Source organism: Gymnodraco acuticeps, unplaced genomic scaffold (genome assembly GCF_902827175.1).
Source record: "Gymnodraco acuticeps unplaced genomic scaffold, fGymAcu1.1, whole genome shotgun sequence".
Lineage (NCBI taxonomy): Eukaryota > Metazoa > Chordata > Actinopteri > Perciformes > Bathydraconidae > Gymnodraco > Gymnodraco acuticeps.
This window is the reverse complement of record NW_022990341.1, coordinates 2,928,707-2,990,517: the sequence shown is the minus strand read 5'-3', so window position 1 is coordinate 2,990,517 and position 61,811 is coordinate 2,928,707. Positions and strand designations below refer to the sequence as shown.

Genomic DNA, 61,811 nt, shown 5'->3' with positions numbered 1-61,811 from the left:
AGTGCTCTTTTGAGGAACGTCCAAATTCCAGCAGAAAAGAAGAATATACTGTAAGATGTGGATCTCTTTAAGAAAATAAACATGATTAAACGGCAATGTGAAGAGGAAGGACAGAAACACAACTCTGACAATTAAGACAACAAGAGAGAGCACTCAAATGACTTTACAGAGGTACAAGACTTCAGGCTCGGTATCATCTCGCTTACTTTGAGTGTCTTTTGTGTGGGTGTGTGATATGCACACAAGCGTGGCTGCATGTGTGGGTATTTATGTGTGAGTTTCGAGTGGCAATGATAGTCAATTTGCCATCCAGGGGTGAAGCCATGCAGCGCTGCAGCCATTCAGAGGCCTTCAGTTTCTGGGAGTGCGGCCAGGGCTCCAATCCCACCACATTCCCCTGGATTAGCTGTCAACCAGTCCCCAGATTTGAGGATTAACACATTATATTCCATTATCTTTTCCAAACTGGAGAGTCAACAAAGTCTACATCGTCGCTCACAGCAGGGGGGGGGGGCAGTAGGAAAGAGCTGATTAAATGGTGCCTTTCAAAAACCAGGGCCAAATTGAGCCAAACTGATCCGAGCCAAACCAAATCTGTAACTAACACTGTGACACCGGCTCAATGTTGCCTAGCAACCGCATTAGTTCCAGGAAACAAATAGGAAAATGTATTTCTAAAAAAAATCAGTTTTATAGAACATTTTCTCATTGTTATCCACAACAAACTGACAGCGTAACTAGCCAAGAAGACTATAAATTATAAAGAAATAAATACAATCAAACCCTGCTTTATCTCGCCACACATTCCTCTTTCACTTCTTCCGCTGAACGACACGCAGAGCGGAGCGTGAGCGACTCCTGGGAGCCGTGTTGTTTTTCACTCTGTGATCCGCGGGGACCGGGGGGGAATGAGGGAGCCGTTATCAGCAAGGGGCCGAGATACAGACTTGATCAGGCCGTCGGTCTGCGGGGACTGAGGAGCCAGAGTTAATCAGAGACAGACAGACCCCTCCTCACCCCGGGGATTCACACGCTGCGACCCTGACACCCTCTCTCTCTCTCTCTGTGTCACACAAACACACTCAGACTCTGGGTAACAGTCACTAAAGCATGTGTGTGCTCTGAAACACACCTACTCTTACATGTTCATGCTCACAGAGCCACACCCTCTGAGCACACACTTTACTGTCCTTTTGGGGGTGGATATTAAAGATTTCCAGTATTTACAATCAGCAATAAACCATAAAAAAAGTGGAAAAAGTGCAATAATGTTGCTTAATTATAAAATAGTATCAATAAAAGCAGCTCCCTGGGTCAATCAGTCCCAACTCGTGCTGTGCAGCCAAACACTCAGAGATATATCACTTTATTTAAAATGATACTAAAGATTCCACATTTTCCAAATACAGTAAATATCTGACTTGTGGTAAAGTAATATATAAAAAGAAGCACAAGATAATTTAGATAATATAACTGTGTCTTAATGACTTAAAGGCTGACAAATTATTTAATACTCCAATATACAGAATACATTTAATTTACAGCGAAACAAAAACTACAAAATAAAAAGGAATTTAAAACAGTTAGAAGTCATAAAAAAGTTTAAAAGAAAGGACAAGCATCTTGTAAAATCTGTCACTTTGATTTTTCTGCACGACATGGAGGTCGCATCAACCTGAATCACCATCCAGTTACGTTTCTAGCGTAAAACTATTATTCACACCATCCTTTCTTTTCTGTTTTTATCAAAGAGATCAGCTCTCTCAGACAGACAGCTCACCAACTCTGACCCGCTGAACTTGAGCCAGGTCAAAGGTCAAACAACAACACGGTCTGAATCCTTGAAGCCCAACAACGTTTGTCTGTTAAAAAAAGGAGCTCAGTCATCATTCACTCCAATATATCAACTTGAACACGAGTTATCATTTGTTTATCTCCTCTATGTTCAAATACACAACAGCCTCAGTGATTTATGGGGCCGAAAGACTGAAAGACTTTTATGTCTTTTTTTTACGGTGGCGGAATTTGAAGCTTGATGTCGAGCCATATATTGACCAGGCCTGTCACACCGGAGCCGTTAAAGAGCTGACATGCAGGTATCCAGCTGGCCTACCTCTGGAGAAAGGTGTGGGAAATTATATTGCATTTAGATTAATTAGACACAGTTGTCAGATTTAATTAACTACTAGGTTTAATTAACCATGTAATTAATCTTATGGTGGTCCAACGCACGCACACACACAGACACGAGCGGAGACACGCAGATTAAGTCGTGCCGGCACACACATTCGTAGTACATGCACAACAAATGTAATCTGTTCGGCTGACAAGTGCTCACACTTTTGCTGTCAGACCTCATAAGAGAGTTCGGCTGAATGGGTGACTGGCTGTGGGCTAAAACAGCCTGAATGAGACGCGTTCGGTGAGAATAGAACCGCTAATCCATTTCAGGTTTCACCGCTGCCCAGGTGGAACGATAATCTAGTGGCTGAAGCAGTGCGTCCAGTCAACACAGTGACACCCGTGTAATCCTTATTCAAATACGTCTCAGGCAGAATAAAGTGCGGACGAGCCAGGAAAGTACACCCTCAAACACATTCAATTGGATCTCGATTCACTAACTGGCTCTTTTGTGTGCGTGTGTCCGATTCCTGATCGACTGCTCGGACTCCTCACAGGATGAGAGGGTCAAGAGGGCCGCGGACCCCGACCTTTCATCGCGCACCGAGCCCCTGCAGCCACAATTAGTAAAGCCTCTGCAGCTCTAAATGTGTCCTATGTGTATATGTGTTGTTTGCCAATGTGTGTGGTAATGTGCTTGTGTGATCGCCCAGCTGCTTTATGTGCTTTGACCTTTTGCCGAAGCCTTCAGTGGACTAATAAATATCCAGGCAGAGACGTGACCTTTCACCTCTGGCCGACGGTTTCACTAAGACCTCAGGGGTCAAGGGTCGCGATTGAGGAAGTGCAGCCAGCAGCTGAGCTACAGCGTTAGAAAACAGTTACCTAACCCCGGCTGATCAGGTGAAAAAGAGGCAGACAAAAGGCATGGAAAGTCTCCATTAGACTTTCAAAGATGGAAGGGTTTTCCCATAAAATATAGACGTGGTGTTCATAGGTGCTGCATTTTTAAAAAGCGTGCTTCAGACGTCTGGCTCAGAGTCCATCCCATCCAGAACAGAGGCTGCAGCAGGCAGACCAGACATGTCAAAACAAGAACCAGCAGCATTATCACAGTCTCTCTGATACACACTCTGCGTGCACTCATATGTCCTCACCAGCATGTGTGAGTGTGTGTGTGTGTCTGAGTGTTGGATGTGTGCATATGTGTGCCGCTGGTACACAACTGGAGGGTTGGTTCACTCACATAGTCATGGAAAGCCTTGGCCTCGCTGGAATGTTCACATGTCTCCCTCCGGTCCGGGGCGGCGCAGTACAGATCCCAGAATACACTGCAGGACAGAGAGCGACAGCAGTTAGACACTTCATAGTGTGGTGCAAAAACAAATCATGTTCATGGTGTGTGTGTGTGTGTGTGTGTGTGTGTGTGTGTGTGTGTGTGTGTGTGTGTGTGTTTCTAAGGTGGATAGAGGGCTGGATAATATGTGTCGATATTGTGAAACACGACTAGATATTGTTTTAGATTCCTAATATCATTATATAGCATTATATTGTTGTCAATTGCCTTATTTATTAATCAACTTGGCATTTAGGCTCTGCTTTACAGTTTTCAAAACTGAATTCAATAAAGATTTGATACCAGGCCCTTTTAAAGAGCAATGTAAAAATGTGATCCCTCTTCAGTCAGATGCATTATGCTCTAGGTTTTATCCAGGAAGGACGGGTCACCTAAGGCTCCTCTCTATCTGCCCTGGCAACCTGCAAGTTATTGACCAATCAGATATGATTATGTTACTTACTGCCCAATCAGCCCTACTCATATTAGTTAATTAGGCCAATCCGACTCCTTCAGGGCAGCAGGGGCACCAGGTCCCTCTCCAAATGAACCCTAAATTACTGCTCTGAAATTAAGTACCTGCTAAGCCGGTCCACATTGAGGACTTCTCCTTCTTCAAGATATTGATTTAATGGACAGTGTATTAAAAAAAGAACAGCTGAACTCACTCTTGCTGTCATTTGAAAAAAGGTGCAAATAAACTGTTGACATGCATTCTTTGTGCTGATGTTGGGGACAGCCGTGGCATTTTATATGACAGACTGCGAAATGGAGCAGAAAATATTAGCTGATTGCCTAGAACTGTCAGAGAATCGCTCTCTAGCGCCCTGTCACATGTTGTTCATTTTTCATTGAACAGGGTGTTTGATTTTCACGGTTTGGTGCACTTATCTCCTCAATACGGTTTAAATAAAACATTGTTCATCCCTGATCTACACTTTCCCTTTTCTGCCTTTGATTATTTTAGGTATTTGAAGATATCAAGAAAACAAAAGTGCAACAATAGGTGTCGTAAAAATAAAAAGGATGATGCATTTCAACCCTTCGGCGCACAGTACCAACCTCTAAAAGAATATGAGCTACAATAGAAATGTGTTAGTAAAGTATTTAAAGATTAAAAGACAGAGTCTGTGCCCTGAGGCGTTCAGCGAGCACAGGGGTCCCCTGAAGACAAGGAGGGCGCTGAAGGAACAGAGAGCGACTGTGAAAAGACGACGAGGAAAACATATGGTGTGTGTGTCCTGCTGCCCTTCTGTCACTCGACAATAACGCCAGTGTACATTATCATATCTATCGCTTGGTGTTAAAGAGATTGCTGCTCCGTCAGACACGAGCGGTGGTGAAAAGGCTTGCCCATCGCAAATCCAATCAGCTCTCAGGGAAATGCAATGAAACGCAGGTTGCAGTTTGTTACCTGAAAAAAGACACAACCAGGTACAGACGCATGTGTAGGGGAAAGGTGATCTAACATCTCCTGGCCTGTGAGCTCTGAAATATATTGAGATTTGAGCAGCTGACCTGCTTCTGTCTGAGCAACGCAGGTAAATCTCATTCTCTCGGAGTCTCTGCATAATCTGAAGCAGGATCACGGGAGGAAAAGAGTAAACGTAGAAACCAAGACTTTGATTATTCTGATATTATGGGATTTACATAGGATACATTCCTCTGTATAGCTACGACAGGACTATACAATTGTTTTTTAATTCAGCTAATTCAATATTAATATATACAATTTATACAAGCAGCTACAAGAAAACACAGTTAGTTAAAGCAGGAGGGCAGAAGCATAGCTTATAAAGAAAAAAGCCCTCCTGTGAGTTATCCAATCGCCCAATGTCCAGGATCTAAATATCATGGTGGAAAAACTGCAAGCTTCATGATAAACAAGCTCCAAAACTCAAGGTAGGAATCCAACAAAGTCACTCACAGAAGCTGAAACAACAATACAATACCAAAAATAAAGAGAAAGTCAAAATACATGTACAAAGGTATTACATTATTGAGCAAAATTGCTTAGATTATCAAAATTAATCAAATATTATACAAATCAAAGACAGATTTTAAGGGTGCAATTAGAGAAAATAACACCATGTAATTAGCGCTGTACTGATTGTATGACAAACATGTCATTTATATTTTTAACCGTACATTTCAACCTTCTTTTTGCACTCTTTAACTGGGCTTATCCTCTTGAGAAATGTATATATAACATTTGTATACTTTATCTTTTAGCATCAATTATGCTGTATTACTCAACGCAATTTATGTAAATTATATAGTTTATTAGTATATGCAGTGCACTACTTCTGGGTAGCTGCTTAGCACAATGCATTGGCTTCTACCTGTACTCTGTACAATGACAATAAAGTGAAATGACTCTAATTAAATGTGATGTATCACTGGGACTGAGGGATGGGACCATTGTTATCATTTACCCACATTTTACCCACAAGCGCATGTCACAGTTGTTGTTGCTTCCTTTTCAGAGACACTAATCTTTAGAAATGATCTAGGAAGTCAACATTCACAGTTAATTAGCACCAGCAATCTGCGAGAAATCTTGTACTCTGCACACTCTTGTAATAGTAAATGTTCTATCCAATTATCTAATCATTTCAATCTAATCATCTCATCATGGGAAGGTTTATATGGTATTATGGGTAGTAACTGATGGTATTTGAGCCACAAAACTCTGCATAAAAGAGGCATTAAAACGCTCTTATTTTGAAAAGTCACGGGAGAGAGTGCAGGGTTAAGGGCAGGCAAAACGCGGGGGGAGGCAGAAGGAAAAAAGTCATACAAAAATATTGAGCGGGCACCACACACACACACACACACACACACACACACACACACACACACACACACACACACCACACACACACACACACACACACACACACACACACACACACACACACACACACACAACACACACACACACACACACACACACAACACACACACACACACACACACACCACACACACACACACACACACACACACACACACACACACACACACACACACACACACACACACACACACACACACACACACCACACACACACACACACACACACACACACACACACACACACACACACACACACACACACACACACACACACACACACACACACACACACACACACACACACACACACACACACACACACACACGAGAACAGAGGAGGAAGGGATTAGCGACCAGCCGTCCAGAAGAAGACAATTACTAAAATGAAATGCCATCACGATAATTATTTGCAATTAACTGTGGTCTGACAAAGCCAATGGTTACAATGTGCTTTCCCATTATAATAAGGAGGGTAAACAAAGACACAGAAAGACAGAAACACTGGTGGCAGGTCTACACGATAATCCTGTGTGCGTCTTCAGCCTGTGAGTCACAAGGGACGGAAATATTCATAGAAATTAAGAAATAATTTAAGACAGATGAAGACGCAGACAAAATGAATGAAATTCCAAAAATGCTAAGTTAAAGCAAGTCCACCATGCTGCTTCCTACTTTTATCAGCACAGACTCTTCTTAATGGGTTAAATTGCTGCAATCACAGAGCGGAGGCGGGGAATAACAACCCTTCCAGTGTCTTTATTACCTCAAGAACCATGGAATCCACCACTGTGCCATGTGAGTCAGAAACACTCCCTTTGGACTGCGGCTAATAAATACAAACTGACGGCTTTAGAGAAATCAACATCAAATATAGTTGCATGTGTGTCTTTACATGCTCACACATACAGGTGGAGGATATGCTCTGAAAATGCAAAAATCTCAAAGTTCCCTCCAGAGGGAGTTTTTCTCCCCCACACACTCCCCCCTTGCCTGAAACGCCTCCATTGGACTCCTTTGTTTACTTCCTCCATATAGCAGTGGCGAGCCATCAGGGCCCTCTAGGCCCTCTGTGAGGGCCTAAGATATTCTAAAAAATAATATTTGAAAACATTAAAAAAAATAAAAATAAAAATATATTATTTTTTATATTTTTTTGTTGTTACATTTTTCATTAGTTTTACCAAAAATAACTTGATTTAATTGTATTTAAAATAATATTTCCAAAGAAATAAATCCTTCGAATCTGCCTGTTCAGTTTCTGTTGGAATGTGAAGGGTTAAATGAAGGTTATGTGAAGACCGGAGAGCTTGTTGGTCCCTCTCTACATTCACAGAGGGCCCGCTACAGAGTAATGTCAAATGACAGTACAATTGACCAATCATATCTTCCCTCTAAATGGGCGGGCTTTATTTTCGCGGACTTTATGACAAGTTCCGCCCGCTGTGAGGTTTATGCAAGTGGTGCAGTGACGCATCCTAAAACCCGGAAGTAAGCTTCGCTCGGATTCCCTCGACAGAAAGCAACGGGATTTCTCCATAGGATTTTGGAAAATAGCTTGAAATAAGGTCTGTGGAAAACGAACCTGTTAGATAAATGCACGTTTTGATCAGCCGGATAATATCCACATTTCTACCCTACTTTTATTATTTTCGAATCATAAATCTAATCGATAGATTTATGATGGATAGATTTATAATTAGCATAAGTTCGTTCATGATGGCTGGCACATGTCAGTGATAGTGAGGACATCGTTGCGAAATTATTAACCGAGTCATTTTCAAGATTGAGTTACAATGATAAACTGGAGTGGCAAAGGATCAGCTGAATGACCCGCAAGTTTCATCCAAAAGGACAGGAGGATGGACTTTGTGTTTCAGTGATTTGATCATCAAAGCTAGGCCTAAGTCATTTTCAATGTGGGCCGCCGTGCCGACTTAATTCATTTGTAATTGTTACTTGGCTGTGGGTGCCCTGTCATGATAGGTGTTTATATAAATGGTGTTGTTTTGTGTGGTATTGGGTCGCTGTCATTGATGCGTTTTGCACCCCGGGCCGCTGTTTTGATATTCTGCTGAAGTCTACGCTGTGACGTAATATCTCTTCTTTTTTTTCGAGGGGGGGGGTCAGAGGTCAGAGGGCCTAGGTATAAAAGTCACGGCTCGCCACTGCCATATAGTGACATCACTACGCAAAACTCGTGCTTCTATTGGCTAGCGCTCCAACACATTGTAAGTGATAAGCTAAGGGGCGGGACATCTCTAAGCAGTTGACCAATCACAACAGAGCCTACCAGCTAACCAATAAGAGCAGAATGGGCTCTGGTTTCAGACAGAGGGTGAAAAGAGGTGCTGCATCACAGGCAGTATGAGAAAAATAAAGAGCTTTTTGAACATTAAAACATGGAGACAGTAGAGACACTATATACACATTTGAACCAGAACATTAGCATAATACACCTCTGTCCTGAACCACAAGTATTTTTGCAACTGCTGTAAAAGTTGAGATAAGATTCATACAGTTTCAGGTTATCCAAAGAAGTCATCAGGGAAGCCTTGATTTCAGAGAATGATCAGAATATCTGATGCCTGCTTGGTAATATTTCTCACACGCTAGGATTGGATTTGAATATGCTGCAATGTTAAGGGAGTGGGAATAAGAGGAAAACCTCCAGATACTCTTAAGACTGTTGATGCATTGATGCCAGGCTTGTAGGCACACCAGCCTTAATGAGTCTTTTGTTTTGTTGCATAATTGTAGCAACAAGTGAAACCAGATACAAATTCACAGTTTACAGCTCCTTTTAAATTAGCACAATTGACTGTATTAGTGTTACTATTGGATGTTATTTAGATGTAACTGCAACAAAGGTCCATCTCTGTCTTGGAGCTGAAACTACGAGGCTAACGTGGACGGTATTTTAAACTCACTGCTTCGATTTGAAAGACATGTGACCAAAGCAGAATAAATAAGCAAGAAGAGTATATTGGAGGAAAAGGAAGAAGAGAAAATGGTGCAGAAGACTGAAACCTGTTTTTGTAAAGAGCCGTCCACACATTCAGGAGCAGAAGACCGCTGTACTTTCACTGTTTTCTCTACCCCTCACAAACAAGACTCTCAGCTAGAGGCAACACACAGGATCCCTGGACATACTGTTATTGTGCTAAGGTTTTAATGTGTGTGTGTGTATGTTTTTGTGTGTTGGGGTGAGGGGTGTGTGTGGGGGGGGTTCAGTGGCCATCCAGAGAAAACTGGTTAAAGCAATCGATTTGGGGATAAGGAGGAGACAACTAGCAGCGACCAATAGAGAAGGAGCTAATGACACAATCAACACCTGCAGCCCTGGCTGAGCCCTTTCTTTACCCTTCCACCCATAACAACAGATGTGGATGAGTGACCCCCACCGCCAGGCTGCCTCTTCTCTTCTTCTCTTCCTCCCCCAACATCCCCACCCTCCCCCTCTTACAGCCTTCTATTTCTGAAGCCCCCCCCACAACCACCACCACCAACGCCATCCTCCAGGAAGCAGCCACAGAAGCAGGAGGGAGGAAAATCCCAGTGAGGTGCTGAGGAGGGGAGGACGGGGGCGGGGCCAGGGTCGGGGTCTTAGATTTGGCTGTTTAACACAAAAGAGGCTGGAATGCAAAGAGTTAATCCGTTCGGGGGTCTCTCTTCCGCAAACAAAGGGACAGGCCTCCAGACAAAGGTTGAGGGAGGGGGAGCGAAAGGGTGAGGGATGGGGAGGTTGGTGGCTTTCCTACCATCTGGAGCTTTTGTTTTGGGGGAGGCTAGAGGTTGCTGAGGGGGTCTGCTGGGTGGCATAGGGTGTGGACAGGGGACTCCCCCCCCCCTCCCGACCCCCGGACCCCCCCCCCAGAGAGTCTCCATGTCCACGTGCTGCCCAGACAGACGCTGCCCGGCTAATCATCAGACTACCCTCCAACCGCTCTCTGACACACACACACACACACACACACACACACACACACACACACACACACACACACACACACACACACACACACACACACACACACACACACACACACACACACACACACACACACACACCACACACACACACACACACACACACACACACACACACACACACACACACACACACACACACACACACACACACACACCACACACACACACACACACACACACACACACACACACACACACACACACACACACACACACACACACACACACACACACACACACACACACACACACACACACACACACACACACACACACACACACACACACACACAGTCAGTGGATGAATGTAATTTACTCACTTATCGTACTGAATGTTTGAGGTACATTTTGGAAGCCAATATAATACTTTTACTCCATTACATTTATATGAGAGTTTATTAACATTGCATATTCAGATTACTAGCTAACACAAAGCTTTATTATGTCAACATGTTGTTAGTAGATTAGCCTACCATGGTTTGTATGTATGTATATATTTACTTTTTGTTTTTTGTTTCTATTTTATTATGTTAATTGTTTTTTAAACGTATATGCAATGCCTTGTTAACATGCTGCTGTGACAAAAAAAATAATCATAAAGTATATCTAATCTAATTTAATAAATAAACATTGACATTGTAGGTTAGGTTTTTTCCGGCAGCCTTATACAATGTCATTCAAATCAGATCCCCCTTTACCAGCTGTAATAGACGTATTAATGCATCAAAAAATCATAATCCAATAAATATATACAGTATATGATTCAGAATCGTTACACTTAACGAGTTTGGCACTTAAGTATGTTTTGATGCCAATAATACTTCTGTACTTTTACTTAAGTAATACTCCGATCACATGACTTTTACTTTATTAATTTAGTATCCCTACTATTATAAGTACTTATTCCAGCATACACACACTTTAAGCACTCAGTCTCCCTCTCTGTTTTCCACTTTCACACACTTACATACACACTCTCTCTCTCTCTTTCTTACACACACGGCCAGTCTCCCTAAGCCCTCTTATTGGTTCAGTCAGAGGCGAGAGCAAACTTACACTGCGCTGTATGTTTGTGTATGTCATTCTGTCAGTATTACTGGTAGCTGTCCAATTGAGCGCTGTCAGGTTGAGGGAAGCCAGGCTCTTTAAGGACCATTATGAACCGTGTCAACAGGCTGCACAATTACAACACACACTGGGGCCAGAGAGGATGAATGAATGAAGCCGCGTGTCCGGGTTTATTACACAGGGCCGGCCAGGGGACTTTGGGGATGAGCTGGATAGCATGAATGACAAACAAAGCGGGCCCTGTCAAAGCTCTTATCCTGGCTCTCATGCTGCCTTGGTGAGGATTCAGCCTCTCAACCTCCACTCCTGTTTGCCTCTGTTTCCAGCCCAGCTTCCTCTTTACTGCCTGGATTTTCTAGCTCTTGCTCTGACAACTGTAAAAAAGGGGGGAATCCACGGGAACACATTTGGGTGTTCCCCCCTGACCCCTGTTCTTCCAGCCAGATAGAAAACCCTTTTATTTATCTAGCATTAAGAGATCTGTCAGATTTGTTTAAAGAGGCAAAAAGAGAAGAGGAACAACCCACGTCAGAGCCTTGTCCTGTTAAATGGAGCATCACATTAAAATAATCTGGACGGACGATGGAGAGGAGTTTTTAAACTGGCAGAGGAGTTTTTAAACTGGCAGTACAGATGTAACGATGAGACTGAATGAGGTGAAAGGGAGAAGTAGACGCCAAGGTTCTAAAAACATTTATCATTGTTAGTTAGCATATTTTGGCCCGCTGCTCATCAACTCACTTAGCAGTTGCAGCAGCAGGCAGTGACACGCAGCTCATGGAGGCAATTAAGTATTTTTAAAGCCCTTAGTGTTGTTACAGTTTGTGTTGAAAATAGCACTGTCATGATATTAACTCTGTCAAATCTGAGGACAAAGGACATAATACACATATGAGTAGATGCAGCATTACTTACATCTCCTGAGGATTTCCTTCCTATCAGAAAGTTATCAGAACCTTCTTTCAACTCAGAACTTGCTTAAGAATCGTCACGTTTGAACTTTTCTTCAGTATCAAAGTAATCCAGTAATATACTTGTCGGTACATGAATGGGTACATGCAAGCAGGAACTTAAAGCAAGTACAGTACATAAGTAAAAGTTTGAGAGACTTGTACTTCTACTAGGGCTGCTCAATTAATCGTATTTTAATCGTAATTTTTTTTAATTGGTTTTTCAGTTGAATTATACTTAAAGTTCAGGGTAATCAACTGTTAAAAACATACTGTTCAAATGTTGTTTCTCCAATAAATTGATGCTTTCAATGTAAATGGATAATCGTTTTAAATAATCGTGATATCAATTATTGACTCAAATAATCGAGATTATGATTTTTGCCATAATCGAGCAGCCCTAACTTCTACACTGTGCTACAGCATGACTACTTTTAATTGAGTAAAGCAGCTGAGTACTTCTTCCACCACTACATTGGATTGTAGTTGCAAAACTTAAGAGGTTATCCAGGGTGCAGTTAGCTCTATTTTGTCTGCTCAAGAGTTCACAGTGTCAACATTTGTAAACTCAAGCAATGTTGGATCCGTCTCTGACTTTGATTTGGCAGTGCAGAAAGAAAAAAAAAAAATTGTTGAGCTTAAATAACAGAGTGAGGCAAGTTGTCTCACTTGTCAATCTGAGTGAAACCAGGATCTCACTTCAACACGTGTGAGATGATGCACTTAGCATTCCCTGCAATTATTGTCCCTCTCCACCCCTGCACATTCCTGTAGTCCATCAAGAGCACTTCTACAGAATGAATGTCAGCTGTTGAAATATATATATTTGTGTGTGTGTGTGTGTGTGTGTGTGTGTGTGTGTGTGTGTGTGTGTGTGTGTGTGTGTGTGTGTGTGTGTGTGTGTGTGTGTGTGTGTGTGTGTGTGTGTGTGTGTGTGTGTGTGTGTGTGTGTGTGTGTGGTCAAGAGACAGAAAGAGGATCATATACATACCACCACCATGAGTGTAAAAATCCAGGTGGTTCCCCAAGTGTGATGTTCTTCTCCCATCGGATCTGAGTGGAAAAGACGATTGAGAGGAGAAGACAGAGGAGGGATATGAGGGATTAGACATCGCTGCATGTTTTATGCATATTGTAATCTTTTCGCCCAACTGTCCTCCCAACTTTACACACACAGAGTGAGAGTTGGACAGAAAAAAATAGGCCAACTGGCAGCGCAGTGGAGTGCGGTGCAGAGCTGAGTTTGTGGATAAGAAACCGGGACTGTATTAAAGCAGCGGCCCTCTCCACTGCCCTCACACACCAGCAGAGCTCCTGCATGAATCTGGACAGTGAGATAAGATGCCGTTTGAGATAGCAGTCCTTCTCCCTGCTTCACACACACACCTACTGACATGGCTACACACACACACATTCACATAGTTAAACCTACACGATTCACCCGGGTCTGTGAGGACAGCAGTAAGATTTGTCTTTGTTTTTCTAAATATTTATTTATATATATGGAATATCAGATCCTAGCTTCATATTTCTATTTAAGTGTCTACTCTATAGATTTCCCCAGTGCAGTTTATAGTGATGTGATGTGCCGTATGTGGGCTGGGCCTGTTGATTTAATGTTGCTAAAGAGCTGAGTGCTGCACTGTGCAGGAGAGCATAGAGTGGCAAAGTCCTCCCGGGGACAGGAGTGTGTTCTGGGCATCCTATAAATATGAATGTATGTGTGAGTGTTTGTTTGTGTGCTTCTCACTGAAGAGGAACAGAGGCTAATTGAGGAAAGTAAGTCCAGGTGATAGTGCTCTCATTAGATGAGCAGGTGTGTGTGTGTGTGTGTGTGTGTGTGTGTGTGTGTGTGTGTGTGTGTGTGTGTGTGTGTGTGTGTGTGTGTGTGTGTGTGTGTGTGTGTGTGTCTCTCCAGCAGTGTTGTGCTAGTTACTGAAAACCAGTAACTAGTTACCATTACTAGTTACTTCATTTCAAAAGTAACTCAGTTACTTTACTGATTACTTACACCAAAAAGTAATGAGTTACTGTGCAAAGTAACGTTTTAGTTACTTAAAAAAGGGCTCCCATTAATGCCCTTATAGCCTTCATTTCAGTACTGTGATTGCATTGGAGAATAATACAATCTGTTGATCAACTTAACATGCATTATATGCAATCTGGATTGCATCGATATTAGCTGGCTTTCCATTTTTGTATATTCTTTCTCCAGGTAGTTGGAAAAAGTTTTCCGTCCCATATGCCGTGTGCCGCCCGGACATGCTATCATGCTAACTAGCTCCCTGAAAGCGGGTGACTCCACTGTAGCAATAGCCTGCATGTGTTCTACAACATACCGTGCAATGGCTTTATCGACTTTTCCCTGGCTAGCAGTCCCTTGGTTAAAATCCAGCCGCTGTTGCTTACGGAGGTGGAGTGGCATCGGCTGAGTCTCTGTGGTCTTAGCTACTAGCTTCGTCCCAGCATGTTGTTTTTACAGATGTTTTAAGAGATTTGAATTACTGGTTTGGGCAGTAGATAGGATCTTTGACCCGCCAGGACACAACTTACATTTAACAGAAACGTTCTTTTCTTTGTGCTCGACAAAAGTGAAATAGTGAGAATATCTCCAGGTGGAGAAACTAGACTTGAGCTCCGCCGCCGCCATGATAGTCTTGTTAGTAAACAACACAAACACGCCCACAGCCTGTCTCCGCATGTGACACAGGAAGTATCTAAGTACAGTTCTCATCTCTGTTCGCCTGGCTGTTGACTATATAAAAAAACTAACGGAGTAACGCACCATGTAGTAACGGTAACTGAGTTACTGAATTTTAAAAGTCATGCGTTAGAGTACTAGTTACTGCCAACAATAACGGCGTTACAGTAACGCGTTACTTTGTCCCAACACTGCTCTCCAGTCTACCTGCGAGGATAGAATTCCCTTATCTATTGAAACATATCTGTGTGTTTTCCTGTGTGTGTGTGAGGAAAAGACTACGAGGTACATAGGTGCTTAGCCTCAGAAATCTCAATGCATGGCAAAGAAAACATCATTATGTCTTAAACAACACATACATCGGGTTTAACGAATATAAGGCAAGCCAATTGAGAAACCCATCATCATTTTGACGGTGCAGCATATAATAAGCTCTCCGACGCTGCAAATCGCACCAAATAAATGGAACTAAGTTTAAACTCTATTTAATTTAAATATAATAATTGATCGGTAATCATAATTGATTTCTGATAATCAATTTGACGTTTTTAGAATTTTTAAAAGCAATAATACTAAACCTTTTCTGCTTCTATGGTTTTGTAAGGATTTTATGCTTTTCTTTTTCTTTTATCAATCGTATTAGTAAACTGCATTTCTTATGATTTTAAATGAACAAAAAGTCAATTGGTATGGTATTTTAGAGACAACATATTTGATCAATTAATCAAGAATGAATAGCAGATTAACCAAAAATGAAAATAATCACTATTTGCCGTAATGGACTGATTCCTAGCTTTTCTACACCAGAGCATTTAACCAACTCATTGAACAATTAACTTTAACACTTAATTCTGTTGTATTCTGTATGATTTTGTAGCATGTCTTTGTTGGTATATTTTCTTGAATCTATTTCTCAATTTGCTTGTGTTTTATCAGAGCAAGTGGAGGGTGTTCAGGTTTGTGTGTGTTTCCACAAAGATCTGGAGTGTGTTGAATGACTGCTAACATGGATGAGTAAAACAAGTCTTGTTTCTTCAAATACTCGTGAGAAATCCCTCAACACTTTAAAGCCTACTGCTAGGACTGCATGAAGGGGGAAAGGTGAGAGGTCAAGCTGCTGTTTGCACGGATATGTTCCCATTACTGTCAGTCTAATCCAAATATACTGACTCTGACCATAAAAGACAACTAAACAGAAACAACGCTGAGGTTGAGATAAACAAAATTACTAGAGTAAGCCATACAGTGTTGCCGGCGCAGCATTTGAGACAACTGGCGTCAAATTGACAAAATGCCTGCCTCGTAGCCATGGACTGTTTGTGTGTGTATGTTGTTTTAATTCCTGTCTGTGTAGATGTTGTCTTAATTCCTGTTTTAATGTGTGTTTATGTGTGCCTCTGGTTGCCTGTGACCCAGCACTTCACCCCTTCCTACTAATAACACTCAATCTCTGGATGAAGATTCAGCCACAAGGGCCCTGAAATGAGCGAGGCTTCGACCACTTGATCTCCCTCTGCTGCTCCCCCCCATTTTTGCTTCATATTTTAGTCGACCGCTCGTGGCTGTTGGCAACTGGGTCGGCCTCCAGTGGTCCTGCACTCCCTGCTGCCAGCCTCCCTGCACAATATAAGCTAACAAAACCAATTTCTGTCTGATTGATCCATCCACGTCCCAGCAAGTTATTATATTTTTTCATTGATTTTGAGGTATTTTTCTCTACTTTTTTATTTGATTTCTATTTTTTTGTTTTTATCCAAAATACATCTTAGAGATGACATATAGATTTATAACAGGAAACACAAAAGAGGAAATATCTTATATTTGTAGAGACGGTTCTTTTTGGCCAGAAAATAAGACTCAAAATAAATGGTTGCGGGTAAAATCATTTTTATTATTATTATTATTATTATAGGCTAACCTTACAGAAGCTCCAGCAACACTTGCAATACTGGTATTTATTTCATATTTAAATTAGAAAAATATGAAAGGAAATATAAAAATCAAATCACAGACAAAATAAATGTTTTTCAGATTCATGCAGGCACTAGAAGTGACAGTGCTTACCCAGAAAATTGTCCAGGACATCGACCCGATATAACTACAACTTGTTTTTTTACAGTTTTTGTAGGAATGAAAGAAAAAAATATATATTTTGGTAATAGTTAGCTAGAATAAAGGCAGGCTAGTTGTTTCCCGTGTGTCCACTCGCAATGCTAAGGCTGCTAGGTGTAGCTCTATATTTACTAAAAAATAAAGAAGTTGTATAGTATAGATTAGTTAGTTTGACTTTTTCCCTTTTAGATGAAAATGTTGAGCTGTTCCTTAAATCAAATAGGTATAACATTGTTTTTTAAAAAGACCGTTAGAGAAATCTCAATTGTAAAAAGACTTCCATTATGTAATCAAAGCTTGTTTTCTAGCACTTGTGCTGAAATCAGAAAATGTAAGTATCTGTGATTCTGATCAGTGATCTGCTTGTTGTTTACTAGACTCTCTCTTCCATGTGAGTAGCATGCATGTGTGAGTTTAAACCGGTGTTACAGTATCTCTATACGTAAGTGACTCTACACTGAGCTCACCTGATGAAATGTCAGATAAACGCTGTCAGTATTAAATGATAGAGACCTGCCTTTGCTTGCTGTTAAAGCCCTCTCTGTGTGTTAAGTGGAGCTGAATAAAGCCAGTGTGCAGGAGAGGTGTTGTAAAGGAGACGGTCTGAACATGGGACCATTAGCAGGAAGGATGTCCATTAAGGAAGAAGATGCAACACATTAGAGACCCTAACCTCTCCAACAGTTCAGGGGCCTGATATGAGACGTCTGGCATACCTGGGACACATGATCAAATATTAAAAAGGTACACTCGATTTAACTTCAGGGACTGGCTCTACTTATTAAATGTCATACCGAGCAACAGCACATGCCCACAATATGTCAAACTGCACTAATTATACAATGTTTATGATGACAAATTACATCTAATAATGAAGGGCTGGCAATCATAGTGAGTAACCAATGTCATGTTTACATTGTCCCAAATTAACAAACACTCAAAAGAACATTGCTGTAAAAAAACAACAGTCTTGGCTCCTTAATGTAGTAATATTGTTACAGTTTTTAAGTGTCAAGAGCCTGGCTTTTAGTAATATTGCTCAACAGCTGCTTGTACACAGAACCATTTATAACAGGAATTCCAATCCTGGCAATACAATAGAGGGGGAACCCCATTCACGCTTTAGAGACAGGAAGTCATACTGAAAGAAAAGCTTACCTCTGACAGGAAGGTCTGTGCGGATTTCTGTGCGCCGACATGAAGCAAATACTCATACACATATAAAGCTAACCTGGAAAACAGAAAGAGAGAAAGAAGAAATTAGTGTCAAGGATGCCAACTTTTACACTAATCATCTTCCTCATTTCACTCAAAATAACAGCACTCATTTTGAAAATTCATGACCCACATTTAATTCAAAGGAACCCATCAACATAACTTCAACAAATGCGAACAATCGGCAGAAAATCATCAGTGTGTCATTTTAGATGAAGCCTGGATAAACAGGATTTCACAGAGCGAGCATCATATACGCTGTGGAGGGGTTGTAAACGTGTGATGTAAAGCTCTGCAGCTCTGAGCTAAAGAGCCTCGGTGGCACTGAGCCATGTCCCTGTGGTTTGAGGAACTCTGCTGTTGAGGCTCGGAGGCCGAAAACAAGACGGCGTACACACTGAGAGGAACTCGGACAGAGGAGAGGAAAGATATCCCCAGACGTGGCTGAAGTTCTCAGATGTCAACGCGCTGCTTGTTGGATTCCTGTCATATGTAGGTGTCACACACACATGTTGATGTCTATCTATGCATCAGATATACGTTAATGCATATCAGACAAAAAATCTTTTTTAATGAATATAATAATAATGTTAATTATACCCCTTTTCAATAGTGGCTGTTCAGACTTGGTTCAACTTGGGAATCTCCTAAGAACTAGTTTTCTTTTCCATTAACCAGAGCTTTTCGGGCTCAACGTCATGACGTCCCCGTTTATATTGCTCCATTCCCAGCAACATCGATTTCCCTCATAGTAACAACAATGGCGACTACATTTGGCGCTCTGGTAATGCTGCTCTAACTCAAGCCAAATGTAATGCGGGCACGAGTTTTCTAACAACTTCACTCGTTGTTGTACTCACCAGGAGCTGAGAAACTCTTGGTGATGGCTGGGCAAATAAGTCGATGCCCAAGTTGAACCAATATTCTGGACGAGAGCAGGCACCTCTGCACTGGAAACACCAAGATCAGGTTTCCGAGTGGACTCCTGCTTCGAACCGGCCCTATAATTGCCCCGGTTTTTCTTCGGACAGAGCGTATTAGCAGTTTGCAGTCGTTGTACTTAGCTAAGCTTATTGTCTTCTGGCTCTCACTAAAAAATGTAAAGTCCTACAAATATGAGAGTAGGATCGGCTGCAACTCTCACCATGAAAGTGCTTATCCCAAGTGTTGGACTGGTATGTGAACTATTTTGAGAAATAAGAAAAAAAGGCCTGTAACTGAAGAAGTAAAAAGGTACAGAGTTGCGGAGGTTTCTGTGGATTGTTCTGGATCTGAGAAATAAAATCAAACCACCTCAAAGAGTTTTTATGAAAGAGGAACCAAATCATTGCTCTCTTTTTCCATCGACAGTTGACTCATCCTTGGCACCGTCTTTCCCTTGTTTACTCAACTAGTGACCGTTTCTAAGCAACTACAGCCGCTAAACCCGACTCATCTCAACTTTAAACAGCTCTGAACAATGTCGTCTTCTACTTTCATTGCAACTAAATCTCAGTATTCAGTATGTTGTCAGTCTCAATTAGACTACACAAGAAGCTGCAGACACACAAACGCAACATTTGCCCAAAACAAGCACAGATAAGCAGCTCAACATTTTCACTACGATGCAGAACAGACATCATCATCCGTCTGCACCGGTCTCCAGGTCTGCTGTGCTCCTGTTTTTATGCTGATCACATGCATACAGACAGAGTTATGATGTTTGGGTTGATTAAAGGCGATACTGAATGAATCAACAATGAGCCAGAGTTGAGCAGCCTGAGTCTTTAGCTCTTCAAAGATATCACTATCAAAAAAAGAGCATGATGTGCCACATCTGGTCCGAACCAGTTTCAACAAGCATTTGACACGAGATGATATCCCCTCCTCTATTTCTCACTCTTACATCAGATTAAACTGTATCGACACCCATTGCAGATACAAAGTGTAAACACGCTTGATTGAGGTTTTCATTAAAGTGTGGGTTTGTTTTTCCAGGATGTCGTCAGTATTTCTTTAAAGAGGCGTCACGTTTAAAGGCCTGATCAATGATAACATGTGCAGAAAATGATTATGAGAAGTCACAAGGAGGAGCAAACTGCTTGTAAATGTTGAATATTGATCTAGAGTGACTGTCCTAGTGTCGTTAAGTGAAACTGATCAGTGTTGTGTTTAGTAGTAAGTCCATCACGTTTAATTACGTGTTGTCGGAAAATATGAAAAGACATATTTCTCTCTTTTAATAATAAATGCTTGAAAACAAATTCAAAAATGTTGTTTGTTTTGCAGGTATGATTGGGGATGCAATATGATGTGATGACACCTGTTTTATTGATCACCTGCTTGTTGTTCTATCTCTTTCTATGTTTCATTCATTCATTATTCTTGTATGGTTTTTCTTTTGTTTGGAAGCAAATAAACTTGTAATCAAAATGTAAATGTTAAAGCTAAATATTGCAATACCCCCACTTTTAATACATTAAAGGAATGATATAAACCTTAAATAAAACATAAAAACTTTTTTTAACGAAGAGTGATTTTAATTTTTCAAGGCGACATTGAGTACGGTTGTAAAAGTGAATATTTTGGATTATTTGTTCTGTTTTTGCTCATTCACTGTAAAGCTGATGTTGCCATCCATGTTTGTTTTTGCTCCGTCAGCCTGAGCAACTCAGGGGATGTTTAAGTGTCCTGTGTGTTGGGCAAAGTGGGAGTCTCCTGTTATGAAAGGTGGAAATGTGGCCCTCCTTGCAGTGTGAAATACCCAGCGTCCGGCGGCAGCTCCTATATGCCCTGTCCGCACTGCACAGGATATTTCCATGGAATTTCTGCCATGAAATGTTCATGGCAGAGCCTGGTGAGATCTGAGGGTCTCTGTGCCCGAGTGATGGGCACCTGCCCCGGCTGCAATGCATTATTTAAAAACACTCATTCAATCCCGGCTACAGGGGACACCTTTTGTTACCCTGTCAGAAGCAGTAACTTGGCTGAGGTGGAGAATTATTTTTGGAGCAAAGCCTGAGGAAGGCCAGGGGGGGGGGGTCTACTGTACAGGAGAGCTGTGTCAGAGGGAAAGGAAAGGTCAGGGCCTCGACTTCTTCCACTGGATACTGTAAGCCTTAACTCCTTCCCTGTGAACCCTGCACCAGTTACACGTGTCACTCAGGAATAACAGATGAGATGCTTACAAGACAAACCCCCCCCCGCACGCAGTCGACTCAACATCTCACATTTCTTCATCGCATTTTACTCTCTGCTTCATCGACTTCCACGGAGGAAACGTAATAATAAAAGTATTCTGATGCAAATTAAATGATGAGAAGAAGGAGATCTGTCTGCGTGGGAGGAAGAATATTTGACCTGTGCTTTGACGGCGGACTAAATGTCAAAGCTTATGATATAAAGCTGCTTTGTGACTTTATATTAAGAGAGACACAAAGCCAGACAGTGCATCTTCTCACGATTCCTCTCTGAAGCTTAAAGGTCATTTGCAACAGTTTTTCCAACAAAGAGCAACTGGTGCTGGTCCTTTTCTTTCCCTATGTTGCAACTATGATGCTTGAACAAACACCCATCTTCAGTGCTATTAAGATGCATTGAACTAACGCACTTCTTCAAAGACATCAGTTTTCAATGGAGCGGCGCAATGATGACTTATTTTTTAGGCTAACCCAGAAATGAGCATTGCAAGGGCTTCCCCAACAAAAAGCAATGGGATTTTTCCATTGTATTTCAAAAATATTGCAGAGGATAGGATCTTGTCACACATTTATGATTCTTATTTGTTTTGTAAGGCAGGATAATCTCGAAATATTAGCACCAATGTTATGGGTTTTGAAGCGTAAGGGAGCTTTGGGATTGATGTCTTTGCAGAGCATTTACGTGCACAAATCACACTACAGGAAAGAGAAACCCCCCAAAAAGCCTTATATGCGGCCTTTAAAGGTCACCTATTATGCAAAATCCACTTTATCATGTATTTTATACATCAACATGTGTCCCCTCTGTGGAAAAAGATTCTCTCACTTTTTGTCCTGATCCATTTCTATAAAAACCTGTCTGAAAATGAGCTGATCAGATTTTGGCCACTTTATGATGTCATAACGATTTTTTGGCTTGTGTAACCATTAGCCAATCACCAACCAAGGTAACCCCCCCCCCCCCCTTATCACCTGAATCTCCTCCTAGAGCACCATTGTGTTCTTTTTAACCAAATATCTCTCAGAGGGGCGTGGGGAGGGGCTCCTTATTTTCATCTAAAGTAACAGACAGAGAATCAGCACTTTTGAAACAGGGCTGAAACAGAGGGGATTATGGGACGCTACAATGATCTGTTTGGTGTTTGGAGCCAAACACTTCAGAGTTTTGTATATATCTGAGACCTATAATATATTGATGAAAAACAGTATAATAGGGCACCTTTAATTCATGCATCTAACTGAGAACACACTCAAGGAACAGTCGAGACGAGGGAACCAGATGGGATAAAATGCCAACTCATTTCCGGGTTTTAGGACTCATTCCTGCATCACTCCAAGAACTGATCTGGGGGTCGGGTTTTGTGTTTTAAATATATTCTTACTCTAAATGAGATTAATAAATGAATGATAAACAGCACTCCTGTTTCTGTCTTCCTTGAAGGTGTCTTGCTAAACCAAAGCCTTGTGTGGCCTATAGTGCGCTGCTCCATGTCCACACATCAGTGAGATCTCTCCCACTGCCTCGTCCCCAGGAAACACACCTGACATTTAGCCCCAGGCCGCCCTATCCAGCCTTCCCTTTCCTCCGCTCGCCTCCAGGGACAAGGGCATCTCGGCTGAGTTAAGCCAGCTAAAGCACAGACAGTTAGCAAATTAACTTTCATGTCTTCGTTTCAATAATTCAGCAGAGAGCGCAGGGGCTGGGTGAAGTAAGGTATGAATGGAGGAAGTGAGGGCTCATTACTGCGTCTGCTTTTTATACATTATCCTTCGCCAAAGAATAATATAGAATAATCTATAGCATGCATCATTTATATATTTAGTGACGCACTGAATGTAACATATATTAGAACTGAAGTAAAACACATAACATTATTTGCTCAATATTAAATATTGATATCTTAAAGCAGTATAGGTGTGAAAATGGTGTGGATCACTGAATGAGAGATGTGATGTTGGAGACACCTGTGGCACCGTTTCACTCTTATTCCCACTGCACACACTGTTTGTATTTACTTAGCTTTGCTATGGCAGTTCCTTTGTCAAAACAAATCAGTGTCAACACGCGTGTAAACACACATGGCTTTAGCATGGGTTAATCCACACTGTCACACACACACACAAACATTTAGTCCTCTCCCTTTCTACCAGCATGACTCTGTGATATTTACCTATCGACTGACTCACCTGTAAATGTCCTCTAACCTCAGAGTATAAATTGTTCATTTTCAGTTTTACAGGAAAGACAGTATTAATATTTTGTGATTTGTTTTTGGCATAGCTGACATAGTTTTGCTATCACAGCAGCCCCCTCCCACAGCAGTTACTGAGGACCATACTATGATGAAGCTTTAACAACAATAATCCGATAATGTTGATATGTTTATCTTTAGGTACACATGATTGTTATGTACCTGATGTCTGTTCAGGCAGATGCTTTTCTCCTTATGCTAATACAAGACGCACATAATTCTCCTCTGAGCTCTCTGTTGCCAAACTGATTAACAACTTCAGGCACGGAGCCTCAATATTTATACCGTTTCTTTTATTTCAAGTGAGAAAACTTACAAATGTGTGCGGATGCACCCAGAGCAGCTGACGAAAGGCAGCATTAATTGACTGTTGACATATCTGAATGAGAGCAGTCAACCACAGGGTGCCGAGGGTAAATCAAGGGTTTCTTTTAGTGCAATGTTTCTACATGTGTTAGTGCGTAGCGCTTTATGCTTCTTTCAAAAGACTCAAATGCAGATGGCATCTGTGTAGAATCAAAACCATGCATTCAGACCTGAAGATCCCTATTAAACTGCATGTAAATACGAAGGAGGAGCCAGAGGAGGAGCGGAGGATGTAAAGAACCCTGTATTCAAAACAAGCTGATTAACTTCAAGTTCTTTTCACAAACAAATCCAACAACACTTGAAATCGCACAGAAATATCTGTAAACAAACACAGAGGATTAGGAAACAAACCGGGGAGCAGAATTATTTTAGAAACGAAGAACGTGATTTTTTTAAATGAGATGTTTGATCAAGCTATTTAATGTTTTGTGAAGGGCACCTTTAATTAGGAAGCCAGATTCATCAGTGCGTATTTCAAAGAGGTGCCAGTTACTGAATAATAAGGTGACATTAATATAGAAACTGTTGTATTACTGTTCAAATTAAATTAAACGCTGGAAAAATAGTGTGCAGGGTAATTAATTTCTTTGCTCACAAGGGCACCAATTCTTCCTCTACCTTTATAATATTTGTATACAGACTGTCTGATCACAAGTTTCTCAAGGAGTTGCAAAAGAAAGAGCCCCCCCCCCCATGTGCCTGCTACCTGTGTGGGATCTGGATCTAAACTAGGCAAAGCCTTGGATGTTGAATGTAAAAGTGACGGTTTTATGTTGCATTTCTAAACAAACCCTTTGGATTTGAGCCTTGGTTTCAAGGTTTTTGAAGAAAATAAAAACACACAACTGCAGTTTTGTGCTGTGTGATGTACACACTTACATTGGAGTTTGTATATTTGTTGTATAGCAAACCTCAGAACTATGCAGGTATCTGAAGGACATGCTGCACTGGAAGGGGGCTTTTGCCTTTTTCTTATAAGCATTTTAGATTGAAGAGCCTACATCGGTACAGACAAGATGACATGTACCAAATAACAACTCCAAACTAAAACAGACATAACAACTTGCAATAGGACTGCAACATCAGGAGCTAATAGAAACAATGAAGCAACACGGACAACTTTGTAGCATCTGTGCTACTACAACTTTTTCAGATTGTCTTGGACTTAAAGAGACAGTGGCGTCAAAAAGATTATGAACATACTGTTTCTTTTGGCTGTTTAAAAAACTTTAAGAGGGAGGTTGATCCACAATGTCCCTGAAAAGCTTCAGCATCTGGCTTTTACTAACACCAGACTACTAACAAAATCAAATGGTGTTGAAGAATAAAATCTGTTTGAAATACTGCATGTGTATACAAATATTTGAGCTATAGTTTCTGCAGGAACTACACAATATTTCCTCTTCTTCCTTGAAGCAACAGGTGGTCACAAGCCGACACCCTCACTGTCTGATTGCTTTTAACTATAGACAAAGCTATGGACAAATACTACAATTATTCTCTTTAACCACTTTTGTGTATTATGTAATATGATGTGTCTAAGTCTCAAATAAACATACTATTAAGCTTAAAAAGGCATTACCACATAACTTATATACAAACATAAGGTAAAATGAGATTAGATCAAATAAGATATGAGCAACCATTATTGATCCCTGTTGGGAAATTCAGGGTTCATAACAGCAAAAGAAAAAGATTGAAACATAGAATATATTTGAGAATAAAAGTAAAAAACAAATATGCAGTGTGAATAAGAATAAAAATAATATTAAGTAAAACATTAAGTAGTATTAACATATAAACCGAAATGAGCGAAGACAGTTATGTATATGTACAAGTATTTAGTGTGAACCATAGGAATAAATCACCTTATATATATATTTAATTAAAAGTGGCTATACAGTAATGTCATTATTTTAAGTTGAATTAAGCAGCTGAACAAAACTGATTACAACTTTACTCAAACCAAAAGAGAGATTTATATATATTATAATCCATTTTTATTTAATTATTTAAATATTTGACTTGATATTCAACCCTCTAGCACTGCAGCTGTAATACTCTGTCAATCTGAAGTCCATCCGGGGTGCTCCTTTTATTCACTATCTGAATATGTAAAGACAGATATGAATATGTAAATATGAATATGAGCTAATTCAGTGATACATTCAGGCAGCTGTTGTGAGCTCCACATTTACAAGGAAACATGTGTTGGCCCTGCGGGGTGGGTTAGGGTGACAAGACAGGTGAGGAGAGAGGGCAAGCGCCGTCCATTATGTCTGTGCAACACCTATAGGCCTGTGACGTGTGCCCTCCCCCCCCCACACACACTGGATACATGGGATTAAATGATATTTCCTGTGCGGTTTCTACACAAATCCAGAGTTTTGTTTTTCAGCAGCCTTAACACAGGAGGATTCATCATTTCCAGCCCCCAAAAGACTTGTATTTCTTATGAGTTCAATTATTAATCCTCCTCCTACACTATCATTTGAAATACATGCTGCCTCTGCACTGATTTCACTCCCAATAACACATGGAACATAATCCACACTCCCTGGGCAAGCAAGTGCAACTAAAAACAGTCGGAAAACACAGCATTTAAATCATCCCCTGCTCGTTGTAAATAAAGCAACGCAGCCAAGGCACACAAACAGGTGTGGAAGCAGCCTAACGTCTGCTGATGGTTCATATGCAATATTAAAGCATCATATGCTGGTTCAAAGGTCACTCTGCCTGCTGTTCATCAAACCACATGGGACTGTTTTCATTTAGGATTCACTCCTCCACCTCAACACACACACACACACACGGAGCTTCTACATTTTCCAATAATCTGATGTGAATTCTGAGTGAAATTAAACGCTTGTGGCACTAAAAGTGTACAAAGTCATATTGGAGGGAGCTTACACTAAGCACATAAGCGAGCCACATCTCTAGAAAGATTAATCAATTGAATGTGACACAGCAATGCATAAAAAAACACAAAAGAGTCTCTAAAGAAATGTTGTTTCTATTACAGATGTATGAGGAGCGGTGTAACACAGCCTCTCAGGACTGGACAGTGTTTTTAGATCACAATTGCATCCCAGCAGGGAAACTATACCTCACTTCTCTCACCTCAGACTGTTTAATCCTTTAAAATAGATCATTTTGATAAAATACTACTAATTTTAAAGTGTGGGTTTGCAATACAGGTTTACATCTTTGAATGGATCCATACAGGAATATTAGAGGCAGCGTCGATATGAAGAGCAGGCATGAGGAGCAGCCTTCAGTCAAGGGACAGTGACATTTTAAAGTAACATAGTCTTACACAGAAAAACACTAATTCATGCACTGATATGACTGATGTTCGTATGTTAAAAAAACAACATTTAACACCAAATTTAGCAAAGGGCATGATAGAAATAACCCATATTTAAAAACACACAAAAACATTATTTTCGCATTATTTTCAGACACAATAAGGAAGATTTCGTGTAGATGCGAACATTTATCAATAGGTCTTATAATATAAATCATAAATATTATCAGATAAAGGCTCCTTGCAGAATGACTCTCCTCCATGTGAACGGATGCTAAAAAGTTTACCACCGCTGTATGATCTCTGAATGGGACCAAACTTTTCCTACATCGCCAGGTTTAGATACTACCGGCTTCACGTTAAAAACATACATCAAATGTCCCGAGCAATCTACCCGTTTATATTTCTAAAACACACAATAATCCAACCATGCAGCAGCTTCATCTCCTAAAGTGTAAGATAAAAAACGACCGAGCAGCAGCAGTCCGCACAGGGACGATCACACAGGAACATGTTTAACCCAAAATTAAACGCTTTCTCAACTTGCAGCGCTGCAGAAGCGAAACATAAAATATATTGTTGCACTCAAAATGCTGCACCAAGTTACAGAAGAAGTGTACGCGCCTTGCACGAAGACACACTATTGGTCCCATGCAAGAAAAACGCGAAAGTGCAAACAAAAGGTAAACATTTAAAAAAGTTTAAGAGACGCACCTCTAAGGTGGTAGGAGGGGAGGGGGACAAGCAGGCACGAGCGCACTTTAGTACAGTACACTGCTTTTAAATTACCTAGTTTTGAAAGTTGGACTCCCCTTCCCTGTCCCACACGCCTGTGCATGATAAGCAGGTAAAGTGTCACATATTAGCGCATAATTCACTTACTTTTCTCTCGCTTGGTTATCGGAAGGGACGACAGCTCCTTTACCTTTGGCGTACATGCTGGATTCTGTTTTAAGACTTTTGCCCCACTCAACACCTGTCAAAGAAAGCAGCCAGGAAAACGCTCCATCTCCATAGCTACCCCTTTAGTGTTTTTCCTCCCCCCCCTTCTCCTCCTCCCCCTCCTCCTCCTTCTCTCTCCTCTCCCTCCCTCTCTTTCTCTTCTATTTTTTTTTTTTTTTTTTTACATCTCCAACATTGGCCACAAATCAGGCACAGTTTCTGTTGGGGCGACTTGAAACCGTCCTCTGTTGGATTTTTTTCCCTCCTCAGCCGCTGTTCCGCAGACCTGCTCCTCCTCCCTCCCCTGTGCAAACGGTGGGGGCTCCTTAAAGGGAAACACACACTTCTTGTTTACTGACCTCAGAAACATGAGGAGAGAAAAGGGGGGAAGATAGGGGAAAGGCATGCCGGGTACAGGCTCTGCACTTATAACGACTGCAGCCGGCTCGTTTTGGGAGGCTTGCAATAGTCGTTATTTTTTTTCCCCTAAAAAGACATTCCAGGACTTCGACTCCAATTTGGTTTAGAGACTATGACTCAAACATAGGAAACTAAATGGATTTCACACCATCCTATGGAAGGTAGCTTATTATTTCCCATATTGTGAGGTGGTCTCGATGTAGCAAACATTATTTTGTCATAATCACTAAATAATTACCGCACCTTATTAGGTAAAGAAAACTGTCATTGTTATGGTCAACCAACACATTATGATATTTAGTATGGCCACAGACAATGGCTACTCATTTAAAGCAGGGGTGGTTTCAGGATTTGTTTTAAATTAAGAGTCATGGGGGTTAAGTACCACGTGAACGAATTAGTTTAGGCTCAGTTCAAAATTACTTAAAAATGTGTGAAATACCCGTATGTTTACTAAATTAGCAAGAATTTTCTGCAACATATTCGAACCCTATGATTCGAACATGTGACGGAGTTGCTGGCAGGTTTCTTTCTCAAACGGCGGCCTTGCCGGACGTCAGTCATGTAATATGTCTCCCAAAAATATATACGCAGACATTATTTAGAAGGGATACACACTGAGAGACAATTTCCTATATATTGTTCACAGGGCTGGGCCACTGACCGGCATCTTTATGAGACTAGCGGCAGGTCTAAGTCGATTATCTCTAAAGGGAGTGAACTCAAACACAGATTAGGACCAATTCTGTGACCCCATAGTCACTAAAGTAAATATTAGACCCATTTTCCACAAGCTACATATCTTCCGTACAGACAATACAAAATATTCTGCTTTCATTAATTAGCAAACGTTCGCTAACACACTATAGCTAACTAATCTTCAGAATGTCAAATGTGTTTTTTAGGTGTGTACATATCAAATTGGAGCAAAATAAGATATACATAGCCAAATGAGACCGTGCCCACTAAGGATACAGGAAGTACATACGATGTTATACAACTAGCTATGTTTGTAATGCTCATCTTTTTTTAATTGAAATGAATCTGGTGGGTTTTTTTACCATTACAGTCAACATTGCTTTTTTGTTGTTGCTTGAAACAACAATTATATCAACTCTACAGATGTGCAAAACGTTGATGTGCTGTGACTGACTTACAGTTTATGAAATACTAAATATGATCATTCCAAGCCTCTTGCACAATTTGTATACATTTCTTGACAGCAACACCTTTAGGATCGATGGAACACTTTTATCTTGAGTCTATCCAAGCGTCGCCAAGACCGTATGCGACCATGGTTACACGTTTAAAATGACATCTAAATAAGCATGAATTAGACTTCAGGTAGCCATAACAACATTAGGCTACACATTTCTCATGCTACTGGATGCAGTAAAATATGGTATATATAGTTCCACTTACACCAGGTTAGCTACACATTTCCCAACACAGAGAGGGACAATTTGTTTGGGACCCTTTGACAACAAATCGAATGACCCATTATGATCCTTACAATCCACCGGACATATGGGGTTGTCACAAGTGTCAGATAGTTTTCTGCTCACTTGTCCATTTAAACCTCTATATCAGGGGTGCCCAACCTTTTTTGAACCGAGAGCTACTTTTAAATTTGCCAGTCTGCCGAGATCTACCAGTCCAAATAGAGAGGCGTAGCCATTACTGACAGCCTACTACCAGGAAAATACACACTTCTACTTGTATAAAACTGACCTTTGTACGATGAATACTTCATAAAATACTGCAGATCCTTTATCTTACCTCTTTCTAATCTACACACATACAAGTATTTAACTGAAGTTACACAACAGTGTTGTTGATACAGAGTTGGAGTTTATTCACACGTCACATACTACAGTGGGTAATGTTTTCAAGAAACATTGGACAGTGCTGCCACATATGACAGAGGGAAAAAAGAAAATACTCTGAACCCTTTCTTTGCCATTGCATAAAAATAGTGTTGCTACAAAAGTATACATTCGGCTGACTAATAAGACAACTCAGATCTGAAGCTACACAGGGATCTGCTGCCAAAGTGCAATAAAAAAGACAAAATTAATAGAATCAAACCTTTTTTTTGTTGCATTTTAGTAGAGTATAAAAAGAAATGCCTTTAAAATAGGATGCAAGCAACACTAGTTTCTTAACCTGAATTGATAATAGACTATAATCAATTTAAACAGAACAGATCTGAATGTTTGCATTCTTATACCATTTTGTACATTCATTATAATGAATAAGTTCAAACAAACTAAAACTTACAGCTGATTAATAACGGTATCTAACTTGAGTTTTTATTATATCAAAAACCTGTTGAAATGCTACTGTTATTTTTACTGTCCCCCAAAAGCGCGTCGGCAGCCTCCAGGAATGCTTCTTTCACAACTTCGCCGTCTTTGAAAGACTTCATGTGTTTTGCAAGAACGTGACTGACACGATAAGATGATCTGGTAGCAGCCTTGCTCTTGTTGTTGGGCCTGGTGAAAATGGACTGCTGTGCATTTAGCTGTCCTTTCAGGCCCCTCCCCTTTTGGGAGCGTAGGGCAGAATTTTAGAAGGGAATTCCGTCTCGTAGCGTTTGTGCACTGTTTTGAAATGCCGCTCCTAAATTACCCTTCTTCGGTAAAGCCACGCTCGCATTGCAGATGAGACAGATGGACTTTGAATTGGAATAGATACAAAAATAATCATCCTCCCACTCGGAGTGAAAATTATATATTTTGGGCTTTTTTGCTTCTGCCATAATTGCGGTCTTGTGTGTGTGCGGACTGTCACTCCTGTTGACACGGACAACGTCAGCGAAATAGTGCCCACTGCCCACCAGCCACGCCCCGACACATGGGGTCACGCCGGCCAATCACAAAGCTTTGATGCGTTCAAGTGCATTATTCTGGCACAGGAAGATTATGTTACAGGACATTAGGCGCATTCACACTGCGGTACTTTTCCCACAAAGGTTCATGTGAACTTAGTTCATGTGAACTCTTTTATCGCGTTCACACCAAAAAGAGCCGGTACTAAAAATTAGTTCATGAGAACCTTTTTACCCCCTCGAAAGTCCCTGCTAGAGAGCAGGGACTTTCGAGCGGCTCTTTTGTGAGAAAAGAGCTACATTTCTGATTGGTTGGGCGGATTGCAAACCACGCCCCGTAAAACTCCCAAAAAGTTTTGTGAAGCCGCCATTTTATTATCCTCGCATTAGCATTATTATTTACACACGGCATCTATTGCACGTCTGTCCGTCCTGGGAGAGGGATCCCTCCTCTGTTGCTCTCCCTGAGGTTTCTCCCATTTTTTCCTTTAAACTGTGGGTTTTCTTCGGAAGTTTTTCCTTGTACGATGTGAGGGTCTAAGGACAGAGGGTGTCGTATTGTCATACTGATATTTTGTACAAACTGTAAAGTCCACTGAGACAAATGTAACATTTGTGATATTGGGCTATATAAATAAACATTGATTGATTGATTGATTGATTATTAGCATTAGCATTAGCCCAGCGCAGAAACGCAGAGAGACTAACTTATGACAATACAAAATAAAACATGGGAGCGGTGGAGATGAGGAGGTGTCGGCGTTCTGGCGATTTACTCGGAAGGCTTCAGTAGAAGCTGCTGGGAGTCCCAGCAGCTTCTACTGAAGCCAGTCCCTAACTCCGGGGACCTCCGGCCGGGGACTCCGGGTGGCAGTATACGCCGTGAAGTGGTTTGCGGCCTGCCAGTAAACCCAAAGCAGAAGAAGAAGAAGTGACGTCAGCGGCTTAATTTGCCTAATCCACCCCCAGGGACTTTTTCCAGTGTGAACGCGATCTGTACTTAGTTCATGCGAACTAAAGAGTTCACATGAACTAAGTTCACATGAACCTTTGTGGGAAAAGTACCGCAGTGTGAATGCGCCTATTAACGATAAAACAGAATGTTGTTGTTCTATTTTTAGACACATCTCGCGATCGACTGGGAATCTCCCCGCGATCGACCGGTCGATCGCGATCGACTGGTTGGGCACTCCTGCTCTATATCAAGGTACTCACTTAACACACGTGGCCCTGATGTTGATGTGGGACATCTATACAGGTCATTGGACACAGGGAAAATATCATCAACTTTTAACCCTTACTTACAGTAAAAGGAGATGGCTCTTGAAACTGCTCAAGAAATGTTTACAATATACATCACACATGTGAGTACTATCAAACTAATTGAGCCATTAAAATAAATAAGGTGGTTCTCTGAAACCCTTATTGATTTGTGTTGATATTGGTGGGTGTTTGCCCTATGATGATCACTGACTGAGTTCATAGTTAGTGCATTTATTAATTTACAGTCATTTACTGATATTATAGTTATTTAGTCTGGTCATAGACCGCCCACACGCCCCACTTTTCAGAATGTGCTTTCTCAGCAACAAAAATACATGATCTATTGCTTTTGAATAAATACAAAAATAATGTACTATTTTGGATGTGGATACAGAAGTGAGGAGTTAAGCAAGGGCGTTTTTGGTTAACACATGGGAGGCTTAAGCAGCAGTCACCAGTGCCAAATCGCTGCTCTGCATAGAGAACCTCTACTGTACATTTCACATTTCGCATAGGGCTTCAGTCTTGATGAGATATTTAGCTGATTGCTAGCTAAAAGGGGATTGGTTATTATTATTCATTTCAATTCTGACACCTAAATGACCCGAGGGCATCCCACTTTCCCTGGCACTCCTACACCTCAGACTCCAATTACAAAGCAGCTGTAGTTAGGTGTACACTGGTTGTTCCGAATCACAGAATGTGACCAGCTCTGTGTAATAACAATTATGGCCAGCTATTAGCTCATTCAAAGGGAGACACATTCATTCGTCAACAGGGTCTAAAGACAGCACATACTGGTGATCTTTAACTTTCACCAAACTTTCTATTATGCTTTTGGGGGTTTTCCCTTTCCTGTTTGTTATATAGGTTATTGTGCATGTAAATGTTCTGCAAAGGCTTGAATACCAAAGTACCTGAAACGCCTGAAATGTACTCCTTTGTTTACTTCCGTGTAATGTAACATGTAACACTCGCGCTTCTATTGGCTAGCGCTCCAACATATTGTACCGTGTACTAATGGGCAGGACATCTCTAAGCGATTGCCCAATCACAACAGAGCCAGCCAGCTCACCAATCAGAGCAGACTGGGCTCTGGTTTCAGACAGAGGGTGAAAAGATGTGCTGCAGCACAGGTAGTATGAGAAAAATAAATAACTTTTTTAACATTAACGCACAAAAATAGTGTTTGTTTTGAGACAACCCTACACTGCCAAAAATCAGTAAGTACAAACTGTACGAACAACTTATAATTTCAAGAAATAGAGACCACGCCTTGCAGGAGTATATATTTCACTGGTATTCACTTACATTCGGTTCAGGGTAAAGAAGGAATTTTAAATGTGAGAAATATAAAAGAAAAACATGATCACATGTCCTTATATTGGCAACAGATAACATTTCAGAGCGGAAACAAGGAGGAAAGCTATAGTGGTGTTATCCATTTGTTGTCTTTTTCTCTTTATTGTGGCCTTTCTTACAAGTATGAAACTTGCAAATCCAGTAACTGCCCAATGTCCACATTTCTTTACCCTGAAAGTGTGTTAAAATCTTGTTGCATTTTTACCAAATTAAAGACTTTCATGTTATGCAACAGCTCCAACAGTGAGGGCCCACGTTAGACGTGCAGACATTCAGTACCTCTGTTAGGTCGCTGCTCCGCCCCGACATCGGCCTGCACGGGAAGGAAAAACACAATAAGTTGCAATCCAGACCAACAGAGGAATTCCCCCAGCCCCTGCCTTTGTGAGGCCAAATTATAATTAATCACAGGTTGAATAATTCAGCGCCAAGCGAATGGATGCCTTTCTCTGCTCATTTCTCGCCACCTGCCTCAGGAGGCGTCCCCAGAGCATGCATGTGTGTTTAGGTTATGTTTACGCATGTGCTTGTGTGTGTATGTGTGCTTGTGTGTGTGTGTGTGTGTGTTTTGTGGAGATGCTTCTACAAAAAAGAAAAACACAAACCAGAAACAACCACACACAAGACAGCAATGAAACCTCCGCCCTGCAATCCCTATGAGTCAGCCTTGACTTGCAGTGGCCCCTTGATCCGCCTCTTCTCTTCTTTTTCCCTCAGTCCATCTTTGTTCTCGAACATCTTGACTTACGGAAGAGAAATGGCACTTTTATGCAACTTGGAGGACTAGATTCCTGAAGGGGATGGGAACATCTATTCAAATACCTCCTTACTTTCTTTGTGTCCAGTGATTGGGTCAACAACAGGTTACAGGAAGTTCATGTGTGTGCATGTAACAGAATGGGAGACAATGGGGAGCATGCTCATGTGGCAAAATCATTGATGCAAATCATCCTGTCTGCATGTAAGTGTGTGATTTACACAGGAAACTGCAATGAAAAGTCAATCAATAGACCGTTCAGCCATTGTTAACGTGAAACATTTATTTTTGGCTGTCATTCGGTCACTGAATTGATAGCAGGGTCCCAAAAATCATGCTTCCACGAACAAGTTTGAATAATGCTCAGCTTAAAATGTAACTTCCTCTGAACTTGGAGCCTATTTTCCCATGTTTATGTGTCTAAGCGAATGGGGACAACAATGTGATCCAGTATAGAACAAGAGCAATGCAGCGGCCTATATTTAACAGTAATATAAAATAACATGTCTTGGTGACCATCTACTGCAGCTGAAATATTTTTGAGTCTTTAAGCCCCTGCTTACATAACTTCAAGCACTCTGTTATCCCAAATATTAACCTGTCTGTCTGGTAAAGTGTCTGTCTGCTAGTCTGTCTGTCTGTCTGTGTGCCAACCTACCAGCTGTTCAGTCTGTCCGCCTGCCTTCCTGTCTATTTGCCTGTTCTGATTTGCGTCATTCCACATGGTCACCAAGTTCGTCTGTGCCATTCTCGAGCACCCTCCCAACCCCCCCTTGCTCCGTTTCATCCATCTGACACCCAGCGGCTACTGCGAGCCTCTGCTGTGATGAAGAAAGACTGGGCTCTTCATCGTTCCCATAATTACAGACAAAGAAAGAAAATAAAGCTTTGGCACGCGTTGCTTTTGTGCGCCTCCTCTGCAGATACAGGTTGCAGCCACACATGAAAGCAATAATAATAAAATCCATCTCCTATATATTTCTTTCTGGGCCGCCTCGTAAACATTTGTAAAGTCATTGCAAACTTTAAGAACACTATACTTCAGATTGTAGTTGACATCACAAAAAACTTAATGGGTAAAATAAGTCTGTGTTACATTTTCACTTCTTTCTTTTCAACTTGTGTACAGTATGCTGTTTCTTCAGATTTACCAGCTGCTGATGCCACATTATCATCAAGCAAAACCATGAACCCAGAAGAAGCGAGGCCTTAAACAGGGGTTCAAATTAAAAACACTTCTGCATTAAAAATGTTGTTTCAGATACCATGAGACAATGACATATGATCAAGGAAGTGCAGTGTGAGTAGCTATCTGTAAGTCTGAAGGCTTGTCATACGCGATAACACAGGGTTTCCAGGTCATTTTTAACTCTGCCAACAATGAAACACCTGAACTACATTAAAATGATTAAATCTAATAAATAAATCTAATGACTAAATTATATTTTTGCCCCCTTTGGGACGGGCAGCCCAGCTGAACAAATCACTATTTTAAATGGCTGCAACGTCATGTGACAAAATCAACATAAATACTGTTCAAATGAATACGGACAGCTGTGTGATAGGCGACATTTGAAATAAACAAGAAACAGTTGTCTACTAAACTTTGCTGTCACACAGACCTTAGTGGTTTAGCTCACGTCATTGTTTTATAAACACCTCAAGTTCTGTGTTCCTCGTTGAGACTGAAACGTTGACATTTTAAGAACTATACATTCGGTAGTCCATTATTAAATGAAAAATGTGTTAACAAGTTTAAGTGGCTTAGTGCCGACGTAATCTAAGAATGACCTTTTCCTACCATATGACACTGCATTTTATTGTTGCCGGTGTGTACATATTGCAGATACATGTCATTTGAATCATGTTAAATGGTGGCTCTTGTAATTGGTTAGCTTCTTGGAGATGTCCCGTCCCTTAGCTTATCACGTGCAATGTGTTGGAGAGCTAGCTAGTTATGTAGTGATGTCACTTTGTTACGGAAGTAAACAACGATTCAGGCAGGGGAGGAGTGTGTGAGAGAGACACTCCCTCTGGAGGGAACTTTGGGGTACAATGTTGCCTTTGAAGACCATTAACATGCACAACACCTATATAACAGACTACAGGAAAGGGAAACCCCCAAAAAGCATAATCGGGCCCCTTTAAGATCACTGTTATCACAATGTCTGTGCATCGACACATTTGGTATACATACAAAATGTGACCCTGAACTGTGTTGGTAGTGGTTGTTTCACATCATGTGATAAGCATGTGATGTGATAACTGTGTCTCCCTCCTCCACTTTTATTCTCGACACGTTAACTCTGTCCCTGTACCTTTAAGAAGAACAAGAAGAAGAGAGGGGAGGGGGCGAGAGAGAACAGGGAGAAGTGCAGTGGCTGAGTGAGAGAGAGAGAGAGAGAGAGAGAGAGAGAGAGAGAGAGAGAGAGAGAAAGAAAGAAAGAAAGAAAGAAAGAGAGAAGGAGGCGGTGGTGATGTTCTCATGTGTTTTCTTTCTGTGGGAAGTGGCACAGCCCCACCGAAGCATAAATACACACACGCATGAACACACGCCTGCCCACACTCACACACACACAGGAAGGCAACACATTTATCTACGTGTGAGAGAGGGTCCCATCCTCACAGTCAGGGAAGAGAGAGCCATGTTGACGACCATATTCCACAGCTGTGATCCCATCATGCTCTGCAGGCATGGAAAAGGAAGGGACGGCGGGGAGAAGAAGGAGGAGGGGACGTTTGAGAGGAGGACAGAAAAGGAGGATTTCTGAGAAAAAGTTTTGTATGTTAAAGAGGGAGAGATGTCAGATGGGCCTTGCAGTGAAACTATTGGTATTGCTCCCACCAGAGGAATTTCGTCTTAAGGTTGATATGATACAGAGACAAACTTGATTGTAATGTCTCCACCAGTAAATCCTCTTTAATTCTGGGTGATAACTGTGAGGAAGAATTGCTCTGGATTTTTCCAATGCAACTTCCTGCTTAGTTTTAGATGGGAACCACAAACAGCCAGGCCCAACCCCACAGAGCCACACTGAAACATGTGGTTACATCCTCTGCCCGCTCCCTCTCTGCTGCCATTACCCACCATCCTCTTACTTCCCCACCACCACAGTATATTGGCTTTGCCTTCCTCAGAGTCAAATTACCATGACACTGCTGAGGATGACGATGGGATGGAGTCAGCCCCAAAGTGAGTTAGAAGGGAGAGTGGCAGCTAGCTGTTTCTGTAACAGGCTTTGTGGTACAACAATCCTCCAAGCTGGACCCGGAGGGCCATGGCGAACCGCGGTCACACTCCGATAAGGACCGGCCCGGCAGCGGAGAGGAACACGCGCCGCCTGTGACTGGCAGGCAGGCGGTGAAATTGCATCATCAGCGTGAAGGCAGCCACCATTGCCAAAAACATGGCTTGGTGGAACCCGCAAAAAGCATGCCGTGCCAACCCACTCCTCATCTAACACCCCCCACTCTCCATTTAGTAACCACTCCATCTCTAATACCACCCCTCATTTCCCTCCCCCTCACCGTCACATTTTTTAATTCTTCATTCCAAAACATGCTCATGAGCACGCTTGCCAGCATGCGTGCCCACACTAGCACGTGCATCCATTCTGCATCACAGTGTATCTCTGCTGCATGTCTCCCACACGCCCTTGTACACCACTGCCAGGCTTCATGGAGCACAGTGACCTCTTCCCGCCCTGAGGATGTGTGTGTGTGTGTGTGTGTGTGTGTGTGTGTGTGTGTGTGTGTGTGTGTGTGTGTGTGTGTGTGTGTGTGTGTGTGTGTGTGTGTGTGTGTGTGTGTGTGTGTGTGTGTGTGTGTGTGTGTGTGTGTGTTGTGTGTTGCATGGTGCAGGGGGGATGGGGGATGGGGTTTAAGCAGACGGGTAATGGGGGTTGTCACACCAGGATAGGCGGTTGTCTGCGTCTCTGTGCCCTACAAGAGAGAACTGGTGCCATTATGAACATCATTCACTCCCTGAGCTTCAAAACACAGGCCTTCAGTGATGAAAATATACCATAACACAGAGAAGAAAATATAAGCTCCCACTACATCCAATGAAATATTTGTACTTAAACTCAAGGTAGCTGTTCTCCTGTACTATTCATAGCAATACCTACCAGAAACAATAAACTATAAATCATATATTTCCCACAATAACAATTTGTATGTAATCCACATAGCTTGATTGTGAACCAAGAAGTATAAAGAGCAATACCAATGTCAGAAGGTGAATTCAGAATTGATTTATTCATCACATAGTTTGGGTACTTGAGTAATCCCCCCTTGTGTAATTATTTTACCCCAAACGTGGAGAAATGTTCACTTAACTTTCACTCTTTTGTAGTTATATTAACCTAACTCTTAAATCGGCATTCACGTATATGTCTTGGAAAATATATTCCTTTTTACTACAAGACACCCATACTACACTGTTATTACAGCCATATTTCACATTAATACATCCCTATTACACCCTTTTTATACCCATGTTACACCCACGTTAAACTGTTGTTAGACCTATATTACAACCATGTAACACCAATATTAAACCCATTTAACACCGTAATTTCACATTTATTACACCCATTTTACACATGGACATAGGATTTAATGGTGTCTTCACAGGTCTCACTAAAAAATCTATTAGGAAGCTGCAGCTAATTCAGAACGCTGCTGCTCGAGTCCTCACTAACACTAAGAAAGTGGATCACATCACTCCAGTTCTGAAGTCTTTACACTGGCTTCCTGTGTGTCAAAGAATAGATTTCAAAAATACTGCTGCTGGTTTATAAAGCACTGAATGGTTTAGGCCCAAAATACATTTCTGACCTCCTGCTAAATTATGAACCATCCAGATCTCTCAGGTCTTCAGGGACTGGTCAGCTTTCTGTCCCCAGAGTCAGAACTAAACATGGAGAAGCAGCGTTCAGTTATTATGCTCCAAATATCTGGAACAAACTCCCAGAAACCTGCAGGTCCGCTACAACTCTGACTACTTTTAAATCCAGGCTGAAGACTTGTCTTTTTGTCGCTGCTTTTAATTGAACTATTCATATCTTAGACTGCACTGTAACTTTTATCCATGTACTTTTTTCTTTTAATGTTTAATTGACAGCACTGTAACTTTTATCCATGTATTTTTTTTCTTTTAATGTTTATTTTATTAGCTTTTCTTTTTAATGACTGATTTTAAATGCCATTTTCTTAATCTCTTTCATTTTTTGTAAAGCACTTTGAATTGCCTTGTGTTGAAAAGTGCTATATAAATAAACTTGCCTTGCCTTGCCTTGCCTTGCCTTGCCTTAGGGGGCTAAAAGACATTTTCCCAACACTTACCATTTGGTTTTGTTGCCTCAAACGAACAAAGGTGTATCCCGTGAAGACTGACATTTAATGAGCCAAAACTGACAGTATATATATATAAAAAATATATATTTGTTACGGATAATGAAAATAACTCGGACAAAACAGAACACTCCCCGGTGAACTCAGTCACCAACAAAAGACGAACCAACACTGAACACAGGAAGAGACAAGACTAAATACAGCAGTGGTTCTCAAACTTTTTCTGTCAGGCCCCCCCTTTGGAGAAAAAAAAAAGTCGGGCCCCCCCAACACAAATAGTCAGGCTCAGTGGCGGCGCCAGAGATTTCTTTTGGGGGTGCTGTGGGGTAGCTTGACGTTTCATAGAGGGTGCTCAAACATTTAGGGTTTCCCATTAATGTACCGGCCGAATTTTCTACTGCAACACCACGCAAATACTCCCCACGCAAATACACAATGAAGGCTCGATTATCAGCTCACAGCATATAGGTGTAAGCAGGGGTAAAGTGCTATTTTTATAGGTGGTGTGTGCATGGACCTCACATAGGGGGGTCCGGGGGCAAGCTCCCCCGGGAAGATTTATTTTTAAATATTGAAGTTAAAAGCATCAATCTGGTGCACTTTGAGAGCAACATGGAGAGATCTATGGATACCTCTCTCAACACCCATTTGAAACAGAACTGTAAACAGATTTACTTTTTCTTTATGGATATTTTACAAATCACCCTTTTAAACTTTATTATTTTTTTACTGTCATATAGTATTTCATACCTGTTTCTCATTTATTCTCTTATTTTTGTATAACTATAATGATCATATAAATGTGTGCCTCGGAAATAATTGTTTACATTAATGGTGACCAAAACGTTTGAGACCCACTGAGATAACACTGACAGAGTCCTTTAGCTCACTGAGTCTCTCAATCTGACAGGAGAGGACTCTCCTCCACTTTGTTGTTGAAAAAGCTCCTTATATTCGTTAGCGTAGCTCGCTAGCACCAGAAGCTAACAACAACGATCTCCAGTACCGGTGCGCTCTCTCTCGCTCGTGCACACAAAATGGCTCGTTTCACACACACACACAGTCGAGCTTTAATGAAACACAGAGACCCAGACGTAATAGTACTGTACTGCATTATATTATTTTCGAATCAATAATTTTTCAAATTATGATTTTTTTTTATTTTATTATGATTTTTTTAAATTTTTTATAACCATTTTTCCTCCTGGTCTCTCGCGCCCCCCCTGGCATGCCTCTGCGCCCCCCAGGGGGGGCGCGCCCCCCACTTTGAGAACCACTGAAATACAGGGAGGGGTAATCACAGGACGAGAAACAAGGGCCACAGGTGAACACAATCAGACAATTAGACACACCAGGGAAACTAACGACAGGGAGGAAAAACACAGAGAGAGGGACCAGACAATACAAGGGAGACAGGGGCTGAAGTCGAATAGTCCATTTAGCTTAGGAACCTTCCTAACGGAGTGAAATGACCCGGAAGTCCCTCAGTGGCAGCCATGATGCCGTTCGAATTCTCTAGAATGATAGGAAAGGAGGTTTCAAACTTCCTTTATAACCTTTAGCTTAGGAACCACTGGACCTCCCTAACCGAAAGGAGAGGAGAAAATGCTGCCCCACAATGCCTTGCAGCCGCAGCATTTGCCGTCACACAACAGTCGGCCGTTCACGGACACAATCGATTATGACGGAGAAATTATATCATGAAAGTTACGTTGCTTATTAAGCATTTTAAAACGTATGTGGTAAGTTGCCAAAGTGCTTTGTTTTGAACGTTCATCAGTATTATAATCAAAGAGAGAAATATGAACGTTAGTTTTTACTGAAATGATCAAATAAAGTCAACATTTCACTGAGCTGTGTGGGGTTTGTTCAACTTTTAAAAGATGTTTGAATGGTGATATACACAGTGATAGATGTTAAGGACTAATGTTTATAATACATACATTTGTATTTATTTTAAGATCTTTTCATAGTTCATACAATCATACGTATTGGGATCATTTGTATTAATGTGGACCGGAGGGAGAGAGTGACGAGCATAAGTTTCACTTTCATTTTTTATTTCAATTCCAACTTTGGTCATGAAGAATATGTTTCTCTGTTGTCCACGTTCATAAAGCATAAAACAACAGCATCAGCGCACGGTGCAGAGTCTCTAGATGAGTTTACAGTAGTCCCTCGTTCTTATTAAGCATCCATGTTGTAGTCCACTGTATAGAAAACTGTAGTTTCCATAGTTTCCCCACAGCAGCAGAGGCACACAATGACGTCCGCTGGCGCATCATAAACACGTCGGATAGTGAAAGTGCATTCGGATTCTCTAAAGTACCGCGGTCTCTTCTCCTAAGTCCTTTTGAATTCTCCTATCCACTATCCCTTAACCCCGTGACATTTCACTCCGAGGTCAAGGAATAGGAGATAGGGTTATAATTTAGGAGCTGATTTTTAAACTATCCGACCGCAACCAGGGAGAACCGAACAGCAAAATAAACCCAAACCTAGACATACAAAACTAAAAACGTGGCATAACATGAGAATCTTGACAATATTGTTAGATATGATACGAACTGTTTATTAAGTCGATACTTTCTCCTGCTTGCAAGTCAGATCTTTCCAAACATCTAACCTTCCATTTTAAAACACCTGCAAATATGACATCTCAAATCAATTACAGCCATAGATTTGCCAAGTGCTACATTTGTTATTTATAAAAAAGCAGTGACAGGCTGATGGGGACAATCGAGGGAAAATAATGTGTTGTCTTCTGCGATTTGTTCCAGCGTTTTGCTCCGCTTTGTGTACAATTGACTAACCTTGCTAAACTGCGTGTGATGCAAAGAGGAGGTCACCAAGGGGACAGTGGCTGACAAGATAGCTGGAGGTGTGTGTCATACATGGGGGGGGGGGGGGGGGGGGGGGGTGTAGCAGTGGGCGGGCAGACTGGATTGTGATCCTGTACGGAGGAGGGAGGGCGGCGGCACGGGGGCCGAATGATATGAATAATACCACATACAGAAAGTAAGCAGACGTTCTTAACTTTTTTTAACACCTACACCAGCTGACTGGCAGACAGAGAAGGTGGGAGGGATGAGGAGAGACAAATAAACACAGAGAAGATCAGGAGACACTGCCGTATGAAGTTTGCCTAATTTTTGAAGCTCCCAAAATAGCCTAAATGAAGTCTATAAGAAGGCAGCAGGGATGGCACATTTAAGATTTTCTCTCTGTGCACCACTGTGAAGAGTGAAATCAAAACAGAGGCAACGCCATGGGAGGCCTGAGGGAATGCTACCGCAGGCTTCACACCGAGGTGGAGGCTCGAAAAGATGCTCACCAGGGCTTTTTGCGTTATATGAAAAAAGCATCATGGTACGTGTGTATTTACTGTATTTGTGTGTCAGGAATGTAGCATCCCTCCCTCTCACTCTGTTCCCCTCTACCTCAGCTTTACTCAAAGTGGCTCAAACTAAAAACGGCTGTTTCAAGAAGTGAGGAGAGATTTTGAGTTTGGCAATGACTGTATTTCTGTGTGTGTGTCTTTGTGTGTGCATGTGTGATTTTGGGTGTGCGTGGTTTTGTTGCATGTGTGCCTGCGTGCTTCAGTACATGTGTTTGTGTTACATGGAAGGGGGTGTAAGCCTTGCAGAAAATAGGCTGACGTGACCTACATATCCATGTGGCTTCCTATTAGCATACACCCATATTTCACATAGACACACACTTGTAAACTGCCACACACACACACACCCCCAACACACACACACATAGACACACGCACACACAGATAACAGTGACTTGTGTCATAAAGACAGCCAAGAAGAAAGCTATTTACATTATTTGCATTGTGTCCTTTGTTTGCCTTTAACCGTCTCAATACCAGAGCAGATGGCCCTCTGACGCACACACACACACACACACACACACACACACACACACACACACACACACACACACACACACACACACACACACAGACATGATGGACATCATGAATGAATGTGTGCACAACCCTGTGGCAAACCATTTCCATTTTTAGGATTGCATGACAAACAATTTACATGATGAAGCTTACACTCCAGTTGACATGATCATACATGACTGACACCATCAACACTGATACATGTATGACACTGCAGGAAGCAGAAGGTAAATCTGAGGTTAAACCAATATACTGTGAACATTTATGATGTCAAAAGATGAATGAAAAAAAGATGTTACAAATCAGAAAAGATTGACAACATTGGTAATTTGGTGATGTTCACCCATTGACCTACACTTGTATTAATCAAGAATATTGTTTTACACAAATTACATTTATAAACTCTCAAAAAGCCTGTATTTTTTCACTGGCAACACAAACGAACTTCGACCAGGTTTTCCTAGTCTCGGAATCGCTTATCAAGTTGACACTGTATTCAGGTCCCACTTAGTTTAGGCTACAGAGACACTCGGTGAAGGCAGTGGTTTTGGTAAAATATTGAAAAAGTTAAAGTAAACAGGTCCTGTCCAAGTCAAGCATTTGCTTTTCTCTATATTTACCAAGGACCATAACCTTTGAGTTGCAAAACAAACCCCTAAAAACACTCATCATGCATGTGTTGCCACCAGCAAATCAAATAATATAAGTTAAGTCAGGGATAATGTAAAACACAAATGTAAAACTAAATATTCCAAAAGTAATCCATGTTGTTTTCTGATGGAGAAAACGAACGTTTGTTGTCGACAGCTAACTTTAATTTCACCGGACTTCTTTCTGAGGATTGATATGGCTGCACGTAGCCACTTGATCCTCCTTAGCAACAGTCTGTTCTTCTTAGCAGCGGTCTGTTAGCAATAATTAACAACCTCTGGAATGTCTTGACCAATCAGAATTGAGAATTCAACAGAGTCTTGTAATAGTGGTAAACATTATTTGTTATAATGGGTCAATAAAGCGTGTTATCGACACAGTAGATGTTTGTATCCCGCTTCCATCCCCAGGTAACCTCCTTTAACCTTGAGCATGATCTTTACCGCCCTATAGCCAAGTTCTTCTTTTAAACATGACCAACATCCTACCATTACATTCAATAAGTTGTTTTTTAAATTTCAAATAAACACAGATTTACCCCTGGTTGTGTCAGGTCAGACAAAAGTCATATGAATCATATTTGCTACGACTTTCCTACCAACATGCTCATAATTTTAGTTTCTGAAGGCAATGACAAACCATGTTCTGTTTATTTTGGAGAACTTGTTGATGGTGTGAGAAAGCCTTTGGCCAACAATTTCCATTTTGAGGGTTGCATCCCAGATTGATGATGACCACTGTGAATATATTGACCACCATAACACTAAAGTCACTATAGTAACAGATTAATAAATGATCTGTGATTTAATTCAAGGCTAAACTTATCACGTTCAATATTGATATTATAGGAGAAGGAAAGGGGAATTGGGGAAAAGGAAAGCCTCCAAACAACAGAGTTCACTATGTGTGGTGATTCACCAATAATGACAGCATCCTCTTGACATGCTTTATTCATGAACCCTTTTTAACACACAATTTCAACACAACAGGAGACATCCAGCAACCTCTGAGCTCAGTTTTCTGTTTAACTGTTTAAGACCCCTGAGCAGGAGGAGTTTTCTCTCCACCATTTTCCCTTATTTGCTTTCCACTGCTGTTTTACGCCCTTTTTTTTCTCCCTTTACTCTCCCTCTCATCCCACAATTCATCTCTTCCTTCTCTCTCCTTCTCTCCATCTCTCTATTTGCAGAGTAGCCATCTCCAGGACAACTATTAATCAGAGGCAGAAATGATAGATGTTTTGCTCACCAGCAATGCCATCTATTTTGCCTAAGTACAAACAGTAGATGTGCTGTGCATATTTATTTCAGGAAAAAAAAGCTGTGACTTAAAAGAACACACATATTTGCACATTTACAAATGCAAAACAACGCACACACAGTCTCGTTCTCTGTAAACAGCCCCCGCCACCGTGACGCAGAAATCTAGACTTAAATATAACAGATTTGGCTCGCTGTGTTTCTGCCTCTGCTTGTGTTGGAGTGTCTGGGTATAACTGTGTGTCATGGCACCTTGCATCTCCTCCAGCGCATTGATGATTAAGCAGCACAATAGACACCGTGGTCCTTGTTGGCGTAGGATCTTTTAAAAAAATCTTTAACTAGAGGCATTGGTGAGTCAGAGGACTGATGCATTCAAAACGATTGCACCGCAATGCTCGAACATATTGATATTAATTGATCACTGTTTGGTGTGTCATGCAAATAAACCAGAAATGAAAGACCAATATTGCTCTTATCCACTTTATATGAGCTATTCTTATCTCTTTCTGACATCTTCCAGGAGGGTCTTTAACTTTAATTGAATTGAAATATTTTGAAAGATGTTACTGATTACTCATGTAGTTATGGCTCCGAGCTTTACTGCAGACCTTTCACCTCGCTATGAGCCTGTGCACAGTCTTTAACATTAGGCAGGGCATGCAGAAAGGTAAAGGTTACCACTTTGTTTTCAGTGGCCCCAGACTTTGGAGTGACCTGCCAGAAGAACTTGCTGGCACAATCAGTCTCACCTTTTAAATCACCTCCTAAAAACAATTTTTATAGACTTGCTTTTATGGGACAGCTTATAATGCAAACATGCCAAACATCTAAATATAGCCCCATTAGGTGTACTGAAGTAGCTAACATCGTGTCTTTATAAAAGCCTGAGATATGCCTAAAAAGAACCGGTTTATACAACAAGTCACTCAAACACGTCACAAGGCAGAAGTGTTTATAGCTGTCCTGAACAGCCACACCGGAACGTGGGGTTAAAGGCCGGCCGTCATAGAGAGGGGGAAGACACGACAAATATGGGGATGTTTATATTTCTATTCACTGGACCCTTAATGATGACCTAACTTATACATCGATTTACATGTCAAATAGGATCTTCAGCCATTTTCATCATCTATGTCCGAACATAGCCTAGTTATAGCTAAGTTGTGATTGACTGATTACTGTAACAAAAACACCCCAGAGCAACAACTAAACAGTTACTCACGCCAGGTATAAATCATAAAATGTGAAAAAATTGTACTCATTAACAGTTAAACAGCAATTTTCCTGCCACACAGCATCATTTTTAACCATGTATTATAAACCATTTCGCAACACAGTCATCAAGTAGAGACCTTATCTATTGATATGATATTTCAATATCAATCTAACTAACATTTCTATTGCATGGTACTGGACCAAACTTGACTAATTTGTTCTATTTGATGGAGTTGCGAATAGTACCTAGTCATTTTTTGTTTCCCAATTCAGCCGAGGTTCCAAGTGAGTCTAGCAGATTTTTAGGTTGACGTTACAACTCTTACAATTATTTTTACACCATTCAAAGTATTAACAACTCCTCTAGTGACGACTTTGCTTCTTAACTTATGAATGAACATATGCACATCCAGTGAAACCCAGTGCAGATCAAGTTTCTAAGACACTCCTCGGAGATTTTTAAAGACCTCAGTCTGCAACCTGAACAGCATAAAAATTGTAAAAAAATCTGGTGGATAAACTATTCAGCACTGCCAAGATCTGGTTGAAAGGAAAGACCATTATTAAACTGATGGACAGATGTTGGTGTCATTATTCTAGATCTGAATATTTCACATATTCAATTAATTCCCCTCCCAATCTTGTCCACCACGTCTAACTTTTGACAAATGATTCCCATCGCACAGAAGCATAACCTACAGTAAGTGTAGGTCAGCCATCGCTGAAGCCTTTACAATGTGTTTGAGTATAACACAAGTTTAGGGGTGACAAAAACTGCAAAACAGTAGTTTTTTTAAGCAAGGGTGTCGGGGAACATTAAGGGTCAAATAGACAGTTATCTTTACAATGTTTAATAATGTGACTCTGTCTTACTTTGTAAATATGAATAAAGGCTTAGGGAAATACACTGGACTTAAATCACTCTGTGGATGATGTTCCCTTTTATTTTGATGTTTAAAAGTTTTATAAATTACAAACGTTTTTTGTAAGACATTAAAAACTCACTGTACATTGAACCATGGGCTCATGCAGTAGTCGGGGTGGTGGTGTCACACATTGGCACCTCCAAATACAAACTCTATAGGGGCCTGGTTTTATTTCTCGTCCCGTAGTAATTATGTCATTGTTCTATAGTAACTGACTACCATTTGAGGGGTTTGGATCAGTGTTTGTGCATGTGTTTGTCAGTTTTGGCATGACTAATGAGGATTTAGTTGGAACAAAGAGGCGTATCCGAGCCACAGTGTTGGCTAGGATGGAGGCGCAGTGGTAGCTACAAGACACGCATGTCAGTGATTGGCCGAGACAACATGGCCTCGTCCTGAAGAAGGCTTCCTCCCTGGCTGGCTGGAATACTAGCTGCTTGCCTGGGAATTAATTGAATGGGCCACTTCATGTGCAAGAGTATGACATGCTCTGCGTGTCAAGCGGTGTCAATTTACTGCTGGGGTGGGGGATGGGCGGAGCAGGGGAGTAGCAGGATGGAGAAGCATTAGGAATATTTGATTATATAATATAATAATTAAGGATCTTTGGAGACAATTGGCCAACATATATAATTATATGTGACATCGATAATTGTGTCTTTACAAAGTATCCCTTAAAAAACGAATTGTAAAGAATATAAACAGTACATACATTATTATCATAGACTCAAATACATTAAGTGGCCAGAATTATTATTTTTTTTAATAATAATAATAATCTGTTAATGTTGATGGACAAAACCGGATGTTTGTCTTCGTAAAATTGTAATTAGTAAATAAATAAAATGACAAAATGTGTACAGCAGTGGTCTGGCTATAGCAGCTCAACAACTAAAAGTAATGTGTTTATTGAAGAGAATTTGTCAGCGTTTTCTTTGAAGTATTGGTATTTGGCATATTGTACAAAAGTTACCTGAAGACACATCAGCTGTCACGGCTGTAGCACACTGATAGAAACAAGTACACAATGCATACACTGGATTTCTGAGTAACGTCTTTAAACTGGCATTTAAGGATTGCAAGACGTCATTAGGCATCTGATAAAATGTTGCAACTTTAAAAGTTTAGTGAAGCATCACATTTAAAAAATCAGTACCTGACATTACCATCCTAAGTTTGTGAGGCCGAATGACTGTGTGTTCCCTTTTTAAACAGGCACCTGTGGTCCAAAGCGACTAATGGTAAGGTAGGTAGAGCAATTTCCTCATATGAACTCCAGACAATAAGCCTCAAACTGAAAAATAGAGAAAAATATTAGAAGCTAACCCAAGATGCATCGATGAATCTTATTTGATCATGAATTGTAGGCATTTTACCCATTGTACCGGGCCGGACCCTAAAGACTATATAAGGACAAGTGTTGTGCCATTGGCACGTGACCAATATTGGAGAATGTTTCCATATATTTAAAGAGATTCAGGTGATATTTAGGCTTTACTGTCTCTATGTCCTCCTGTACAACAATAACAAATAAATGGACGGACTTCATCGTCATATCAGATCTACGATGATCTATTATGTTTAATTCTGAGACCAAATCAGGCCAGCTTCTCCTCATTTAATGACTTATTCACCCATGAACTAATTTGCATGACTAAAAAAAAAATGCTTCTTAAAATCAGTCATGCACCATGGACCCCAAGAACAAACTGGATGCCTTGGCAAAGCATAAAGTAATCCAACAGTATGGAGGGTATCGATAATGAGGACACAAACCTCAACTAGACTCTGGAGCCATACTCAATATGCCAGGAATTGTCCAAGTAGATACATCAGAAATAATTGCCCAGTTCCCCTACATTTCCTGGGCACACTGGATGGAGATGAGGGACCACAACACAATACAATCAGACATCAGTCACTTCTCAGCCTTCACGGGTCAGTGGCTGAAACAATAGGGAACCAGAGATAATTGTTTACCACTTTTTTTGGACAAAGACAGTGTTTCTTAATTTATTTTGGTCCAAAACAAGATCCCAATTTGGTAAACTGAGAGGCGGAGATAACATGTAGCTCCTCATCTTTCTTATCAGTTTTTTTCTCACAGGCTTATCAGCCTCTTTAAACATGTAGCTGTCAAACTCTTCATGTGTAATAATGACATTCACAAAAGTTTGGAAACCTCTCAGATCTGGCATCGCATCAATAACATAATGTGAGTTGATGCAAACAAGACACTGGTAGCAGACACATCTTTTCAAACTGTCCAAACAATTCAAAATGTCACAAAAGTTACAAAAAACTCTTTCAGAAACCAAACCAGACTAAGCTAGTTTAAGTGACAGTTGCATAACAGACGTTTTCAGGAAAATAAATGGGAGTGTCTGTGCAAGACTTACATTGGGGAGCCAAACTACACATGTCTATGCAGACTAGAAAAATAGTTTTCAAGGTACTTCTTTTTTAATGTCACGCTGCAGTTATCGTCAACAATGGCTGACGGAGGGGAACTATAAGCGGGATGAAGGGAACAGGCAGAGGTGGGAAGTAGTGGAGTACAAATACTTAGTTACTGTACTTAAGTACATTTTGCTGGTATCAGTACTTTACTCACTACTTATTACTCATTTACTTTTACATTTTTAACACAAATACCTTTACTTTCTACTTACATTTTCCAAACAGGCTGGTTACTTTAGTTTGAATCTGTGTTTGGTGGCGTGATCATTATTATTTAGAGTCATTGCGTGCTTATTGATTTGAACACGATCCGTGTATCCATCATTTCCTGGTCTTCTCTAAAGAAGAGGGACCAATGAGAACGTTGTCATGTTGCCGTTGTTCAGCATGGAAACATTCATTAGTTAACAATGACATTATTGTTCTATTGATATAAAGGGAGGTCAGGACTCTTTAATTAAAACAGTTGGTAGTTATGGGTACTTTTTACCATTACATTTCGAGGTTTAGTCAGTACTTCTACTTTTACCAGAGCATTTTTAAACACGAGCATCTGTATGTGTGTACAGGACAAATTGTGTGTGGAGGGCTGAAATAGAGTGAATCACCTTTTACAGGGTCCTGCCTCAGCGCTCCTGGGTGATTGAACAGATCAGCAGCGATCACCCTGACAGAGTGAAAGAGAGGGAAGACAGGAAGAGAGATTTATCAGTATATTGCGATGTGAACCTCTTAATGCATGTTCCCTAAGAAGTAAATCATCATGTGAACACCTGCAGGGTGAAAGGTTGGGTTTACTCACACTGCCAAGGTGAAGCTAAACCATCTTAAGGTTAATTCATGTTCAGAGCATTCAACAAAAACTGCAAAATTCAGGAAATTAAACTGCTGTCATTTGTAAATTGGTTTAATATAAGACTGCCTTCTTTACAAATAAAAAGCTGAATAAAAATTCTGGTAGTGTGACATTTTCTACACCTTTTCTGACCTTTCTCCATTCAAAAATGTCAAGGCTTCTATTATATTATATATATATTGTATTTCAAATATTCTTTACATGTTTCTGACATTAAAAACAAAACAAAGAGAAATAAGAACATCTCAATTTAGTCAGTTTTGTGTGAATTTAAAATAAATCTCTGCCAAATACATTACTGTGGCGAACTCCCAACAAAGTTGAAATTGCTCATTTAAGCTTTGGATATACATTTTTTTTTGTAAATACAGCTATTGTTTAACGTAATAAAGATCAATACTGCAACATATTTATCTCACATACTCCCCCCCCTGCCTGAAATGCCTCCATTGTCTCCTGTTTACTTTTGTAACTTAATGACATCACTATGTAACATTTCAGACAGAGAGTGAAAAGACGTGATGCAGCAAAGGCAGTATGAGAACAATAAAGACCTTTTTGAACATTAAAGCATGTCACAGTAGAGACACAAAATAAAAAATATGAACCTGGAAATTAACATGATATGTCCTCTTTAAAATAGATCCTCTAGTTTGTTATTTTGGCTGCTGCCATGTTGTTCATGAGCTTTAAAACACCACTTTTTTAGCTAAAATATTATAATTTTTTAGGTTTTACTGAAAATGAAAAGCTTTTTTTCTTAGTTTTCACAATGTATGACTCAGAGGATACAACTCAGCTAATTAACATTGAACACGTTTTGAAAACAATTTTATTTTTGGAACAACATTTGGAAAATAAGCACATACCAAATCAGCATTGTTTTTTTAATGAGATGGCCCAGTTATACTGTATTGAACCTCATGACTACAGTATACATGAGCATGAAATATTATAATGAATGTGTCATGAACCCCTCCCATTGCCCACCATTAAAACCTCCTTCTTGTTTTCACCTTTACTTTAACTCTTTTGTTGCACTTCCATGACTGTTAACTCGTATGAAGTGTCACTCAACCTGCCCCTCTATTCATGCATTATCATGGCCTACATATCGACACAGACACACATGTTGTGACTTACTCTTAAATACAGGCCTGTCAGTTTTTCATGAATAGCAGTGAAGTAACTCTCATCAGATGAGCACCGAAGTTAACCAACAATTTGTCACACTCAGGACGTTACAAGTCCAACCTGTTCTTTATTGCGCCATTCTGTGTTTGACTGCAAGGGATACACTGAACTGTGTGTGTGTGTGTGTGTGTGTGTGTGTGTGTGTGTGTGTGTGTGTGTGTGTGTGTGTGTGTGTGTGTGTGTGTGTGTGTGTGTGTGTGTGTGTGTGTGTGTGTTTGTGTGTGTGTGTGTGTGTGTGTGTGTGTGTGTGTGTGTGTGTGTGTGTGTGTGTGTGTGTGTGTGTGTGTGTGTGTGTGTGTGTGTGTGTGTGTGTGTGTGTGTGTGTGTGTGTGTGTGTGTGACAAGGCATGTAGTTAATAACTGTGTGGACTTTCAACAGAAATTCCAAATACAGCAAAAACAGCTATTCAATTTTTATAGTTATTTCCTCCTGGCAATCTGCAAAGATGCAACAGGTTTCTGTTACATTAGCTAATTGCTAGTGCGCTAATAGCTAATGCGGATACAGTATAGCAGGTATAGTGTATACCTTGATCAGCGTTAGTTTAGCTAGTAGCATGCTAATAATTGCTAATTAGCACCAAATGCCAAGTATAACTGAGACGGCTTGTATTGTTTGCAGGTATATTATCGATCAAATTATTGGATAAATTGAATTTCTGTCCTAGGATGGCCAAAATAAAAGTCAAGATAAAAAGTTAGAGGATAACGTCAACAGGAATTGTCCTCTGGGCATCATGAATGTCTGAACCATTTCACAGCAATCCAGCCACCACCATGGCTGAAAATTACTGTATTACTCATTATATAAAACATCAAAAATCTAATTTGTAAATCACACAAACAGATTAACCCTTCTCTCTGTTCCTTGCAATTCCTTAAATTAAGACCACATCAAAGATATTTCTAGTTTTAAATAATTCAGAAAGTTTTTAGATGGATTCATAACAGAGCAACTTCATTTTTGATCTCTATAATGATTTCTGGAGTTGAAAAGGTACTCTGTTACAGTTTTGATTAATAGGGATGGTTGGAGAGTATGTGATACTGAGTAATAGACATAGATGTATGCCGTTGTTCCAGCAGCGTTTTTGAACTCTAACATGAGTTGTAGCAGCAGAGATGAACTATTGCTACCTCTGGCGACTCGTTAGTGCTAAGCTAATTACTGGTGTTTTGGTGGAGGGGGGGTATGAGGGGAGGAGCTAGGCTAATGAGGGATTAGACAGTGGTTGTTACCCTGTTTCCTTTTGATGGGATTACTGCGCTGAAGGCTATATGCTGGCTGGTTTTTAATGATGGTCGCTCTGGTGTCATTGGAAACAACATCAACTATAGAAGTGGCCCTGGGCACCAGAGGAAAGGAGAGGAAAGTAAGGAAAGGAAAGGGGAGGAAAGGAGATGTGCAGTGACACCGTGAGGTTTAGTTAATTAACCCCTAATTTGCACTGTGGCTGCTCTCTGCTATCACCTCGCTCTGGGAAACACATTAAAGGGATGTTTCATTGAAAACACTGCTTTGAAAACACTTACATTTCACACTTCTACATATCCGGAGCTTGGGTACAATATTGATGTATTCCCTGCCGGCAAAGTGTGAAAACTACTTGAGTAAAAACACAATACTTGCAGTGAAAATATTGAGATCATTGGGAGTTGTCATGGTAGTTCAGATCTCATTGATATGCATAGTAGTTTATAATCTCAGCTCTAGTTAGTCACACCCAACTTCACTATTTTATAACTCCTGTTTCCCAGGCTTGTGAGAACTAGAGACTGGTGAATTTATTAGAAAATACTTACCTTTAATATATTTTTGCAACCCAATAGCAGCTATTGCACCTCAGGGGTTAGGCAGTATGGTGGCTAACACATGCCCAAATCACTTACAACGCGCTGCAATAAAAAAAAAATGCAAATATAAAAACACAAATGTGCTCAAAAGAAATGCAAGAATAAAAACATTTTAACCAACTTGACAACACATGCACAGCATTTAGACAATATTCACCAACTTGAGGAAACATGAGCAGCGTTTACAAAAAGCGCTGTATAACGAAACGCTGCAAATACAAAACACTGCAAACAGAAAACGCTGCAAGAAGCACAAAACACAAAGGAAACTAAAGGGCACTAAAATGTGATGCACACAGCTGGGTAGAATGATTATTGTATTTACAATCATCAGGTGGACAGAAACATGACTCCAAAACCATGTTTATGTTGCATGGTCTCTGTTGGATGTTTAGAAAGACAATTATTTGCCAACACACTTTCCTTGTCTGAAATAAAATCATAGTAAAACCCCAAAGTCTCACCATCACCTGTGGCTACAGTAGCTGCTGTTCCAAAAATGTGAGGTGATCTTTTTGTCCAGATCCCAAAAATCTACAACTGTACTTGATTTGGGTCCTCGTAACTGACTTGGCCGATGCAGAGTGAAGTGATTCAAACAAAGTTAAACAATAATGAACTTCTTAGCAAACAACCAAAACCCTGCCTCCTCATTAAAAAGAATATCCCACAACACATTGAACAGGGCTAGATTTGTGGAAATATGATTGGACTTTTTTTTACATAACAACCATAGACTGGATTACAACACATTATTCTTGGATAGGCTATGCCTGAAATGCAATCTAGAGAAAAAGGCAAAATCAGCTAGCATATTCTTTCACACACAGTGACGTCACGAGCTACCCACAATGCAACGCGCGCCATATATATATATATAAATACGCCATTTTCCTGGAGGTGCTAATATCCTGGAGGTGCTAATATAAACAGCTAGGTAATGTAGCCAGGCAGAGCACACTAGGTTTTTTTTCTGAATTAACGACCGAAGAAATCGCTGCATGTCTTCGGATTACATCTCTGGACTTGAGGGGTGTGCTCTAGGTCGTTACCAGCGTAAACTAGAGCTGTGTGGGTTGTCCGATTGCCCTTACAGACTGCCTGCAGATGTATGGAAAAACGACCCTTGAAAGTGGCCTTCGGTCGATTTTGGCAGCATCTACATCTATCTTCTGGAAACACCAGGTGAATACCCCACTTGTCACAATAATATTATCATGCCAATGCATATATGTGGTATTTTAGAGTTGACTAGATATTGATTAAGGCAATAGACTATGATATTCTGCTTGCACCTCGTGTGAAATGGTGGATACCGGAAGTACGGTGTTGCCCTCGGCCCAAAACCTGTATGTGTGTGTGAAAGAATACACCAGACAATAATACACAGATTTGATCTGAATATGCACACACAACCATGACGCTAAAAAGGACGTGTGTGTGTGTGTGTGGTCGGATTAATATGATGCCATAGCAACCAAATAGGCTAATGCTGCGTTCACTGTATATATAAAGGTTCACACCAAGCGGCAAACTCTGGGGAAGAGCCGGGACGCCAATACGGAAGCTTGGTTCACACCAAGCGGCAAACTCTGGGGAAGAGCCGGGACGCCAATACGGAAGTGCCACACACTGCAGTTCATCTAGTGGCCAGTAGGAGCAGGCTGCAGAAGGGAGCAATTTCCATAGACCCCCATGTTAAAATGCCCAACTTTACAGCAGAAATAAACATGTTTACATCGTGGTTAAAAAAAACATATTCTCTGTATAGTTAGATTCCCCCTTCATGACTACTGTGTGGGGGGTGCATTTTTTCTCAACTCATCTGTTTAATTAATATTAAGCCTTAAAGTTATGCATATATTAGGGCGTGGTCACATTGAGTGACAGCTCTGTCAAGTGATTGCTGCTGCTAGCTTCTTGTCTCTCTGCTACCTGCTCCGTGAAGCTAGCTACAGGGACTCTGCCTGCTCACTCAGTTCATCCAGGGAACACAACTTGAAGCCGGCCGTGGTTGTTTGTTTTTCATGCTTATATATCGGACTATTGTGACTCGCTCTGCGGTTGAAACAGACGGTGCATGAATGCGTTTTTTGCGGTAGGCTAAGTGAAATTCGAGTACTTATTGATGTGTTTATGATTTGAATCAGCTACGTAATGAATGTTAAGGCTTGGGTTAGGGTGTAAGTGAGTGGTAGCTACATCGGTGCTAACGATGCTAATCGTAGTCTCCAAGTTAAAACCATAGACTGTATATATAAAGGTTAAAACGAAATAGACAAGTGTTAAGCGTTAAGTGGGATAATACTGTAGAACAAACGGCTTCTGTTTGAGGTTATAAAATAAGGTCATCTTTGTAACTTAGAGAGATATTTTATTATGTAGGTAGGAACTGTATGCATCGCTAAGGTTAATTTAAATTGGCTATGCTCAAGTATGTAGACAAGCTCATGTCGAAGTAGTGTATGTGAAATCAACCTCACAATAAGATGTGTGTATATTACAAATAATAATGTCATATTTCAAGATGATTAGGTTAGATATTACAATATGGTTGGTTGAGCTGGAGTTCATTATTGAGCTTACACGTTAACGTCACAGTCATCTGAAGAACGAACCCAAACCTTGTTGTTTTTATTAATTGCATTACCAAATTGGTATCAAATAAACAGTAAGCATTGGTATCACAACTTCCAAAGTTACAGTAAAATAAAAAGGACCCTGACTCGGACAATACACAATCCAACATGTTCAACAGAAGATAATCAGTTATATTGTTTGTACACATGGTACTTTACATATATATATATATATTAGGGCTGTCAAACGATTACAATTTTTAATCAGATTAATCACAGCTTAAAAATTAATTAATCATGATTAATCACCATTCGAACTATGTCCAAAATATGCCATTTATTTATGTATATTGTTGTGGGAATGGAAAGATAAATGAAAGAAGGCGGATATATCCATTTAACATACAGTATCTATGTTTATTATAACATTTTTCTGCGTGTCAAAATGAAAGACAACCCACACACCTATCAATCATCAAACCGTGGGGTCTTAATTCATTACGTGTTGATTTCTATCAACGGGGGAGTACTTCAGGAAAGTCGACAGAGGGGGGGCGGCGGCGGCGGCTAGTGGAGTACTTCGTGACCACAGAGTGTGAACGTTGTGATCAGCTGTTTTAGCGCAGTTCTCCAGTGAAGGGGGGGGGGGGGGGGGGAGAGTCTCCCTCCGCAGCCGGTTGGCGTAGTTTTGGCACAATTCCGTTGTACATACCGACGTTAACAGCAGCCCTGTCTGTGCACACGGAGACCGACTCTGTCGTCCGGTGATCTAACCGCCTTCTGGAAAAGCTTCACAAGTACGTCGGTACGCAAATGCGCTTTGTGACACAAGTGACGGTACGCATTTCAGAGAGATTACGCACATAACCTGCGTACCAGTTATGTGCACCCCTGTACTACAGCAAAAGTATTCTCCGTCGGGACTTCCTGCAACAACACCACGCCGTTATCAAAGATGTTCTATTGAGAAGACGATCACTACGTGACAAAAGTTTTCAAAACCGTGGCTACTGAAATCAATCTTACTAACTGCTGTCTGTGCAATTTACTACGCGCGAGTTGGCAGACTTTATTTTGCTTCCTTTAACATCATTTTTCATGGTGGGGCTAAGCCATTTCTGGTGTAGCCTACCCCAGCCATACCCTGGCGCTGCCACTGGTGGCACGTATGGGGCGGGCCATTCTGCACATGCGTTAAATGCGTTAAATATTTTAACGCAATTAATTCAAAAAATTAATTACCGCCGTTAACGCGATAATTTTGACAGCACTAATATATATATATATATATATATATATATATATATATATATATATATATATGTTTGTTTAAGGTGTCCAGGTGATGCAGACAGGCTGGACCAGAGAGTGAGAGACAGAACTGGACTCCTCACAGCAGTGAACTTCAGCACAGGTACAAAGACTCTATTTTTCATACTGTACAAAGAATCAAGAAAGATATTTGTTTAAATAAATGAAGTATTGACTTGAATACACTGATATACATTCCATTAAACAATACTAAATACTAGATCACCTACACATCAGTTAAGTTGAGGGTTTTTTCATGCAAAAGGTTACATTTAGATGTTAACAAGCAATATGATTGTGTGAAAATGAGACCTTGTGTCTCAATGAGATCTACACCTGTATAAATAAAGGCTAAGGAAATATGGTTTTGTCAGATTTCTAATTTAATGTATTGAAGGCAAAGATATTTAACACATAGTGAGAACTGCTACTATTTATCTCTCAATATTGTCTGAAAAAAACATGGTAAATGTTATTCTTTCAGTGAGACAACAGAGCAAGCTTCTACAGTTGCACTACGTTTTGATAACAGTTAAACATATATTTCAATGTTGATGAGCTTCATACTGTTCATTCATAATCTGATCGTCTTTGTAGCTCACTGTTGAAATAAAAAAAAATCATTACAATTACAAAATAATTATATCTACAGCCCCTAAACACACAAACACACCACTTTCATAAATAACACACTTGTTCTGCAATAATAATAATATACATTTTCAGTAAGAATAATGGACAAAAGGAGTGCAAATACAAATACAATTTATTGAAATGTGAACCAAAACTTAATCAAACATGTTTTAAATAAAAAGCACATATGGACAGAAGGTGTAAACCTATTAAATGTATAAGTAAACACATTTAGTCAAATAAAGTGACAGACTAGGCCTGTGCAGTTGGTATCAGCTTTGCCCAGCATCAGGCCTGGTCCTCCTCCATCAGGCCTGGTCCTCCTCCATCAGGCCTGGTCCTCCTCGCTGAGGAAAGACCCTCAGTCCTCTCCACACCAACAGACAGGACGTCCATCACACGGAGGTTTCTCCCTGAAGTCTCTGCAGCTCTCTGGACACGACGCTGTCTCAATCCGTCCACACTGAATATGAGAGGGGGAAAATGAAAATAATAAATGCTCCCTCCTACATCAAGGAATTGCTCCCTCCTACATCAAGGAATTGCTCACCCCACAAACCTCCACGAGAAACCTACGTTCGGTAAAGGCAAACCTCCTCATCCCACCAAGGACAAAACTGAAGACCATGGGAGACCGAGCCTTCTGCTCCGCTGCTCCGAGACTGTGGAATGCCCTCCCAAACCAGCTGAGGACACCACAGACTGTGGAGGCGTTCAAAAAAGGCCTAAAAACGCATCTTTTTAGAATAGCCTTTAACTAGATTTTTAAATCCCCCACATTATGCCATGCAGGCATGAATGTCACAGCTTTTATTATGTTGTTTTAATTGTTTTTAAATTGTTTTTTTATTGTTTTTATTGTTTTTGTTGTTTTGTTTCACCCTTTTTAATTTTTAATTTTGTAGCACTTTGAGTTTTGTTTACGCAAATGAAAAGTGTGCTTATAAATAAAATATATTATTATTATTATAAGAAATATAAAGTTGACTGTTGAGTTGCTCAGTTTTTTTAGATTGTCAATACTATTGCTGTATAACTAATATCTCAGGTTAAGACGCACATTCAAATAAAGATTGGTCTTTAAATACATTTTGTCTTTTGAATTGTTTGTCTAAAGTCAAGGATCTAGAACTGGTACTTAGATTTAATGATACAGTCTGGTTATTATGCTGTTTGGAGGAGGCATCACAGGTAAGAGCACTAACTAGCTACCATCACATGTACCTTAGCTTGACTTAAATGTATTAAACGTGTAATTAAGTGATATCAAAATATAAATAACTAATGTCATGCAAACATATTAATATTTGCTTGATTCCAGTGTTGAATTTAGCGCAATTGCATACAAACGTTAAGGGGTTTTAAGATTCTGAAGTATTATGCTAAAAACTCAATAACTTAGATTATTATTTATAGTTTTGCTGAATGGTTTCTTGTCCGCTTACCTTTGAGAAACGTAAAATGCGACGGCAGTGTGCAGATGGGGAGCATGTTAGCTTAGCTTGGTAGCTTGAGCTAGCTCTGGAACTTCCAGCTCGGTGGCAGCAGGTCCCGCCTCGTCGCCCTTATTTGGAGCAGGCTGGAACAGGCGGGAGTTGAAACTCTGACGTCACTGTCAAGCCGTTAGTGGCCGACTCCGCCTACTAAGGGCTTCTCTGCAACTCTGCAGAATCCTGTGGGTGACGTCACGGACCCTACGTCCATTTATATATACAGTCTATGGTTCACACCGGACACGATGCGAATATTCGCTTCGCTCTAATCGCTCGAGTTTCACCGCGGCTGCCAGAGGGTTTACTCACATCATTCAAACAAGACGCGCTGGCTCGGGAGCTACAACTACAACAAAATGAACATATTTGACCGTGATTAAATTGTAATACACGTTTCTAAATGATGCCGAAGTAACAACATACTGATACCGGTTAGTAAAAACCATGAATTAATGCTTGACAAGTCTGCAGACAAGACGGCAGGCGAAAAAGCTTTTAAAATGCTTGTTTTCTGAATGGAGATTGGGTCGACCAGGCTAAGATAACGTTGTATATGCTCATTCCACACTCATAACAACGGCCTACAGACATACATAAACCAGCGACTGTATTCGCCATGACACAGAAAGTCTGTGGTTTGTACTTGTTTCACTTTTGTCCAGTTTCTGAACAGATATGAGGAGCTATGATCTCTGTGTGCTAACTGCTAACAGCTAACGGCTGATGTTTTCTGGTTGATCGTCAGTGACGGCAGGCTGAGATCCTCACCGCTGATTGGCTTCCGCGAAAACGCGTCATGTGAATTTGACACTCGAGTTGAAAAAATGTAACTCTCGCGTTTGACGCGGCACCGTTCAATCGCGTGATTCGCGCCGCGTCCACCGCTTCATGCTCGCCGTCGGAGCGAATTTGCGTCTGTCCGCGTCTCTGCATTGACTTTACATGTAATCGCGCTGCCCCCAAAAATCGCATCGCATCGCGTCCGGTGTGAACGCAGCATAATAAGGCTCATCCTGATCAGGGCCCAAAGGAAAGAGATGAGAACACACCCGAGTCTCTGCGTCATCAAA

At 40.7% G+C, this 61,811-nt stretch overlaps 1 protein-coding gene across 1 annotated transcript; it reads right to left on the bottom strand.

Annotated features, from left to right (window-relative positions):
* Positions 1–3,154: 3,154 nt before the first annotated feature.
* Positions 3,155–28,552, bottom strand: LOC117550962 (single-stranded DNA-binding protein 3-like). Its single transcript, XM_034223585.1, has 4 exons — positions 28,342–28,552; positions 18,296–18,368; positions 13,316–13,377; positions 3,155–3,452 (listed from the first exon to the last, which is right to left on the bottom strand). Exons 1-4 carry the CDS (start codon positions 28,395–28,397, stop codon positions 3,275–3,277), a joined length of 369 nt encoding a protein of 122 aa, XP_034079476.1. The 5' UTR covers positions 28,398–28,552; the 3' UTR covers positions 3,155–3,274.
* Positions 28,553–61,811: the final 33,259 nt, after the last annotated feature.

What these genes read in the sequence shown, in the direction of transcription:
- LOC117550962 (XM_034223585.1), bottom strand. Translation starts at nt 28,397, where the DNA reads ATGTACGCCAAAGGTAAAGGAGCTGTCGTCCCTTCCGATAACCAAGCG. An exon ending in GATAACCAAGCGAGAGAAAA is followed by an intron (nt 18,369 to 28,341) that starts GTAAGTGAATTA and finishes TCTGTTTTCCAG; the next exon opens with GTTAGCTTTATATGTGTATG. An exon ending in CACAGACCTTCCTGTCAGAG is followed by an intron (nt 13,378 to 18,295) that starts GTAAGCTTTTCT and finishes TTTTCCACTCAG; the next exon opens with ATCCGATGGGAGAAGAACAT.